The 72089-nt window shown below is 40.1% G+C and overlaps 1 protein-coding gene across 1 annotated transcript; it reads right to left on the bottom strand.

Moving 5' to 3' along the window:
- Window positions 1-32931: 32931 nt before the first annotated feature.
- Window positions 32932-63463, bottom strand: LOC104569885 (sodium channel protein type 5 subunit alpha). The gene is made up of 27 exons (XM_088534774.1): window positions 63209-63463; window positions 61719-61848; window positions 59692-59797; window positions 57997-58125; window positions 57100-57191; window positions 56331-56552; window positions 54405-54462; window positions 53710-53851; window positions 52976-53173; window positions 51819-51998; window positions 50454-50846; window positions 49604-49730; window positions 48957-49195; window positions 48406-48606; window positions 47267-47620; window positions 45510-45944; window positions 44438-44554; window positions 43119-43239; window positions 41670-41824; window positions 40822-40995; window positions 40232-40339; window positions 38603-38881; window positions 38179-38232; window positions 36955-37096; window positions 36225-36325; window positions 35556-35826; window positions 32932-34130 (listed from the first exon to the last, which is right to left on the bottom strand). Exons 1-27 carry the CDS (start codon window positions 63461-63463, stop codon window positions 32932-32934), a joined length of 5982 nt encoding a protein of 1993 aa, XP_088390900.1.
- Window positions 63464-72089: the final 8626 nt, after the last annotated feature.

Below are 72089 nucleotides of genomic sequence, written 5' to 3'. Positions count from 1 at the left end.
TCTCATATTTGGGCTTCAGCACTATAACATAATATTCATGCAGCTTCGTTATAAAGTGGGATGGGATGGACAAGAAAGCTAGACAGTTAAAAATAAGCAGATGCAACAGCAAACAATAAACATTACTGAAAACCTAGAGGGGCAAGCGGTCCCTGCCTTCCTGCCCTCAGTCGGATAGCTCAGATCTCCACTTCTTTTCTGCTCCAGGGCTGAGCAAAGGGCTGAATTACACACAGACCAGTGTCGCCCGCGACATGACACCACCTCGCCAGCACCCGGCCTGCCAGGGAGTGGGAGATAGTCACCCTATAAATAGACTGCCCTCTGTTTGGGCCGCGTCCTCCCTCCTCTCGCCCCAGGGCGCGTGCGGTTGGTGGTGCTGTACAACACGCGGGGGAGCGCAACCCCACGGAGGGAGCGGGACGGCGTTTCGGAGAGACGGGGCAGGGAGGCCGCAATGGCAGAGCGAAGCGTTCGCAGGAGCATCGCTAGCGCGAGGATGAGCACCGAGCGGGAACTGCAACCCGAGCCCCCCGCTCGCCAGGCAAAGGGACATAGCTGCGCTGCAAAGGCCATCCCTGCCCTCAGGGATGCTGTCCCAGACAGAGCCAAAGTTAAAGGCGCTGTGAAGTGGCTCAGCTGCACTCTCGTTCCATGATCAGCACACCTCTCACGGCAGCTCCACCATTATTTCAATATTTGAGACTCTCTCTAGCTGACCACCATCCAAATATCTCATGGAGGCCTATTCTTCAGCAGTTGGTAGATGCCTGCAACTTCTGATACAAGGAACCAGCTTTACAGGCAGCAGAGTCTCACAGGAGAGCTTTTAATAGGAATTTCATTGACAGTGAAGATCCTCATAGGACTTTGATGAACACTCGAACTTTAGTCTGACATTTAAGTGCCTAAAACTCGGTATGAAGCCCAAATTAAGAGATCTTAGGTTCTTCTATTGATGTATTCTCCTATACACAGCTCTATAACGCTCCTGAACATTAGTAACATTCCAGAAAGCATCGGTTCTGCTTTTAACTGGACACGACAAATTAAAATCAATTAGCGATTGATCTCAATTATGTTTTTGAATTTATTTTTAGAGTGCAGTTCAGTAACCAAAGTGAGGAACAGCAATCAATGAAGCTAACTTGCTTTTTAGCAAAGCTATTGCCTAGGTTATAATACATTTTGCAAAGTTTTCTGAGCTCATAAAGGCAACTGTGTAAATAATGTCACTTATTGAATTCTGCAGAGCGCTCTAACAGCAAGACTAATGGGTAGCCTAATACACGGTGTAGTTGCTATAAGCAATAATCTCCCATGCTAATCAGAACAACTTTTACATTTGTTAACATTATAGAAACCTCCTGAAAGAAATAATGTATGAAGAAAAAATCAAACATATGAAAAACTAGCTATGAACATAAAACTAGCTTTCAAACTAGCTTGCAGAAGAAAGTTAAAACCAACATAAGGAAGGACCTCAGTGTGGGAAGTATCCCATTCTGAGTCTTGTTTTGGGTAAAATGGTCCTGAAAACTACCAAGCAAGTCGAGCTCCCACAATTTAAATGAATAGGAACTGATGGTGCTCTGCACTTCAAGATAAAATGTTGGTTACTGAAATGAGAAGAGAAAATCCTCTTGCAAGAGAATTGTGCCATTGGTAGGCTGATATAATATGACAGCATGTATAACCAAGGTTCAGCATACATGTTTGTACTACTACAGAAATCTACCTCACTGAGTCTTCAGTAACGTATTACTCATTTCTTAACTGCAAGTGGGACCCAAGTCAGGATCTTTGGTACGGGATCTAATGACAATTCTGTTTTTACCATTTCATGATGTGTTTTTCCGCAACAGCATCCCTCTGGGTTTTATGCAGGATCTGAAGAACCAGAAATGTCTGTCATGAGAAACACTGTGTGACCTCTACTAGAAGCCTACGTGCCCTTATGCACTTCTCAGCATGGTTTCTAGGTCAAAGCAGTATCAAAGGCTCAAATATGTATTTGAATGGAGGCACCAAACTTTCTGATAGTCGCATATTGCTGCCCAGATTTTTTTCCTTACTGAGCAGGGATTCAGCTTAATGAGGAGCAATGTGATGAACTCAGAAAAGTTAAGACAACATTGCTCCCGGACTGCTCCTTTCTTTTTTTTGACACAAAGGCAGTGTAACTGGCACAATTTCCACACTGGGAAATAAACCAGCAAACTACTGGGATGATGTGGCTGGTCTGCAGCAGTTTTACAGCCACTGAGTGCTGCCAAAGAAGGCCAAGGCAGACTGAGGGCATCAAGGGCTGAAAGCTTTGCTGCTGAGGGCATCACAGGGCAAGGTCACGGGGGGCTGGGGCACTGTGGCCTGAGGGCATCATGAGCCAAGAGCATCAAGGCCCAAGGACATCATGGACCAACATCATTGAGGGCCGAGAGTATCTTAGGCCAAAGGCACTGCAAGCCAAGACCATGGTGAGCTGAGGGCATCATGGGCTGAAGATGTCACAGGCAAGGATGCATCCTGCCCTGCCAGGACACAACACTCATGCTCCTTTTCTGCTGGAGATGACCTGTGAGGACAGCACAGGGCACCAGGCCCAGATCATTACGCACCTCTGCATTAGATCTGCTGTAAACCTGACGCACAGGATGCTGTTTCCCAGCCCTGCGCTGTCATGGTTTGAGTTTTGAAGGCCCTGGTTTGGCAGCATTCAGGCATTTCTGGTAAAAAGGGATGAATCTATCCTGACTACCTGCTCTATGTCAGCCACCTCACAAGGTGCTCCTCACCATAAACACACAGTGCAGTGCATAGGGAGAGAAGGTTGTCACTCAGAGGCTGTGTTTGACTTACACAACTAGAGTAAGGCCCCAGAGGCAGGAGGAGAGGGCTGAAGGTGGCTCTGGGCCACCTCTGTGCTCCCCTGATCCCAGGGCTGTGCTGGCAGCAGGCCTCTCCCTTCCACAGGCTGTTAACATGCACTGACCACGTTTGCAAAAACCCTGCTTTATGCCTGATTTTATATTTATACATAAGGAGAGAAGAGGGAGGGCCAAGGTTATGGAGGAGGGCGATGGTGGTGGTGGCCATCAGTAAGGCTGGAGAAGTAGAGCTCCCGCATCAGAGCCTGAAGGAGGAATGATCCTTGCTGACCCCTCTGCTTTCCTGGTCACGTCCCACCCCGTCTGATGGGAACATGGGGCACGGTGCTGCTCCAAGGCAGGCGAGGAAGAGTGAGGAACAGTGAGGAGCTTCTACCCTTTAAACACTCAAGCCTGACCTCATAACATCAGGTCTGCAGCACAGCAACCCTGTCCAGAGCCTTTTGAAGTCCAGGAAAATCTTTGCACTTCAGCAGGCATGGATCAGGCACTAAATCTTTACAACAGAGTCCTTTTGGATGAAATTGAAAATGAGATAATCCCTGGGTCTGAAAACCCTGGGCTTCATTTCCCATGTTCCCTTTATAACCATGTAGCTAGCTTTATGTCACCTACATCCAGCGTTACCAGAACCCACCAGCGCGGTTAATATAGGTCAGGAAGTCACTGGCCTGGCAACAAAATGCTAAACCAAACTAAACTAAACTAAAATAAAATAAAATAAAAGCAATACCATACTATATTATACAAAACAATATAATATCATACAATGTAAATTGTACATTGTAAATATACAATGCAAAACAAGACCTATAAAAATTACTTTGCCAAAGTAGACTGGTATCTTGTGGATATGCGCTGGGCTGCAGTTTGGCTGGAGCACACTGGAGTCACTTTCTTATCCTTTGATTCTTCCTACTCTCTAACCAGGAACCTCTTTGTAGAGGAGAATCTTGCAGAAACCAAGTATCTCTGAGTCAAGAGCCTTTGTACCAATTGCCCAGTAGGTTTAAAAGTTACTGAATAGGACAGACCTATAAGAGCAGCGGTAAAACTGAGCATCCCTAGGAAACTACACACACACACACAAAGGATTTTCTAAGGCTTTTCCAACAAATCACTAAACGCACAGCAAATTAGAATTTGCTGGGCATTATTTCCTTCTTATGCTAACCAATCCAAGCATTAAAGGGATACAAAAGACACTATATTTGATATAATAGTTATCCAAAAATATCTAAAAGAAACCTTTAGAATATTCTAAGAGGATAAATAATATTTTGGAAATGCAATGCCTGATCCAAAGAAGTCAACAACAGGAACTTTACCTTTGGTATCTCCAGGCACTGGATCAGGCCCTTAAAATAGTTCTGGAGGTGTTCCAGAAAACTTATTTCAGCTACATTCAAACTCTTTGCTTTATGGGTATTCAGGAATTTTCACTGTTGGAGCTGAACTATCGGGGAACTTTTATGCTCATAAACGCGGCCTCCTTCTCCCTGTTGCTGCTCTTACATTGACGCTGCGTCACCCACTTCAGTAAACAGTCTCCTGATTCACCCTATTAGGAGCTAGTGAGCAGAATTAGGCACCAGAGATGTGCCTAAAAGCTTTGGTTTCAGGTTCTGAGCATCACTTTAGCTAATTAATAAAAGAAAACCACAGCCCAGAAAGTTTCAATGTTTTCAGACCATAACCTCCTATTTACCCACTTGCTGTGCTCCCAGGAGTCCAGAATCATCAGATTTTTTCCTTTTCTTTCTTTTCTAAATTTGGGGGTCACGTGGCCATTCTCCATGCCCTCCAGAAGAGGCACCATGCAAGTCAATGAGTTGTTCCTGGGGTTTCTGGCCTCCCGTGGGAAATAGCTGGAAATTAGAGATCCTGGCAGGATCGTGACTATTCGGCTCAGTCATAACACATGGAACAAGATCTATCAACCCAGCACTTCCCAGATTTAACAAAATGGGTAAAACACAGAGAAAACTGAAAAGTTCTTTTAATAAATAGGACATTTTTTTACAGATCAGACTCTTAAAAGTGCATGTTAGGAGCAAATTTCATCTTTCTGTGAAGAGTTCAAAGTCTTAGCTTAAAGCTCACCAAACCAGCAATAACAAGAGCACCATGGACCTACAGAAACTTTGTTCTGGACCCTAGGATATTACATCCATGAACTCAAGTACTTCCTTAGCTCAAGTACTACTACAGAGGTATCAAGAAAGGATGGGACACGGGCAAAAAATACAGGAAGAGAAGATTTATTTTGGCTTCTTTCTCCCATGCTGATGTGATGATTCATTTTTTTTTTTAGCTTTGCAATATGGTCTCATAACAACTATTTACTTTTCTCTCTTTATCTAACAGCTGTCTGCAGAAGACTGAAAAAAAATCTAAACACGTTAAGAATGAGAGAAAATATTCATCTGCAGTATAAAATCGCATGCTATATTTAAATCTTAATACATTATCTTTCAGATTAGGTTTAGTTTCAAGAGGAGGAAAAAAAGAATCCCTATTACTTTCTAAAATTAGCAACAGAATTTGTATATTGTTTTTATGGGGGGGAGGTGGTCAAATACAACAGATCTTTCTCAGAAACTTTTGCCAGAGAATAATTAATGGCTCAAGACAGGGAATCCGGCTAGATCAGATGTATTTTGACGTTGGCACAATAACTGTCACCTCGAGCGAAAAACGGGAAGTCCTTAGGGAAACTTCTGTGTAAATATGGATTAGCCCCATCGAAGTCAAACGAGCTGATCGGGATTTACGCCGACAGAGCCCAGAGCAGAATTTGAACCCTCTCTTCGGCCAGTGCGGGGGATAAAAGAGCTCTCAAACCTCCAGCGAACCCACAGCCGCGCTGGTGAACTTCGCCGCGCGCCACAGCGATAGCCGCGGTTATTGCCCCGTCGATCCGCAGCCCCGGTGAACCGGGGTTCCGTGCACGCACGGAGGGAGACGAGACCTCCCGATGGGCAGCTCCGTTGCAAAATAAATAAAAAGAGATAAAGAGAAATTCTTAGGATACTTGCAGCGCTTTCCAGACCCTCTTGCTGCAGGCGCTGCCGGCAGCCCGTCCGGCGGCACGGGCAGCGCAGCGCATAGCTCAGCGCCGGAGGCTCCAATCCCGCCTGGGAAGCGGCGAGGACGAGGTGCTCGGCCCCCAGCAGGGAGAGAGGGCGAGTGCGTCACGGCGGAGCGCGCTCTGCACTAATATGGGGAGCGGCGGTGGCCCGGAGCCCGCGGCCGTCCGGCAGGAAAGGACAACCCCTGTAACCCGAGAGCCGGAGCGGGCACGGGAACTGGGGTGAAGATGCCGCCGATGGGGAGCTTTGGAGGGATTAAGCCTTCCCGCGGGCCGGGAGACACAGTATTTTAAGCTGCCAATGTCAGGGAAAGTAATATTCTTGGGTGCGTGCAACTGCCTTGCCCGGCTCCATTAAGCGCGGCATAATTACCCGGTTGTAATGAGGCAGGTATTTTAAAGAGGCTGGAGCATGATTTTATAATTGTGCATTATGTAACAGCTCCTAAAGTGTCAGACCTCGGACAACTCTGAACGCCTGCGTGCGGGTCAGGCTGCAAGACTTTAATGATGCGTTTCGAAGCTGGGTTAATATTCCTGCATTATTCCGCCTTCCCTTTCCCCCCTATCCCCATCCAGTGGCATTTCCCACGTCTCTGACAGTGAGTTGCAGAGATTTGTGGAGTTTGCTTCCATCACAAAGTGTGCTTCGAGTGGCTTTTCCATATTTAGTGGCTACATCGTTGGGGGGAAAACCAGCATTTCGTCACAGAATTGCTTACGTCAATGAGATGCACACAACAGGGGTTTCTTGGTTATTTAATTATCACAGTTACGATGCTTTTTGTTCATGTTTTACAGGTTTTCTCAGGGACAGTGTTTGCCCTTGTGCAGCCCGTCAGCAGGAATTCTGCCCTGAGGACTGAAGTGGACTTACAGTGGGGCATCAGATTTGAGCTGGCTCCCCAAGGAGATGCATCTAGTTCATTTAAAATTGCTAGAGATGACCCCTCTGCACTTTGCTGCCTTGATTATCAGCAATCCAGTGCAAACGGAGCAGAGACACACGTAAAGCTTGTTCAAACCCCCGTTTCTGCACATTACGAGCCAGCTGTGAGGAGCAGTGGCACATCCAGCTGCCGCGACACAAACTAAACTCTCCATTTCCTTGCGTACTGTTTCTTTACTAAATAATATTAAAAAGAAACTTGAGAAAACGCTCTGTAAAACATGTCTTTGAGAACGGATTTTGGACTAAAACATTAATGTCTAAGCTGTCACCAACTTGTGGGTCTAGAAAGAAGTTTTCCATGAATAAGTTTTTCCACAACTTTGCATTGCATAGGTTTTTCGGTTTCCTCCAAAATACCTAAAAATAACAATAAATAAATAAAGGACCCATACCCCCAAAACCTCACGTATCTGGTTCAGCCTGCAAATTTGCGAATTTTGGAGACACTCTGCTTCTAATACAGACACCTTACTCATGTCCACAGTTTCCTTTTAGTCACCTAGCTTTTATACACTTAAACGTGAACTGTCAGTATTTTTTTAATGACCCATATTGATGCTGCATTCAAGCTAGTAAAACACACCATGCAGACAATTTTCAAGAGATAACTTGAATATAGAACAGGTTCAGTACCTGGCAAACTCAGCCAGCTTTAAAAATAATCCCTAACGGGTTGCAGCTCTCTGAAATTGCAGTAGAAAGCCTTGTGCACAGAAGCTTAGTGAAACAGAAAAGTTCAATTCAAGTTGAAAGTTGAAATAAACAGACTCAGGGCACACCACAGTGATTTTAAATTTTCAGCATGCTTTGGTACAATCTTCTTATTTGATGTGCAATACCACTACATTTAGAAAGCTCTTTCAACACTGCGATAAAAAAAATCATTTTTGTCATGCAGAACTGTGATTAAAAACTGTGATTTGTTCATTCCAAGGGGAAGGCAGGCATGTTTTTGCTGTGAAAGATAAGGGATCTACTACCATCAATGAAAATTTTGCACTGGAAAGATTTGCAAGGCCACCTCCTAGCAGGGGGCCAGGTCACATCTCAAAGGTGGCTGCATCAGAGGAGAGAGAAATTTTGTGCTTCATTTGCCATCTTTCTTGGGAACGGGCATCAGTTCCCTGCTACTGATAAGAAGTCTAAAAGAGAGGGACACAAAACACAGTCATAATTGCTGGTGCTATATGTATTTAATGATACCGTTTTCCATTCTGCCGGCATCTCATCCCACTGTGATGGGCAGCCCGGAGCCAGTGCCGAGACGTGCCATGGGAGTGGGGAAAAGCACTGAGGAATCACCACTAATGGCATGAAAGCCACGTGTCTTTGGAAGGGTGACCACCACAGTGAAGACAGACTTTGGGGACATCCCTGTCTGAATAACGGAGGAAAAGCAAACTTTGTGAACTACCTGGATCTCCTCCGTGACACAAAAACTGCAAGAAGGAGAGAAGGGTTAGGAACATTCCAGTTCTGGAAAAGTTTTCTTTTTCCTCATTATTAAGAGCTCTAATTACTTTGAAAGAAGAGCAATGAGATAAATCCTGCAGAGCCAGAAATGTGACCTGATTTCCTTCCTGATTTAGAAACTGTCACTTTGCAAGATAAACCCAAAGAGACAGAGACAGGTCAAAGTGGGCCCATTAGTTTGGTTTTCAAAGTAAATAATAAACCAAGATTGATGGGAATATTGCCAAGGTTTTCTTTTGCCAAGTGTTCATAAGGACAGTGTTATTTAAACGATAAATAAACACATATTTATCTGAGCTGTTTGCAGCCGCACATGACACCAGGACGGGGATATTCACCACACGCTGATCGGAACAAAACCAACCACCTTCATCTACCTTCCTCCAGGTTAGACATTATAAATAAAAAGCAATGATAGGATTTCAGATATAAATTGCTTCAAGCTGTAATGAAGGCCCTAACTCACGCATGCAAACACAAGCCTAAAAGTCAAGCATATACTTAAGAGAGACGCTGCTTCTCTGATACATGAATTTTATTTAACAGAACTGAGAAATTACTTCTTGTCACCTCTTAACTATCAGACCTATAATTTTCCAAAGTAATTCTTAAGGACGATTGCAGACAACTTACAAGGTAGCAATTTTCAGGAAGAATGGAGCATTCCCCCTCCGAAAGCAACAGATCTTTTTCATGTCTTTCAAACCAAGCTTCCAAATATGAAGACAACTGAGGTGGTACCAGATAATAAGTTGTCCCTACAGAAAAGCAGGACCAGAACTTCCAAATTTCAACCCAACAGGTCTTATCATGAGACCCCAAAAGTTCTCTCCTTGTATACCCCCTGCTTTCCTTCAAGATACTAAATAGAAAATGCTAATGAAAGAAAAGAAATAAGGCACCAATTCCCTTCTAATATGTGTGTTTTAATTAAAAACTACCTGTATTTCACTACTCTCCTATTCATTTCTAAATATAATTCTGAATATACATTTGATTAAGGAGTACAGCAACTACTCCAGTTTTCTGTGGCTCAGCAGCTACTCCACGTTTTTCGGTAGCCTGCAGATGTCCTGGGAGATGTTCACTGCCCCTGCAGGTGTTTGCCTACCACGGTGAGCACTGGGACACCTCTACGGCAAATCAGGAATAAACACTCTGAACAGTGAAGCAGTTTTAAACTCTGCAGCCATAAGCTGTCGTTCAGATTTAGGAAGCCTCCTGGTCTACATGCACCCTTCATGGTCAAGGTATTTGGGTTACGTACCCAGTGATGTAACTGAATTCCTCTGTGATCTCTGACAAATGACTTAGCCTCCTCTAAAACCAGGGTATGAAACAATATCAGCGCTCTATCATACTGCACAGAGTTTTTGCATGCTTTAAATCTGTAGCACTCCTTGCAGTGAAGATGGGTATCAGAATTTGACCCTTTGTGGCTGCAAAGACCTTTGAGAGTCTCAGGCAGAAGTACAAAGCTCTATTGTGGACAGCTTCCCATTAACATCAAGCACAGAGAAAAACCACGTCACATCATCGATCTCCAGTCACATAGGAGTTGGGTCACATTCCCCTATGATTATTTCTGGCAGTATTGTGATGTGCCTCGTACAAAGAATTGCATGCTACTTGCGTCTCAGATCTTTTGATGCATAAACATGAAAATACCACTTGCACCACAGGCTTCCAGTAATATTGCTTATTTGTTGATACATCTTTCTTCCCCTCCCCCTATCCCTGAAAAAACAAACAAAACAAATGAACAACAACAACAACAAAACCCCAAACAGACTTTTTTTTCTTAAGTATTCTCCATTTCTAAGGATCGCATTCAACCTTGTTAGCCATATGAAAAGGTTGACACCAGAAAAGAGTATTTCCAAAACAGTCATCACTTCCATCCCGTTCATATAATTCCCATACATTCCCCAACACTGAGCTCCCCTCTTTTTTTTTTTTTTTTTTTTTTTTGGAAGCAGCTAATATCTCAGTGGAGGCAACATGCTCAGAGCAACAGCAGAAACTCCCTCAAAGGCACCACATTTTTTTGGCCCATTAGGCTAAGGGGGATCCACTCCCCCTGCTTCACCACTCTGACCTTTTGGATTCTCTGCCACCAAAAGCTTAGAGGATCTGCCGGATCCATCTGCGACTCCACCTGGCCTGTTTCCCACGCCAAGAGGACGGATCAAATATACGTGTCTGAAAACACATCCCTGCTTCCTCTTGGTACCACCCAGGGGCTACCCTCCGACTCCAACCACACAGAGAGGAAGCCTGCAGCCTCCACCTTGGCAAAACCCTCAAATCCTGCGAAATGACAGGAAAAAAAAATCAACTTCAGCACCTTGGACAGGACATTGCCGCGCACACGCCCGGAAACCCGGAAAAGTAGCAAATCAGCCCTGAAACTGCCCAAAGTGCACATGACCCCACAGGACACATCTGTGGGCCTGTTTATTTTTAGTATTGACAAATCCTCTTTGAATCGCAGCGTTTATGACCGCTCTTTCGGGAGGAGTTGCTCATCCCCCCTCACTCCCCATCGCGGGAGGTGGGGGACAGCGGGGCCACGAGCTCCGCGCCTGGCACCCGTCTCTGGGCTCCACATCTGCCCCCATCGGCACATCTGGAGGGGCTCCGCGGAAGCACCCACCAACCTCAGCTCATGCCTCCCAGGCAGAAGGAGACCTGTTGCTGTGTCCGAGCATCACCTCTCTGCTCCTCACCCTAAAACCCCAGGGAAAATAAAGAAAGAAAATAAAGAAAAAAAAAAAAAGAGAGAGAGAGCGAAAGAGAGAGAGAACCCCCTCCCAAAACTCCCATTAGAACCATTCTCTGGTTGCATAAGTTTTGCTTTAATTCAGCTTTCGTTTTCTTGTAATGTGCTCCCAGGATGTCCCTGTTCCCCTCTCGGCTATCTCAATAAAATCATCATCGCCTTGCCGGCGTGCAGCATGGCTCTCCACTATTTTTCTTTTATTTGGAAAAGTCAAGCAGAGTTTCTAATTTGAACCAGTAAAAATAGATAAATTAATTTTTTAAAAAATAAATATTTTAATCAGTGGTGTTCCATAAACCACATGGAGGAGAGCAAGATACACACATAATACATTATGTCAGTCCTTACAACGAGTAAGATCAATAACAGCCTCATGATACAGAAGAATGAAAAAATTTCCCTGCTACCATGGAAATACCCCTTCTTAATTAATTCCTTCCCTTCCACATGTGCCACTAAATTCCCGCTCAGACACATCTGCCACCACACTGCATTCCCCAAACTATCTGAGTATCCTCCGTGTCGGTATGGTTATTCCACGTATTCCACATTATCACTGTTATTTATTATTATGGCACTTCTGGAGGCAGAAACAAGAGGGACGCCAGCAAACCTTGCAACAAAAGTTACCCCCGGGCACGCAGCCCTGGCCTCTCCGCCACCCTCCGCACGCGGGACGCCCGAAATGGGACCTGGCAAGGGGCACAGGGGAAGGGGATGGGGACGCGGCGCAAGCGGGGAAAGTTTGGGTCTCCAAGCAGGGGAAAAGCCCATCGCTACCAACTCCTCACACATGCTCAGAACCGTGGTTCCTCATAGCGTCCTTTTTTTCTTTTTCTTTTTTATTAGCAAACAAGCAAAAAAAAAAGGAGGAACTTACATCGTTTTATTTAATTTTTCCCGCTAAACCAAGAGTCCCCGCTTCACTTGACTGTATCCACAGCGCTTAGTCCCCGTGCGAGCCCCGCGCGGCGCCAGGGCCATGGTGCTGGGTGCGCTGCGTGCGCTGGGCGCCGCGGCGGCCGCCGCTGCCCTCCCCGCCGGCCGCCGCCGCTGCCGCCCGGCTCCGCCGCCGCCGTGTGCGCCGCCCCGCGCGGGGGGACCGAGGAGGAGGGACCGGCACCGGGCCGGGCTGCGCCGAGGTGCCGCCGCTCCGCCCCGGCGGGACCGCCCCGGCCCGGCCCGCGCTGCCACCGGCGGCGGCACCGGCAGCGCGGCGCTCCCTGGCGGGCGGCGGCGGCGGCGGAGCGGGGGAGGACGCGGGGACGGGAGGGAAGAGGGGTAGGGAGGAAGGAGGGATGGGGGAAGGAGGGGAGGGAGGTGGGATGGGGGAAGGGTGGGGAAGAAGGAGAGATGGGGGAAGGATGGGGTGGAGGGGGCGCGTTGGAAGGAAGGAGGGATGCAAGGATGGGGAAGAAGGAGGGATGGGGAAGAAGGGATGGGGAAAAATGGGGAGGAAGGAGGGATGGGGGAAGGAGGGGAGGGAGGTGGGATGGGGGAAGGGTGGGGAAGAAGGAGAGGTGGGGGAAGGATGGGGTGGAGGAGGCGCGTTGGAAGGAAGGAGGGATGCAAGGATGGGGAAGAAGGAGGGATGGGGAAGAAGGGATGGGGAAAAATGAGGACAAAGGAGGGATGGGGAAGGATGGGGAGGAAGGAGGGATGGGGGAAGGATGGGAGGGAGGTGGGATGGGGGAAGGGTGGGGAAGAAAGAGAGATGGGGGAAGGATGGGGTGTAGGGGGCGCACTGGAAGGAAGGAGGGATGCAAGGATGGGGAAGAAGGAGGGATGGGGAAGAAGGGATGGGGAAAAATGAGGACAAAGGAGGGATGGGGAAGGATGGGAGGGAGGTGGGATGGGGGAAGGGTGGGGAAGAAGGAGAGATGGGGGAAGGATGGGGTGGAGGGGGCGCACTGGAAGGAAGGAGGGATGCAAGGATGGGGAAGAAGGAGGGATGGGGAAGAAGGGATGGGGAAAAATGAGGACAAAGGAGGGATGGGGAAGGATGGGAGGGAGGAGGGATGGGGGAAGGGTGGGGAAGAAGGAGAGATGGGGGAAGGATGGGGTGTAGGGGGCGCACTGGAAGGAAGGAGGGATGCAAGGATGGGGAAGAAGGAGGGATGGGGAAGAAGGGATGGGGAAAAATGGGGAGGAAGGAGGGATGGGGGAAGGATGGGAGGGAGGTGGGATGGGGGAAGGGTGGGGAAGAAGGAGAGGTGGGGGAAGGATGGGGTGGAGGGGGCGCGTTGGAAGGAAGGAGGGATGCAAGGATGGGGAAGAAGGAGGGATGGGGAAGAAGGGATGGGGGGAAAATGGGGAGGAAGGAGGGATGGGGAAAAATGGGGAGGAAGGAGGGATGGGGGAAGGATGGGAGGGAGGTGGGATGGGGGAAGGATGGGGTGGAGGGGGTGCATTGGAAGGAAGGAGGGATGCAAGGATGAGGAGGAAGGAGGGATGGGAGAAGGGTGGGGAAGAAAGAGAGATGGGGGAAGGATGGGATGGAGGGGGCACATTGGAAGGAAGGAGGGATGCAAGGATGGGGAAGAAGGAGGGATGGGGAAGAAGGGATGGGGGAAAATGGGGAGGAGGGAGGGATGGGTGAAGGATGAGGAGGAAGGAGGGATGGGGAGGCATGGGGGGATGGAGAAGAAGGAGAGATGGAGAAGGAGGGATAGGGGAAGGAGGGGGAAGAAGGAGGGATGGGTGAAGGATGAGGAGGAAGGAGGGATGGGAGAAGGGTGGGGAAGAAAGAGAGATGGGGGAAGGATGGGATGGAGGGGGCACATTGGAAGGAAGGAGGGATGCAAGGATGGGGAAGAAGGAGGGATGGGGAAAAATGGGGAGGAGGGAGGGATGGGTGAAGGATGAGGAGGAAGGAGGGATGGGGAGGCATGGGGGGATGGAGAAGAAGGAGGGATGGAGAAGGAGGGATAGGGGAAGGATGGGGAAGAAGGAGGGAGAGAGGAAGGTTAGAGAGGAAGAAGGAATGGGGAAGGATGAGGAAGATGCAGGGATGAGGGAAGGTTGGAGGAGAATGAAAAATGGGGAAGGAGGGATAGGGAAAGGATGGGGAATAAAGAGGGAGGGGGAGCATGCGGAGGAAGGAGGTATGGGAGAACAATGGAAAAGAAGGAGAGTTGGAGAAAAAGGGACAGAGGAAGGATGGGGAGGAAGGAGGGATGGGGAAGGATGGGGGAAAGAATGAGAAGAGGAAGGGATGGGGTGAAAAGATGAATGGGGAGGAAAGGAATAGGAAAAGGAGAAGAAGGAAGGAGGATAGAATGGAGAGGAAGGAGGATGGTGGTTGGAGAGGGAAGAAGGAGTGGTGAGGAGAAAGGATGAATGAGGAGGAAGAATGCGGCAGGAGAAGGGATGGGGAGGAAGGAGGGATGGGGGAGAAGGAGGAATGGGGAAGAACAGATGGTGCAAGCATGGGGAAGGAAGGGATGGGAAGGAGGGGCAGAGAAGATGAATAAGGAAGGAGAAATGTGGAGGACATGGAAGGAGGAATGAAAGGAAGAAGAGGAGAAGACAGAAGAGGGAGGATTGGGGAGGAAGGATGGATAGGGAGGGGGGAAGAGTGGAGGTGTCTGGCAGTGTTGGGGCCAGCGGACCAGCTGCTCCGCCATGTGCCACAGGAGCCCATGGCACCAGTACCTTCCCAGGGCACCTCAGGGCCCAAGGAGCAGATGCGAGGCTGCTTTTCCTTCATCTGAAAGTTCTTCAGGTTACTTGAAGTTTTTGCTTTGGTTGAACATTCCTAATGAACGGGAAAAGTGGCTTTTACAGAAATGGAGCTGCCATGCGAATACCGGGAAGGTCCTCCACGTGGGGAGGAACTGCAGCTGGTGAGGCCGTGAAGGATAAAAATCAGGATTTCAGAGTCAGCATTTGTGGTGGAGAGGGGTCCACAGCACAGTCCCGCAGCTTGTCTTCCTCAGCCTGCTCATGCAAGGACGTGGAGAGCCTGGTGACAGAGTCTGAGGATGCTATTGAAGGATTCAGGGTGGTAAAGTGAAAAGAGGCTCACAAAGAATTGTAAAAAGACTCTACAATACTAACCAAGCAGGGTAAAATAGCTCATTAACAGGGGGAAAAAATGGACATCGCTTTACTCACACAGTGAAGGGCTCTGAAGTAGCTATTACTGCTTGGGAATGAGAGTCTGGAGCTCTAATAAACACTCCCATGAGAGCTGCTCCTTGCTTGGTAGTGATCAGAAAATAAAAAGGGAGAAAGGAGCAGATTGTGCAGAGAAGAACAGAGAAAGTGTCAGAAAGGTCTCAAAGAGAAGTTGTGGCCCCAGCAATGTTGGTCGGAGAGCAGGTCTCCATCGTGCCTTCATCAAGAGCAAATTCCTGTGGAAATAATTGATATTGAGTGATGGGTCCAAAATACACTAAGGCATGACTTCTGCACTTAACATGTCACTAATCAGGGTATATGCTGCTGCCCCATCTTTGGCCTCTTGAAGAACAAGAATGAAGGGAGATGGAGGGAAATATTGGCTAGAAAAGTCAGGGAGAAAGGATGTGCAGGGCGGATTGCTCCCTGGTGGGAGTTCCCCATGGGAAAACAAACCCCAGAAAGCCTGAAGACGTGCAGAAGCGTGGAAAAAGATAAAGGGAAACTAATCTTGAGGGAATGGCTTGACTTTTGAAGCACTCATGAGGTTGAACTGTGGCTATGCAAAGGGAAAGACGTTTTCATGAGGAGCCAGAATGGACGGAAGACAGCATAGAGTTAAAATCAGGGGACTCGGCAACTCAGAGAGCTGCCAGGTCTACCCTGCTGTGCTGCCACATCCCTGCAGGTACTTTTCTCTCTCCTCACAACCCTCAGAAGCAGAAGAGTTCTTTTTTTCTTTTTTTTTTCCTTTTTTTTCTTTTTTTTTAGCAGTTTAAACACTTCCAACAGACATTGGCTTGTATGATGCAGCTTATGTCGCCTCTGAAAATTGCTCTTCCATACGAGTCCTCATAGGGACTATCTTCAGTGCAGTCCTTACTCCAAGCAGCTTTCCAACCTTTCCCCCAGCTCCCCAGCCATTGCTTTGCCTTCATTCCCTTTCATTCCCAGCTTTACCCATTGCACCTCAAAAACATCCTTGCTGCCGGGGACACACACTCTTGCAGATGCTCACTGCTCTCTGAGCTCCTGTTGCAAGGGGCTGCTAAAGGCTCTGCTTCTTTGTGTGGCAGATGGGACCTCAGGTAAAGTTTGTGCAAAAGAAATGGCAAATGGATTCAAAATCCGAGGCTTAATCACAGAAAAGTTCCAGGAATTAAGAGTGGGAGGATCTTAGCATCACCGATTTGGTGTCAGAGCCAGAGAAAAGAGAGACAAACTTGCTAGCTTTAAATTCATTTTTCAGTCCATCTTCTGGCTTTGGGATAACCACCTCCTGTCTCCTGTGCAGTCCATAACAGTTAACACAAATCTAAATGTTCACCTCTACCACTTTTTTGAGGAAGAAAGAAAGCCACTGCTATACCTAGGTAAAAGATTGGGAACATTTGCCTTTTTTCATTTCCCTTTAAAAATAGAGAAAATATTCCTAACATCAGCAGATTCTTGTTCCAGAGATGATGAAATTAGTTCAGTCTGAGATCAGCTTATGGAATACACAGAAGTATTTATAAAGGAAATTAAGAAGACGAATTAAAGCTAGGGAAAAGGACATGAAAAGGAAAATAGTTGTCGAATTTGTTCCATAGCAGGAAAAGGACTGAGAGGACCTGCCATGCTCCATCTCTTAATTCAACACTCATCCTAGAAAATGACTCCTCCTTCCAGTTTTCAGTGCAAATACAGACTCGTTATTTGAATTCCCATTTCTAAATTGCCTTCCCTTTGAGCATCACTTCATGAGCAGCTGTTCACAAAGCAGACCCAATGTTAACTGCAGCTCTACAGACAGGCTGGTTAGAGGGATAAAATGGGTTAAAAATATATGTCGCCTTGCCAAAAATCTTCCCTTTCCAAAAGAAAAAACCAGGTAACAGTGGCTTACTGCATGTCTGCAAAAAAGCTCAGTCAAGTCAGCTGAAACCCAGGGCACATCAGATGAAAGCTGGCAAAACGAATACTATGGAGGAAATCAGCTGATGCCACCTTTCCATTCAGTTCTCTCAAAAAAACACATACCTGTTCACCATAAGGCAATCACGGCTTTCTTTTAAAAAGGTTTACAGACAGCACAGATCATTGCAAAAATAAATATATTTATATTTTTTCAGGTTATTTATAAAACTTTCCTCTTATTCTAAATCCCCACATATTTGGTGCTGCTTTTTTGAGGAAATAATGACACTGAAAAAAAGTGTGCAGTTCTTGAAAATGTGAAAGTTTGGAAAACCGTTTTAGTTTAAAACACTGCCTTTGCTCTTTTTGCTAAAAAATACACTCGCTCAGAATTATTTTTTTTTTCTGAAAAAAAAACACCATTGACAAAACAGTATTTTTCTTTGAAATTTGAAAGGTTTTACCCTGATGTGGCACCTGCTGATGTTCAGTGAAGTACTTTTGATTTTCACTGCTGTGGCCACAGGACCTTCTAAAAAGCTTTTCACAGCCTAATGCGGATGGCATGAGAAACTCCCTTTAGCACGTGGCGCTGCAAGGTAGCAGCGTGCAATGCTCATTTTAGCCAACACTTCCCTCTACCGAGAAAAGAGAATATTGCTATTTGTTATAATTCCCTTTGACATAAACGGAGTGGAAGGGTGAGAGAGGGAGACAACAGGAGGACAACAGAAGATTCAGGGCTCATGGGATGGTGAAAGGGCATCTGATCTAGCACTACACCAGCATGTACTTATTTATTAATGAAATTTTGACCATCCCACCTTGACCACAGTTCCTGCTCAGACGTTGAGGAGTCCTGGGGCTTTTGCCTTTGGCTTTCCAGCCTCTTGGGAAGGAACTGGAAAATATCTGCAGGGATGGGTCCTCTCTGTGTCTGCCTGTCTGTGCTTTGGAAAGTGTGGGGTAAGACCCACTTTGCACCAGGGTTGGACCTCGAGCCAGGTCACCGCAGAGATGGGGATGAACCCCCATTGCCCAGCTCATTCCTGATTTCTTCTTATCCCCTACTTTGACTTCTACGAGCAGAGACACCCTGACATAGTCCCAGCTGCTATGTCAGGATACATCTGTATCAGTCTTCAATTTCTGTCCTTTAATTAAGTGCATCATCCTCATGGAGAATCTCTCATCAAGCCTCCATGGGGAAATCCCGTAACGCCTGGCTAAATTGCTACATTTGTTTAATCACAGTGAGAGATATCATCCTAAAGTGAGCTAATCTAATTTAAGAAAAAAAAAAAAGAAAGAAATTATTGGCAGGCGGTGCCTCAGTCAATGAATGTGTCCAAGTGTGAAGACAATGTTCAGAGCCCCGATGGACATATAACAGCTCACATCATTAAAGCAAAATTTATTTCACCTCCTTTCCCCAGAGCCTCCATGAAATGGTTCACCCTCCACAGTGAGGCCACTTGTGCCACACTAGAGCTCAGCTGCCATTTAATTTGGAAGGGTACAAGGATTATGCCATGCTGCACTGAATTACGTCCCCTTGCTGTGCTCCCGCTGCCTGCGGATGGCATGGCTATTTGATGATTAGGTGGTTGAGAGAAGAGAGAAACGTTAAGCGGGAAAGGCGTTTGCATCAAACCTACTGATTATCAGTGGCACAAAGGCAGCGCTTCGTTTCTCAGCAAACGTTTCTGCTTCTCTTAGGTTTCCTGCATTGTAGAAAGGCCCCCAGGCAGACTGAGCTTCTGATCCTCAGTAGGCTGAGCAAAACTTCACCTCACGTAAACTTTCCTCCACCAGCTCCCTCCAAAAAATCATCCAAATCCCGCCTTTCACAGGTAGTGCAGCTCCTGCCTCTTAGTTCACTCATCAAGTCTCTGCAAAGCAGAGAAAAATATGAATATTTTCCTCTTTTGATGAGTTTGGAGACATTTTCTTCCACTGCCAGCACACTGGAGACTGAAGGTTTTCTCTGATGCCACCTCTGATGCCTTTCTCTGATGTTATCACCACCTCTGCGTTGAACTCCAAGTTATATGAACATGTCCTCAGCCAAACTAATGAGCTCTTCCAAAAAACTTCATTTAATTCATGCTAGCTCAGAGCTGATTCTGCACTGCCCCGAGTAAGACACATGTCCATTTGCCTGCACTGTATCCTACAGACACACATTCCTACTTGCATCATGATGAAGTGGGCCACATCTAATCAAAAGCCCCAGATTTGAAGATACTTTCCTGCTGTGACATCCCTAGCTGAAGATGAGCCCATCTCTCCAATGAGTTGAGGAGCATCAAGGCTTTGCCCATGAGAGAAAGCTGGGACAGTTCATCAGCATGCAGCTCGATTTCCAATGTCGTAAGGATGATGAATTACAGGGATGAAATCCAAAGTTAGTCCAACTTCTTGGAGTTTTGGCTGTGATTTCCATAAGACTAGAGTTTTGCCTGGGCCTGAAACCCCTATGCTCCTAAAAAAGAGGCTAACAGAAAAAAAAATACCACACAGAGTCTGAAGCATCTAGGACAAATGGTTCTTCACAGAAGCTGAAAGCTCTACCATGCATCACACAAAATCACGCTTGTGGCAGGCTTCTATGTGTTTTCTCTTCCTTGGGCAGGGGTTTTGAGAGACTCTCTGCCTCACTTCTGACCCCAGTGCTATCCCTCATTAGGCATATGGAAGGTCTCCAAGGTCTCTCACTACTGTTTTCAAGCTTAAAATAATACTGGCTTGTCCTTTGTATGTGATCATGTTAGAGTCACACACAAAGAAAAATTCTCTGACACAGCTGGAGAAAAATGCTTTTTTTTTTTGGTCATAAGCTACATACAAGCCTCCAGAGAGAAACCTGATTTAGGGTGCATCTTGGAGGCTTGGCTAATGGGAGCACTGCCACAAGGACTGGAATCAAAATCAAAATGATTAAGTCATTTTCCACATTTAGCATCCCAACTCCGCTTCTTCCTTTCCTTGCAGTCCAGTATGCCCTCCTCCCCTCCATTGTAAGAATAATTAAAGTCAAGCTCCCTTCCAGTACATGTACTTAATATTTTGTGCAAATCATCAACCATTTTTTTCTTTAATTTTGAGTCTTCTAATTAATTGCAATGCCTATTAGTTTGTGCTCAGACATGACAGTCTGCAAAGTGCTTGGGGTAGAAAGACCCAGGGGAGCTAAGCAACAAAACCCACAGTGTCTTTCAGCACAGAAATAATCTTGCAGGCTTCCTTAGCACTGCTCTAGGCTTCTTGCTGCTCCCATAGGCCACGTCTCAGACAAAATGCAGTTACAAGTATTTAAGTGAGTCAGAATTTATGGTGTGAGCTTTACAAATCTAAGGGAAATTAAACTGAGCTGTCCTCCAGCTTCACTTCTTATAGGGTTTCTTATAAAGATTTTATAGCATCTTTATTCTTCAATGCTCCTTTTCAAGCACTCCCCACTGCTTTTTCATCCTTATTAAGTTGAAGACACAGGTATTGTAGGCTGCAGGGTCTGACTGCTCGTGTTGTTTTCCTCCCCAAATCCTGGAAAATCTCCAGTTCTTCAGATCACTTCTTTATTGCCACTTTTCCCTAATGGTTGCCTGCTTCTCCACCCATTTCCAACCCAAAATCCACTTCAGCAGCATAAATGCGTGCCAAATGGTCTTCCCCTTGGAAAAGCGGAGGACATTACTGAATTGAGGAAGTGTCATTAGTACTTTTTTAGCACCCATGGGCTGAGCAGGTGAAGGACCCACAGCTGGATACAGACCCTGCATTGAAGCTCTTGAAACCTCAAACTCTGATCCTGATATCGCATGTGTGTAGGTGGCTTGTCTGAACCCTGCTGCCTTCAGGGATGGCAGCTGATCCTCATCCTCCTGGCAGGATGAAGGCACAAGGAGGACAGGTGGGCAGCAAAAGCCTCAAGGGAAAGTTGTAAGTAGCAATTTAATGTACTGACAATCTGGAACTCCCAGCCTGGTGGTTGTTTTGGGCAGACCCTTCTTACTTGATGAATGTAAAAGGCCAAAAAGGAGACCAAAGGACAGGCCATTCACCTTTCCATGCCCATCCCTAGGCTGCATAATCAGAAATCATTTCAAAACATACCTCCCTGCATGACTGAAGAGATGATAGGCATTACCCCCAGCTCTCTCTGGGCTTTCTCCTCCTTCGCCTGCCCTTTGGCAGGAACCATCTGCAAGTGTCTCTCTCCTCACCTCATTGCTCCTACTTCCCCACCTTTTGAAACTTTAATCAGATCCCACTGAAGCTCTCTCCCTTGTCTTCCTTTCCTCGCAGGTAATTTTTAGACCAAACCAAGTGTCTACAACAGGGCTTTCCAGCATAAACCACCTGCAAGCCTAATATCAAACAATTTGCCACTCCGAAGAACAAGAAAGGGCAGGAGGGGCAACAACATTCAGCCAGGATCTGGCAGCTAATGCAAGAGGCCCAGTTACCTGCAGGGGTGAGCTATAGCAAATCACTGGGTCCTCCAAGTACCTGAAATTTTGCCCTGTTAAAAATCAAGGAATCCTTTGATTCCTTCTGGCTTGTCTCTTTGGAGAAGATTTTAAACAAAACTATAATTGCTCAAGGCTCTCAGCCTTTCATACCTCATCCTTAATGCAATATCCTACCTCTGACAAATGGAGCCTTTAAGAAGCATGCTGCCCTTGACTGGAAATCTAGCATTAAAACACATCAATGCGCACACAGAACAACCGCATTTGCTTTCCAAGCTGACCCCCTCTGAGTGCGGGTCAGACCCTTTCTGGATATTGAATGCTCTCCTCAGCATCAAGCAAAGTCTTTTTTATTATTATTTATTTTCTGTAGAGTTTCTGAGTGCTCTTAGAGATTTTTTTATTTTTCTTTCATCCATTTTCAAGCATTGATTTGGGGGTGACTTTAAATGGAATAAAGCTGGGGCTTCCGCCAGAAAGTTTGAAGGGAATTACCGTCCTCAGCACAAAATAGAGTTGCCCATAGACAATAATACAAAATCCTAACAACTGACATAGGTCTCCAAAAGAGCTGGTGGTGTCAAGGGTGGCCTCTCTTTGTGGACATTTTCATGTCTGTGAGAAATGAGGAATACTACAAGCGCATTCCCAGCTGCCTGAAAAAAAAAATGTGTCTTTTTCTGATGGATTTTCACCTCTCTGACTCATTTTTCTGTAGTCATGTTGATATTGAAAGACAAGGAAAAGTGGGAGAAAATGCGGATCTTGAATTAAGCAGATGGTTAGACATAAAGGAAAAGCTGAAGGACAAATATATATGAGAAAAGGGGGGATCCACTTCTCATTTGTGTGACATTTTACCCACTTTCTTACACATGGGGTCATCACTGTTCTGTTAATGCACTAATGGTGCCTAATGCACCATTTATAAGTAAAAAAAGCAATGCTTTCTTCTATGAGAAAATATGATGAACCCTCCAAGTGTTTTATTCCTAGCTCCAAAAATACCCCCTGCAAACAATTCTCTGAGAAACATAGCACTAATATTTATCTTCCTCCTGGTATCCTCGTCAGATGCAAAGGCTCAAGCTTTGTGACTATTTTATGGCTACCATTTAGCAAAAGAAACTCTGGGAAATGATGGAGAGGAATGAGTGGACTAAGGTGACAGAAGTGGATTTAGCCTCCTTGAAGAATCTAAGACTTTCTCTCAAAATCTCAATAGCCACATGAGCCTGCTAGAAGTGAGTTATAAGGGGATTCATCTGCTCCACTTTGGGTGTCTAAAAGTTAGGCTAGTCTAAATCTGAATGTCATATTAGCTCCTCCCTCCAAAAAGTCAGTGGAGAGATATATGTGACTGTACCTCTCAAAATAGATGAGATGAACTGGGAGATGTCTTTTCCCATTCCATTGACTATATCCTGAATCTGGAGCTGGTGTCTTACTGTCATTGCTCATAAATATACAGCTTTTTCCAGGGTTCTTCATTGCTTGTTTTCCAAGTGCTTCTTTGCAGGGAAGCATAAGGCAAGAGTAGACATCGTGGCCAACTACAGGCACAGAGTTTAAGCTTTCCAGTATCACATTCTTGTTTTCTCTTTCAGTAGTTGTTGTTTTGTTTGTTTATTTGCTTGTTTGTTTCTTTGTTTTAGCAAGTCTGAATTTATTGTCTTGTATATATATTAAAATGCAAAGGCACGCAGACCCAGTCTTTCCACTTGCTTCTTGCACCTTGAAGGAAATAAGTCTTCTAGAAATCTCAGCATCATTTTAATTGAATTAGGGTTTGTTTTGGAGATTTGTTTTTTAATTTTAGTGCAACAAACCCTTTCTTTGATGAGTCATTGAGAATGCCAATAGTTTTCTCAACAGAGAGGCTTAAGAGGTCAGTTCTCCTGGGACCAATAAGTCCTTGCCAAGAGGATGACCCCACTTAGAAAAGAGCAGTGCATAAAGACTGGTGGGTACCTCCTAAAGATTTTTCTGTCATTTTGCTTTTTGCAAGAGCCAGCATGCTTAAGATTTTTCACAGCTTGAGATAAAGTGTCCTTCTGAGTATGGAGCAGAGCTGCACCTGAAGGTGCTCTCTAGAAAGTGAACACAGGAGCAGGGACAGTGTAATCAGTTTATCTGACTGAAGAGAAGTTTTTTGGATGAGAAGCTGGGACTGGTGTCAGCTAATGGTCCACTAAGGCTTGCACAAATAAGCAAAAAATAAATTTTAAAGAGAGTTTGCTGAATTTAAGCAATACAGATTAGTAAGATATGATCGTATTTGCTAAAAGGCTTGGTAACGCGTCTGAGACTGGCTCAGAACATACTTTAATCAAAATGAGAAAAAGAAATTCTGTATTGTTTCTAATGCATAAATTTAATAAGAGATTGGCTCATGACTTGACAAGGAAAAAAAAAACAACAGCAGAAACAAAACCAACTAATGCACGTTGGTTCAGCTGATGATTTTAGCAGACAAGGTCCTGAGACACAAATGGGCTCTATGCCATCAACCAAATGATACAAATGAAAAGTGGTAGAAGTTTCCAGAAAAAAATTAAATTAATAAACAGCTGGAACTGCCGAGTGACAATGTGTATCCGTTTTGGTGATACTGTGCAATAGCATCAATGGCAGAGGGAATCTGATGATACAACAGGACCTAATTCTCAGATGAACCTAAACACTTGCCAGCTACATTTTTCCAAAAAGCTGACTCGGCAATAAGCTTCCAAATACATCAGAGAAGAAAGCGATTAAAAAAATGGTACAAACTAGTGTAACAGAATAAGCCCTTTGTTCTCCTGTAAGTAAGGTAAGATGAATTCAACTCGTCTTGAGCTGAATCTACATTTAAGGTAGGTTTGGAAGGATCCTGAGCTATTTGCAGTGTTCCTTCCATCCCTGCCAGCCATAAAACCCATAAATCATATTTGTCCAGGATTGGTTTATATCAGGTGCCATGGTCCATGCACAGACAGTTCCAACAATTGCACTGCAGAAGATTCTTCTATACATAAACTCAAGCCCTTCCTTCAGTATGACCACAACTGGCGGGCAGAGGAGTCTGAAAAACCTAGCCCATCCTCACTCTTTCAGCCTTCTCTGGTTGCACACAGTCAATACCAGCAGCAATAGCAGCAGTACTTGATGGTGTCTTTCCTACTAGGGTCCACTATGGCTCTTTTTGGCCATGGCTGTAACTCCAGTCATCTTTCCACCTTGGGCCACCATAGGTTATTATCATGAGATGGGTTTTCCCTGAGCAAGAGATCTTCAGTGCAGGTGTGAGCTGCACATCTTTCTAGAGTGTAATAGCTCACATGAGCAGATGAGTTGCACATCTTTTGCCTGTGATTGGCAAACATGGAGATGTGAAAGGAAGAGTTTCAGCATCTCCCACCTTAATTAAACATTTTGATCCTGTAATCAATGCAGAGCAAAATATGCTATCTGATCCTGTGAAACGTTAACATTAGTATGTTAATGACTTATAACACATATGAAGGGGGGGAAACATTTCCACCTTGTTTTGTTGTGCTTCGTTAAAAACATGACAGAACCTGAGCTGGGTTGGAAAAGGGAATGCTTATGAGTTTGGCATATGGTTGGGTATCTCTGGAAATGCCATCACTGCATTATACAGGTTTTAGTATCATTTCCTAAATTGAAGTATCTGACAAGGTCACTTTCCTCCTGTGTCATTCTTGAGACATCTATGGCACAGGATTGCACCTGTGTCCAACCCTGTCTGCTCAATTCTCATTTCAGAGTATGTCTGTGATTCACACTGTGAAGAGAAACTTAAAAACATGAGTTGAACCGCACTGAGATAAGAGACTTGCCAAAAACATGAGACAGATGTGTGAACCACATCGTATCTGCTACAGGGATGTGAATTCCAGACCTCACTCGCCCGGGGGCCCTAATAACCGGTGGTGGTTTTAGTCACTGAGAAATGACAAACCAAGGGAATAGATTTGTATAATGTTAACCCATACTTAGGAGGGGGGTGAGGGTAGGAGAGGAAGGAAGGAAGATTATATGAGAAGATGTTTTAAGATCACCAGATGGGATATTTTAAAAATTTCAACTAAATTATACTTTTTATGTCAGAAGAGATGTTTCCTCTAAATACTAAATGTTGACTTAAGGTGAGAAAATAAAAACCAAACCAAACATTTCTAGCTTACTAAGCCTGAATGATTTTTTTTTTCCTTTCAGACATGTAAAAACACACAACATTTTGACCTCCTACCAGCCCCGTCCTGAATTCTGAACTGAGTTAAATTAATGTAGGCTAAAGTATAGGTTGGGAGAGAGCTGCAGCTGCCCTTGGGAAATAAACAGAGCAATTGGTCCCCTTTTTGTGCTGCCAGACCCATTTTCTGGGCTCGCTCAGACATCCAGACCCTCTCACGGTTGGGAGTGATCTCCTCCAAGCAGATGTCAAGATGCTGCATGACCTGCCAGGATAGACAGGAACCTTCTTGAGATCCTTCCAACCGCAGTAGCTCACAGCTTATCTAGGATCACCCAGTCACTGTCAAGCCCCGTCCTGACCAACCTCCAAGTCTTTCTCCAGCTGCTAGTCCTCATCTACCTTTTTGTCTCCCCCAAAAAACAATGCACAAATCTCACCATGACAGAGTCAAGACACTCTTCCATAAGCTAACAAACTTAAATTCATTTTTTCTCCTTTCTGGTCTTTACAGCGGGCTTTCGATGGCTGTATGGATTAACCTTTCCCCTGCCAAATCAGTCTGAAAAAAGCTGCTCACAGCTGACTGCTGTTTTTCAGCTCCCAGAAGGAAAATTTGCTGTACACTAATAGGATTATAACAAAAATGACAGGTTGTGTCAATGGGATTGATGAATCGGATGTAGGTGCATCAGGTGCTTACATTTTTAAAAGAATGTTGAAGAGCTGAGGAAAGTTCTGAAAAGGATTATATGATTGCTGGACGATTAGCTACAAGGCTAATTAACTTTAAAAAAAAATACCGGGGGGGTACATATTCTTTTGTGATGTCTTAAGGTCAAGAACAGGATCACCGGATGGCCAATATATTACAGTAAAATATAGTCCAAAGCAGAGGACAAAGAACTTAATAATAAGATGTCTGCCAGCCTTTAAACCTGTGATTCTAGTTTCTTTCAGTGGAAACCTGACAATTATAACATAGGCACATGCACTGAAGACACAGCTCCCTCTGTTTTGGACTTCTGGACCTTTGGGCTTCAGACCTTCTTGATCAGCCCATACTGAATGATTGTTGATTCAAAGCTTACCTCGGTATCTGTTCCACAAACTTTTATTCCTATTTGCCAACAGATGTATCAACACTTGACTGGCTTAAATATGACTCGTGAGCCTGTCAGCCTGCTTCACTATACTCTATTCCCTCCTACAAACGTCATTTTGTACTTATTGCAGAAAGTCTCTTTCTACCTTCTCGTTTTACTTCATACAACTTCAGAGGCCTCTGATGAATCCCAGTTGACTGGATGGGATGAGGCAAGCTCTTTTGGGATGACACAGTTGTCATTGGATCTTTTTGTCTTTGGGCACCTTAGTACTTAGAGACCAACAGAGCACAGCGAGCGAATTTGCTACATGGATTTTTCCAGCTCATGACTCACAGCCATAGAATCAGGAAAAGCTTCAGCCTTGTAGAGAAGAGTGTTTTGGACTAGGAGGCTAGACACTTATGATGACGGAAATGGCACTGTCCTATGTATTTGCAATGAAGAGTTGTGGATGCAGGGTTTCAAGTAATGCGTTCAAAATAAACATTGTTCAGTACTCTAGTTTACCCTCGCTGACAAGAAGAGTCACGTCTCCTCTCCACTTTCATTTTGTGGGGTTAAACAAACTCATCTTTCAGAATTCTCTCTAAAGCCTTTCTAACGCCTTGACTACCACAGTAGCCCTTCAGTTCTCATTTGCTTCATATGAATCTTTCCTGGGCATCATTTATTGATGCACACATTGGCACAGACAAAATCTCATCCATGCTTTTCTGGTGACCATTAGCAAGCCACTGATCAGGACCCCATTGTCCATATCTCAGCTGGTAAATCTTGTACACAGGTTATGGAAAAAAATATAGCTAGAGCTAATGATCCATTTCTCTCCCACCAGGAGGTCATTCACAATGAAGTCTTCCCTCTGAAAATGCCAAAGCTCTTATGTGCCATTCATCTCTAGTTTAACCATAGGCTTAGCATCTGATGCTGCTTTATTAGAGCACCAGCAGATGAAATCTGCTGTATTTTTCTTCCTTAGTAAGTAGATTTCAATTGTATTTTAGTCCATTTCCCACTTGTCTTCATGCCTTTCATTAGTTTGCTGTCAAAATACGTTCCAAAGCCTGGATCATACTGAGTTCAGATTAGTAAGCCTCTGATTGCTTGAATTGTTTTTTACCTCCTTTTCAAATACAACCATTACATTTGTTATATTTTTTTGCTTCCTGCTACCATTCCTGATTTGACAGATTTGTGCAAAAGCCTTACTGAGAGAACTGCAGTCTCATGTGCCAGTTCTCAAGAATATTCTTGAATAGGGATTATTCTGGCTGCCAACTTGATTAGTTTCAGTTCTCTTCCATGTTCATCCATGAAGGTGCTCACATTTCTATATAAACTTTTCATATTAACTGGGGGGCAAGTTTAATCTAATTTTGAATATCATTTTTTATTGAAAATGAAACAAACCAAGTAAATACCTGGTCTTTATCATGCATATGTAAGTATATAGATATGCATGTATATAGGGGTTAAAGATTATATGGAGGGATTATATATTAGGGTTAAATATTGCGTATATACACACACACATATATAAAAGTATATCATCTTTAACCCTAATGCTGTCCAAAACCTACACACTGCCCCATTCCAAATCAATCCTACGTCCTCTTTATTTCTCCTTTTTTATATAACCAATGAGTAATTTGTTACTCTTTCAGTTCAAATTCTAATTCTTTTTTTTTACACTGGAAATTCTCATTCATTTGCTGAACTTTCTTTCTGGATAGCCCTTTCTACCACTCCCTCTAAGCTCTCTGATTGCTGCTAATACTCTTAAGACTGCTATTTTTTCTCTGTTTTGGTCTTAATCCCTATGCTTAGATACAGGTTCCAACTCTTTCACATTTTGAATATGTTATTTTGATTTGAAACCACTAGGCGGAAGTATTCAACAAGTTTCAAAGTTGTTCTGTTGATCTGTTGATCTGTTGCACATTCCTGTCTGAGGTGAAAGATTTGTGAAGTTTGCAGCTTCTAGAGAGAACCAGGGGTCTGCAGGGTCACACTTCCTCTGGCAAAGTGCCATGGCGCTTAATCCCATGAAGAAATTTACAACTATATAATTTCCTCGTCAGACTAGCAATGCAACTTCACAACCTCTTGCTCTGAAGACTAGAAGCTACTTCTAATTTCTAGGGTAACTTTTTCATGCCTGTTCTATTTAAGTGCTTATTTAAGTACTTTTCTCCCCAGCTGATACTTTCCGACCTTCACTTATGGAGAATTACTATATGTCCTCTCAACTGTTATTTCTAGGCAGAATAAACTAAACAAAGCTCTTTTCATAATATTGGAGACATTTTATATATATATTTCTCCTCTGTATTTTGCAAGCATATGTGGCGTGTAAGAGCATCTACTTCATTCAGGTTACCTGGTCAAATACCTTGTCAGTGCAAAAGGAAGAATAAATAAAGGAGGAAACTGTACACAAAATGCACATTGATTTCCAGAAGGAATTGAGAAAAACTGTATTAAATTATCAGTATGGACCTTTCTGGTTTTATTTTCTAGTCTATGATCATGTTTTTGCTAAAGAAAAACTCTTTTTGAGGGAGTTATTTTTCTGTTCATGTCTTGATCTCTATACTTAGGATATAGGCCCTCTTTTATTGGTTAGTTCCAAGTTGTTCTTCTTTTCTGTCCTTTAGTTCTTCGGATTGGGGTGCAAAAAAAGAAGGAAATTGCTTTTCCATTACAGTTGTTTCTTGTCAGAAGTGTGTATGCTGTAGGTAGAAAAATCAAATCTACTGCAGAAAGCTACAGTTGTTTCAGGATTTTCATTTTTTTTCTTTGACATGGTATTTATTGTTGCTATGAAAGGAACTATCAAAAGAACAAACAAACATGTCATGTTATTGAGACAAGTTTCTCATACGTAATCCAAGGGAAAAGCTCTCAGCCCTGAAGTTTTTGCTGTCTCTGCTAGTAACCTCTCTAAAAATCTAGTGACCTCTTTGTGGGTAAAATTTGAAAACCATACATAGATTACAGAAGAAGTAACTGTTGAAGAGGTTAATAATTCAACTGTCTTAAAGGGGGCAAACAAACAAAATGTCATTCAGCATGGCCACGTGGGAGGCAGATCATCTAGAAACAAGACTATACCATCCTGACGTCTCAGGGAACTATGATTACAACTGGGATGTTGGAAGGATCCAAAAATTATGAGGATTCAGAGAATACCCAGAAGGAACAGGAAAACAAGCCAGAATGATATCATCTTCACTCAGAGAAATTTATGCAAAGGGCAAATTCATCCTAGGGGATACTTGTATTTCCTTGTACTTATAATGGATTCATTAGGGCACCAGGTATCTGTTACATCCTGCTTCATTTGCTAGTGCAGCTCTGACTCAGCTTCTGAACAGTCTTCCCAGAAAAATGGATGTCAGGGAGGCTTGTGTGCAGCTGCCTGTAAATAAACCTATTCGTATACAAGGTAAGAATACCCTTCCTAGCACAGGAAACCGGCAAAGATGAGTTTTGCTGCCTTTGGATATGCATGTGTTCAAATATTTAATCTCCTAAGAGGATGTGGTGTCAGAACGACTCTGTGTATGCCCAAATCGACAAGAAGGGTGAGTGTGACTCATTATTTTTCTTGACAGGCTCTACACACCATGGGAGCAGACATCTGGCAGGCTAGGCTGGAAAACACCATCTCGTTCCTGCGATATAGCCAACTGCTAGATTTTGGTGGGCCCCAAATTGGGCGACTGTTTAACAAAAAAAAAAAAACCACTTTAGCCAAATAAAAACATTTCTTTTCAGTTCTATTAATTATTTTTAAGTTTTAATGTGAAGGAATAGGTTTGCTATGGTTCCAGTGGCACAGAGTTATTGAAGTGACTGATATAAAACAGATGGTTCACTGTGTGGCAGTCTTAAAATCTGAAGGAGTACTAGTCAAAATGAATCAGAGATGCTACAATGTCAGGAGTAGCTAGGAGAAGCTGACAGAGTACCACAGAAAGAATGAAAATTAAAAGATATTATAAATATTTATTTGTAACCTGTGTTCAAACCGCTTCAACTGAAAAAAGAGTCCCATTATTAAAGTGTAATTTACCATTCAGAATAAAAGATTATTTTTGTCCAAGGAACTCACAATCTGAAAAGGTTAAAAAGAAGAGGAAGGTGACAACGTTGAACAGAGAACTACCACTTTACAGTGGTGATTTGCCATGCAAGTAGCACATGGAACATATAGCAGATCCATATCCAGAGCTGAGCCCCCAGTCACAAAATCCACTTTTCTTTCTGTCTGAAATCAGTGCAGGGAGAACGATTTGCTAGAACCTGCCAAATCCAATGGTGACTGCAAGATTACAGATTTGGAGTTAGGAAAACAAAGCATCTCACAGACCTGCACATAACATGTTTGATACTTAAACAGGTGATTAAAATGTCAAGACAAATTTATGACTATGCATGCCTAGTGCATGAAATGAGGGATAACACAGCAGTCACCAGGCAGCAAAATGCATAGTTAAAAGTATCTCCAAAATGCATATACAAAAGGCAGGAGATAGACTGCTGTTTGGGCATGTGTCTTTCTTGAAGCATCCTAAGTTAGTAAGGAGCTAAAGAAGGCTAAAGACCTTTATAAAGTGTGGTGAAGATCACAGGAGAACATATGCACACCTGATTTCAGGAGATGGAGAATGTATGATTACATCTATAGTCTCCTGTTAGCTCCAAGCTCAAATGCTTCAACCCAAATCCTAGCCATCCACACTGCTACTACATCAGTTCGTTCTAGCCATTCAAAGGAACAAGCAGACCAGCTTTTCCACTGAAGAAGTGCCAGCAGGAGGGGGAATGACTCGCCCCGAGTGCTTCACCTACAACCAAAGGGACACCCTTGTCATAAGTCCAGGATTCACCACACTACCACGACCAAGGGCAGTATTGATGGGGCCCATGTGGAGCTTCCTCATTGCTGATACCTAACGAAGCGACTGAAGTGCTGCTAATTTCGCCCCAGTGAGCCTGTCCATTTGTCTCTCTCCATGATTCATTAGCAGGAAGCCTGACCATCAAACTTAGCCATTCCGTAAAGTTTAAGGAAAGCATCTAACAAACACAACATTTCGTAGGGATTGGCTGATAGGAAGACAAGCAGCAAGGTTGCTTTAGCTTCATCGCAGGACAAAAACAAATAAAAAAGAATCCTCACTGATAAGATATAAAACAAGGTTTTACTCAGCCCAGTACAACTTCTGGAATATTACGTTGCATTTATTATTTCATTATGTAGTAACACAACTACAGTAGCATACATAATATAACTTATTCTGTAGGTTCATCATATTGGAGGAAGTCCAGTATGGCATGGCATGTCTTTTTATCATGCAGTGGCTATTTTTGTGATATATCCAACTCAGGACATAAACAATTAGTGATCATTGTTTAACATTTTTTTTAATGAGTGTATTAATGAGGGGTGGACTCAGGGTAAATACTAGCTCTTCTCTCTTATAATTTATCTTAACACTGACATTCTTTTCCCTATTCTATAGGAGCTCTGTTGTAGCTTGAGCTTCTCCCTAGGTCTTATACTGGGGCAATGGGTGTAATGTCAGCAGCCATGTCTATCTCTGTGTATCCACAGCAGTAATACTCAGATACTGAAGGAGCTGCTTTGCAGTGGGATCCCACTGATGGATTGGAAAAAAAAAAAAAAAAAAAGGATATGAAACCTTTCACAGCTTTTCTTTCTGCATTTATAAGTATTGGACTAAGCTGAATATGAGTCCAAACTTAGCAACTGCCATAGTTAAGTAATCACATTCAACTATATTTAACTGAACTTGTTCACCAAATTTTCTTTGACGGTTCATGTTTAATGTGGAGGCTGCTTCAGTTCACATGTATTTATATCAGCTTCTGTGAACATTTAAAATATTCTTGACAACTTTTTTATCAATGCACTATTTAATATCTGAAGATTGTTGATTATCTACAAATTCTTCATTCTCAATCATGAGATTGCCACTACTGGCTCTTGTGACGCTGTCATATGATGGAGGAAGAGATGCTGAGGACAAAGTTTCAGACTTGTCTGGACTCCTACCATAGTTTTCATCCATCATAGATGCAATAAGTCCTTCCTTTTCTGGAGCATCCTCTCCAAGAACATCACCACTGCAAGTTCTGCGATGGTACAAGTAAGAAGCCTGCTTTATGAAGCGTTGAAGCAAATGACTCCGGTATGCACGTTGGATGACAGTGGCACAAACTTCTTCTTGTTTGTGTCTAAGTGTAGTGGAAATTGGCTCGTAAGATACTTTGGAAGGATTGGCAGCCATGAACTTTTGCTCCATCTGCACTTTCAGAGCGTCCATTTCCCCAGAGTCTCCCAACACTCGTTTAGTAAAAGCAAACAAAATATCCAAGCAATGGATCCTATCCCCACTGACCATGGGCAGGTCCATTGATATGAGTTCAACTTTGTTTGGCTTAGGTACACGTAAAGGTTCAGCCAGAGCATCTGCAAAGTCTGAAAGTGCAGAGAAAGTTATAAACTGACTTGCTTCAGGATCAAACTTCTCCCAAACTTCATAAAAGATGTCAAAGTCATCCTCACCTAGAGGCTCTGCACTTTCCTCAGTGGCAGCATTGAAGTTCTCTAAAATAACAGCTATGTACATGTTTACAACAATGAGGAATGATATAATGATGTAACTTACAAAATAAATAATGCCTATGGCAGGTTTACCACATTCACCTACTACACCACTTATGTTCGGATCACAATACGGTGGTCCAGTGCTTAAAATGGGACTGAGCAGTCCATCCCAGCCAGCCGAGGTTGTGATTTGGAAGAGACAGAGCATGCTGTTAGCAAAGGTTTGGAAGTTGAACATATCATCAATACCATCTTCCAACTTCACATAAGCAAAGTTAGCCATGCCAAAAATGGCATAAATGAACATGACCAGAAAAAGCAAGAGGCCGATGTTGAACAGAGCAGGCAGGGACATCATTAAGGCAAAAAGGAGAGTTCGAATTCCTTTGGCAGCTCGGATGAGCCTTAGTATTCGTCCAATTCGAGCCAAGCGAATGACTCTGAAGAGTGTAGGTGGCAAGAAATGTTCAAATGCTTTACCGATGCCAGAAAGCAATAAAGCTAAAAAGGAGGCAATAATAATTGGTTAGAAGATGACATTTCTACTAGTAGTGGAATTAAATTATAATATCCGTACAGCTGAAAAATACCTTGTGCTAATGCCCTAGCATAACAGCTTTTAATAGAAGTTGCAGTTTTCAACAGAGTTGGAAAACAAGCTGCAGAAGTCAACAATTATGACCTGTGTTCTTCAGCCACCAGAAGCTAGTCTCTTGCACTAAGGATGGCAAAAACTTCTCTGTGCACAGTATTTAAATATGCATATGAACCAGTGTCTGTGGGTAATGGTTACATGAATACTTCAGCAAGTACAGGTTATACACTTATATTCTAGTTTGTAGCGTCAAATACTGACACTACAGAGCTAAAACACAAAATAACAATGTTGTCATGGTCATCATTTAGATAAGCATGAAGCGATAAACACAAAACTAATGAGTACCATTCTACAACAACTTTCAGGTCATTCAGGAGCATAGCTATACGTGGATGGTATTTTATATTTAATTTGCATGGCAGGTGGGTCTAGTGGCTCTACATGCAGAGGTCTGGCCTGTTAGGTGTAGGCAGCTTGGATTCATTTTCCTGCATTTCCACAGCAGGACCTTGCCTTCACAAAAAAAAAAAAAAAAAAAAAAAAAAAAAAAAAAAAAAGCTCTATTCTTATTGCTGCCCAGAAAGTAACTCATATTTAAAAAAAATACATTTTTTTTCTTCCAGAAAATCTCCTTTGCTACGTTGGCAGTACTAGCACTAGAGTTATTTACACTGACAGAAAAGCAGTGCAATTTCAGCTCTTCATCCCATTCTTCCATTGAGATCCCTTGAAATAAAAGTTAAGACTTTTTTCTGTCGTTGTTTTTGCCTAAGTGGACATGGAGCCTGGATTTAATTAGTTATGCCTGAGATTCAAGAATGTGAATCCTGTAGTGTGTATTCTCATTCTGAACTCTATAGTCTCTATATATTTCATTTTTTTATTACAAGCACAGATGACAAAGAAAAACAATTTTTATCTGATTGAAGACTTACTGGTTGAGAATCGTGGCACTAAATCTGTAACAGTTGAAATTATCACACAAAGTGGTATTGGTACCATGGATCATTAATTCTGCCTTTCAGATGGGGAAAAGCAAGCTAAAAATTATGAAAGATTTATATAACACAGCATTCCCTTTAAAATATTGTTTTTATTTTAAAACAATAAGCTTTTTTAAAATCCTATTTCATGCTATTTTAATGTAACGGTAGCTATCTACCCTCTGATCTTTTTCTTTCGTTCGTTCTTTCTAGACTGTGTAGGTCTCTTTCTCAGCACTTCCCAACATTATGCTTCCATTGTAACATTTTTTCACGGCTGATATAAATTTTCTTTCTGATTAGAATTATATTTAGTAAATAATCTGCCAATTCAGTTTTACTTACCAATAAGTGACATGATCACCACGACCAAATCAAATATGTTCCAAGCATTTGAGAAATAGTATTGCCTCAGAGCCACCAATTTCAATACACATTCTGCAGTAAAGATAGCAACAAAAAGTATATTGATTTTATTAAGAACGTAAGACTTCTTTTCGCTTTGGTCATCCGTTTCCACCATCATGGTGACCATGTTGAGGCAGATAAGAATCATGATGATGACATCGAAGGCTTGACGTGTTACAGTGTCAAAAAGGAACCCTTGGTATTTGTTCTGTAGGAAGAAAATACATCTAGCATTAGCTATAAAAGAAGGGGCATTCATCTTTATATACTTACTAACAGCTAATTTTTTATGTTACAGAGTCATTTAATGTAGAATGCAGAATATAAAAAAGACATTAAACTCCCTTCTCATCCTGACATTTAATCGGTTCCAAGGTGAATATATAATCCGATAATATTTATGCACAAAACTTAATAAATATTTAACCTGTAAAATTTTTCAGTGCTTTTTTTTTTAATGTGGAATAGACCGTAAGGGCACGATTTGAATATCAATGCAAAGACATTATACATAATTAATGTACAATATATTTACGTAGGCACTTTTCAGTGAATTAAACTAATTTTGCAATCTACTTTACTTTGGAGGAATTCAGACAGTCTTACCAATGGTCTTGGGATAGGCTTTTGAGGTTTCTTGGATCCTAGTTTTTTCATTGCATTGTAATATTTTTTCTGTTCTTCTGTCATAAAGATATCTTCCCCACCTAAGTATATAAAGAAGTGTTACTGTTATTGTTGATGAAAAAACAGCATTATTGTAGCTAAGAAATCTAAAATATCCAAAGCTTATATTTCTTTATTTTTCATGTCTTGCTGGGTGTGCCAGGGTACCTGCCACTTTCATAATCTGTAATAACCCCAAAGAAACATAGTGGCATAAACCATAAATCAGAGAACAGAAATTCTGCAATGAAACTTGGAAAGCTCAGAAAGCCTGAAAGCAACAGAGCAATGAAAACCTGGATAAGAACAACCTCTTCCCTGTTTTCCCACATCCTGCTATTGACAAATATCCAAAATATTTATCACAACATCTGTCTCCAACCCCTTCTAAATAAATAGTGCCTCCACAGTACTCAGTACCAAGGATAGCAGCAATATTTTAAGGCACTTTAGAACGCATTCGTCTTTGAAACTTTGGGAGAGGTGTTCATGTTTTAGTGGAAAAGAAATGAGGAAGAACATCACCTACAACGTTACTTCTGCTACCTTTATTATAAAATGCTGTTGTATATGAAAAATAGATTTTTCAGATGTCATGCGTAGCAAAAACTTTATTCGTTAAAGATAGTATGGTAGATGTAGTCAATGCTTGGAAACACCACCAGTATACTTATCTTTTTCTTTTGTTGGTTGAAGTTGTCAATAATAACACCAACAAAGAGATTCAGGGTAAAGAAAGACCCAAAGATGATGAAATTCACAAAGTAGAGATACATAAATAGACTATGTTCCATTTTGGGCTGTTCATTTTTCTGCGAAAATGAAAAGCAAAGTGAAAAATGACCATTAGCAACATGGCCACAAGTAAGAATAGTATTTTTGCAGATGATCTTACAAAATGATTCCAATAAGAACTAAGAGTTACGGCTCTATTACAAAGTCTGGCAGAAGGAGGTATGGTTTATAATGACCAGTAATGCTTAACACAGAATTTGGTATGTTTTCCTAGAGGAAGAGGCATGAAATTCTGGAAGTAACATTTGTAGAACAAAATTTATTCTTTGGCTAATGGAGAATGAAGTTTAGCTTTATTTTTCACCTTTTTTTTCTCTCCAAACAGCTGATTCTTTTTTTTTTTCTAACTCTGACAAGATACTACCAGTTGTACTTGGTCCCACCAAAGTAACAACAGACAGTTATTGAGTTGGACTCCATAAGTGCAAACCAACAGTTACTGAGTTGGACTCCATAAGTGCAAACCAACCTTCAGCTTCTTCCAATGAGGAAGGAAGCGGTAAAGTGCTCAGCATTTTAAAAATCGGGCAAATTATTGAAAAATCTAATCCCAAGCTTTTGCCTTTCAAAATGTTGGCTTAAGATTTTTTTTTTTGTCTTGTTTTATTTTGTTTTTTCTTCTCAGCAGGAAGGCACTCTCATTACTATCAGGGATAAAAATAAAGCCAAAAGAACAAATATAAACTTCCCTGCTGACTGACAGAGATCCGGTTAGCAAAGTCACTGGAGTCTAGAGAGGTGTTCATCTGATCAATATAGATATCTGGGATGAGCTGATCAGCTCTCTGGATGCTTCAGACAAATTGACTAGATCTCCATTAACCACAAGAGATGTATGGATGCTGAGCTGATACAGAGACCTTCACACTATAGATAAATTAATTTAGGTTCACGGATCTGGAGCCGAATCCCATTCACCAGCAGAGCAGGTTAGCACTGTGATATTGCAGGCCATTCATATATGAAATGTTTGCATCAGATGTCAGAAATAACGACTGGAAAACGTTAGCACAGGCAAGTAGAAGATATCAACACCATGTAAAAATCACAAAAGCAGGACAGAAAACCAAAGAGATGCAGTTTAAAGGTAGTGACTAACCTCTCGCGAATCTACTGCTGCGTACATAATTTCCATCCAACCTTTAAATGTTGCCTAGAAAGAGAGGAAGAATATGGAAAGGGCTTGAACTTTTAAGGTAAAAGTCTTCATACCATTTGCGATATCTGAGTAACACTGATTGGGGAAAGAGCCTGTGGTTTGGGCACACGCAGATTGCACTGAATCCTGACTTTGGGAAACTTGCCCCTGCTCTGTATGGGATATCCTCAGCCCTCGGAGCTTTTTTCTATTACCTGTTTTTTTTTTTCCATTTATGTGCTCCAACAACATTATTATTTGAACACCCAGGTATGAGGGAAGAGCAGGCTCTATGAGGCCGCTCTTTCCCATCACCTACAGGGATGAATTAGGTTTTGGCTGGATGCAAGTTCCATCCTGGCTACTGTAGGCAGATGACACTTACCACCTGCAGAAGAGCCAGATAACCAGAGCCAACATTATCAAAATTCACTTTGACATTGATCCAGTATATTTTTCCTGTATTATTGTAATTTTTACAGTCTGTTATGTCATTAATAGAACTATTTAATTCTGAATCTTCTTCTGTCAAATTGACACACTTCCCAAACTTTCCAGCAAACAGGTTCACTCCCATGATGCTAAAGATGAGCCAGAAGATGAGACAGACGAGTAGGACATTCATGATGGAAGGGATAGCTCCCACGAGGGCATTGACCACGACCTTTGGTGAAACGAAAGGGAAGAAATAGTTACTTAAAGAAAGACAGGCCCAATTATCTGCTCATTGAAATGAACTCTTACCAAAAGTAAGTCCCCCTTGGTCATCTCAGTGAACAGCAATTTTTTATTGCCTTTTTTTGCCAATGCTAATCTATGGATAACTCTTCTATGAGCACTAATGACAGTTTCATTAAGACAGTGAAAAATAGTTTTCAGGGGACCACTGGTGATTCTCTGTTAGTCTTTTGCTAGACCTATAATTTTATTACTGGATTATTGTTGTACTTGGGATCCATAATAATGTGCTAGGAACTTTTTGTGGTACATGCTGTACAATCACATGTGCACAAGCACATCAAAGATTGACTGATGTTAGGAAGCAAACAAGAATTTTATGGAGTGCAGTAAAAGTGAAAAAGCTTTGTGAATATTTTTGGAGAACATGTCACCTGTGTTTTATGTATGAAATTCACCCCAGATTTTGAATTTTTTGGCACTAAATTAAATAAAAAATGTATCAAGTTCTCTCTGCCCTCACAGGGACAATATTGCAAGCAGAGAAATTTCATTTTCACTGCCAAAAGATATCCAAATGTAATACCCTTCAACACCACTGTTTTTGCATTCCCGTGTAAATGTCCAGCAGTGATGTTATATATTATGTATATTCACCATAACATACTCGTTAGAGTATATTTCATAGACCTAGAAGTTAATTTTGCCCAAACACTGTTTTGAATATTATAATGTTACATGTTACATTGCAAGGATATGTTTTGCATAGGACTAGCTAAGAGAATTTCTCTGCTTTTACATTATAGTGGGTTACTAATTAAAGTCATGTCTAAGTTAGTTCTGCATTTTCTTTCAATGGAAAAAGCAGCAAATAATCTACAGAGTACATTACTTCTTTTTGTAAGAAATAATAGTAGTTTGGACTAAGTACCACTTGATAGCCTGCAGGTCTTGTAAATCAATCCATTAAAAAAATCACTTTTTGCTGAATTCGCTTTCCAACAGACTTAAAAATGAAAATTGTGTTCGTGGTTTCTATTTCTTTTTTTGTCAACTCAATAAGACAAGAATGATTGAGCGGCATTGGAGCAGAGTTCTGCTAGGTCTAGATCCAGTTTCAGCAATGGCCAGGGCTAAGCACATAAAATAAAATCTATGAGAAACACACAGTTTCAGAGTAGCCCAACAAATGTGCCCTTTTTTTAAAAAAAAATGTCTTGTAGACCTTAAACTTTGTGTGGTGTAGGTCTGCTAGCTTCATCAAGAGACAGTTACAGAGTGAAATGATGCTGTTCTGTGGTTATTACTACAGGCTTTAATTCATGTTCAGTCTTACCCTCATCCCTTCAAATCGTGACAACGCTCTCAAGGGTCTCAGAGCTCGGAGAGTCCTCAGAGATTTCATATACTCAAGTGAACTCCCTATGATATTTATTAAAGAAATCTGAACAGAGACACAGAAGAAAGTATTAGCAAAATTCAGGTATCTGGTTCTTTTATTCAGGTTCAAAATAATCATCACCACCTTATAGGTGAAAGTGGAGAAGAGCAGCCTGCAAACACAGGTGCATATTTTCTATATCTCAGAATTTAAGGATGAAGTTTGCACTCCACTGAAACTAGTGATTAAATACCCTGTGTAAGGCTGCTAGATTTTGCTCAAAATAATTTCTCTAAACTTGAATTTGATATGGATATTTAGATATTTAGAGTGGGAGGGATTTAGAGGCCAATTGTGAACAAGACTTCAGTGTCCATAGTGTGATGTCCCCGCCATGAGCATTAATGAAAGATAAGAGTTCAGTGCTTCCCAGAAGAGAGTTACCCATTCAAGCTATCTGAAATTCACATCCTAAAAAAAATTGTCTGCTCTGTTGCTACATCTTGGATTAGGACCCTCCTGCAAATGTTGAGGGCAGAACTTACATGTACAATGAGGAAGTCCAGCCAGCACCAGGCATTGGTGAAGTACTTCTTGAAGCCATAAGCCACCCATTTCAGAAGCATCTCCAGAACAAAGATGAAAGTGAATATTTTGTCAAGAAATGCCAACATAATTTTTACACGCGTTCTCTTGCTTAAATGGATATCTTCAAATGCCTGAAATTTTAATATATAGATAAAACAGCAAAAGTAAGATGACCTTCATAAAATGAATCTAGAATCACTGAGTTTCCTTCTAGTCATTCAATATGTGATTGACTCAGATCTGAGCATCTTCCACATTTTGCTCAGGTATATATCAATGAAGAAATTTAACTCTTTCCGTTCTTTCTCTTTCTCTATGTCATAGAGTTCTGTGTGGACACACACACATGCACATTTCTAGGAGGAGAGCATATTTTTAGAAATTTTGAGGAGCTTATGCTTTCAAGGGAATTAAAATATTAAGCAAGAGTCAAGAGTAATTAAAATATTAAGCAAGAGTATTTGTTTTTATGACATTATATATATATATAATATTTATATAATATATATAAGGTATATTTAACATATCTACCAGAGAAAGCCATTAAAAACTAATATGGAGCCAGAATGGAAATATCTTCTGAGAGTTTAGCATTTTTAGAGTTGTTCAGGATCAATCATAATTTACGGTAACAAAAACAATACATTCGTAATAATTACAGTAGTGAATGACTGCTCTGTGAAACCTCTTTCTTTTTCCTCCTGATGACTTTGAAGACTTGTCTCTTTTGCTGAAAACACTTTGCTGCATGCAAATCAAACTAAAAATGTCTCTAAATAAATATACAAAATTATGTTACACTAACCAAGGTTCCACTGCTCAGAAGAATCATGAATATGATAAAGGATTCAAACCAGGAGTGTTCAACAATTCGGAAGCAAGTTTTCCTCAGGTTCCACCATGTTTGTCCTCCCAAGTTCATGGCTCTACCCGCATAACAACGAAAGTGTCGAACGCAACCTGAGGGAGAGACACACACAGCAAGGAATGTACCCAGAAATGAAGGGTTACTAGGAAAATTCTGGATGCATGGAAATTCCTTGGGAATCCTTAAATAGATGTTTTTGTTGGTTTCTTTTCACTTATTTTGTCATGAGAGAAAAAGATAGGAGATACTTATACATGCATCTATTTTTCCCCCCTATTCCTATTTAAAAATATAATAAAGTTGCTTGGATGCCTTTGAATGACCCATTATTTCCACACACTTTGAGACATTTGCTCTCAGGTAGTTGCTGTTTGGGCTCACAAAACTTCAGGGCTGGGGGAAGAACCTTGTTGCAAAAGACAGAGTCAGTTTTTGAACACTGCCTTGGGGAAACAACACCATAATACAGCAGAACACAAAGACTTAAAGACTAAGAAGATATTACAGTTAACTCTACTACTGCAACATCATTCCCTACCTAACAAGGTTCAATCATTCAATTATTTATTGGCTTTTGAATGTATGCAGCATCTGACTTTATATTACCTAACCTGTAAGAATTGCCTAATTGTTAGGCGCATTAAAAGGGAATGTTTCTGTGCAAACTCAGCAGATTACTTATGATTTTTAGTACTTCTTATAAGTGGCACTGGCAGTATGACCTGTAAGTTTTCCAGAAATATCCCATTGCAAAATCTCCTTTCCAGTTGATTATTCATTTTACCAACTGACTCTGGGTGACATTTTCCTGACTGTCTGTTCTAGGGTAATTCATGTTTTCATTTTTGTGAGGAAAAAAAAAGTTAGGAGGCTTCTGTCATCTCCAAAAATGGAAAAATATATATATATCATGCATTTCTATGTTACATATACACAGTATTACATATAAATTTGTGTGTGCACATATACAGATAGATAGATAGTCTGTATATATAGCTCACATATATGTATGATATATATAGCTCACATATATGTATGATATATATATAGTCTATGATAAACTTTGCTTTAATAACCTCTTTTCTCCAGTAATTTGGGTCTGGTTTGGAGGATTAAGCAGGGAATGGCATTTGTGCAAATCTTCCTTAGGATTTATAGTGTATAACACTATAATATTTTAAAAAGACATTATAATGCAGGAAGTGCTTCGTCCACAGAGACAACATCTCTAGACTAGAGAGGGACAGCAATTTAGACCAGATGCCTGATTAGTGGGCAACTAAAATTAAGTCAAATTACTCTTGTCCTATTGGCTCAGCATCACTAGAGAAATGATTTAATTTTGACTCTTCTCATTTCTCATTGGTGAAAAGATCTGATTCTTACCTTCTGGAAAACACATATCTGGGTTCTTAAAGTCTTCAGCAAACTCTGGAATCTGCCTCAAAAGATCCTCAGGATTCGTCAGATCCACGGTACTGCCTTCAGAAGAGCTGACACTGTCGAACTGCCAAACAAAGTAAAATCAGGCATTGATTCTTCCTACACTCAGCCCTGGTTGAATAAATTTTTCCCTGAGAAATTATAATAAAAAAACAAACAAACGAACAGACTTGGCTATGTACTAATATTTGAAATAGCATTACTAAGGGCTATCCACTTTGATTTTAAAAGTATGTAGACTTAGAAATACCTGCAGGTGTATTTAAATGGAGCCAAAGCAATATACTGAATTTGTCTATCTACACAAATGTAAGCTATCTAACGAGCTCACAAATTGCAACTTTTATGTATATACAAGAAGTCCTCAAACTCGGGTAAGTTTTAGCTTGGCTAAAAATAGGAAGAGATAGGAGAATACATTTAAACTGGAGAAGCAGATAAATATGTAGTTTCATCAGAAATGCTCAAGAAAGCACTTGTAAAGTTGAAAGTGGAATCAGATATATTCTCCATTTGCAAAACTTCTTGCACTCCCACAACACGTAACATATAATGAAACAGCAGTTTGTTGCAGATTATTTATTCTACGGTTTTGTTTCTTTAAGTCTGGAGAAGACACTATTACATTTGAATTTATTCTTTATTCAAAATGATTCTAAAATATTTTTTCTTACTAACTACTGCCTTTAGTTTCTTTTTGAGCATGTTATGTTACCTGGAACTGAGATAGTTAGGACACTGGTAGACTTACAGGAATTTCCCACTTTTATTTGGAAGCATAAAATCCTTTAATAACCATATAATTTTACAGTCTTTCTGTTTCTAAGTACTCTCTTTTCCCTGCTGTACATGTACGCATGTATAAAGATATATGTATATTCGAGTGAATACCTAGCAACTCAGCAGAGGTTTAGTTTTGTTCACAGTCCTGACTCTATCATTAGCCAGACAGACCAACCCCATCGAGCTCAGCATGACTAAAGTTACTAAACTGAGCTCTCAAGTTGCGCTACACAGGCTGCTGAAAAGGTACTATGAACCTTTATGTGACAAACCCATCTATAGATTGCCACTGCAATAGAATTAGTAAAAGCTTATGCATTAAAATGAACGAGAAAACACCCCTTCCCCAATGTTGAACTGCATTTTTTTTCTTCCATTTCCCACAACCTTTATTCAATTCCAGCAACCTTTGAACAAAAAGTCACATCAGAACTCAATTAGAACTGGAAACTCAATGTTATACACCAGAATTCTGTTACCTCCTTTTGTTCTGGTGACCCCTTCCTGTCCTTGCCTAGGCAAAGCACACTGAGGTCTTCAGAGGACAATCCTGATGCTTTGCTCCAGCTTCCCCTTTGCCTTAGCTGATTTTCCTCCTGAAAATAACCCATGGATTAGAGTGTGTGTGTTTTTTTCTTTTTTTTCTCCTTTCCAGGGGTGAACAAATTGGAAGAAATGTTAAGTTATACAAATCATTTGAAGTAGGGCTCCCCGGACAAGATGAATCATGCACATGTAATCATTTGGAGTACCTCACTCTGACTCTACCTAGGGATAGAAAGAGGGAAGTTTTTCTTCATAGGCCTACAGCAAATCAAGGAATTAATAATGTAGTGAAGTCCAACTCATTGTCTAGGAAAGTTAAGTGAGATTTTTTTCATGTGGATTAAGATGAATACTTAAGGTAGGAAGATTTGGAACCAGAAAGAGGATATTCTATGGTTAAAATAGAACTGAAAATTCTGAAGAAAACCTAAAAAAAAAGGATTATTTATGCTGCCATGTAAAAATCATGAACTTAATAGATCCATCCCATGTTTATCCCTTCCACTTTGTTCTAAGAGTTACTATATCCTACATGCTGCAAAGACAAAAGACAAAGAATGGATCACTGAGAAGAAAGAGTTCATGTTACAATACTGTGATATGTCTTTGTGTAGTAATTATATTTGCGGTCTGTCATGTTAATAATGCCCAAGTAGGTTAATAAATTACAAATTTACAAAGGACTGCTGCAGTTATCTATCAACACTCTGCAAAACATGCAGTTATCTATGCATAACACAGCACGCATTCCAGCAACTCTTGCAGCAAATCCAACAGTTTATGGTCTTTCTTATAAGATGAAATAATCTTGGTTTTAAAAGGCTCCAAGTGATCAATATACCTGCACTCTGAACACTTGTATTTTTGGCTCTATTTCAGAATTTTGTAACCATCTGGAAATGGATATGCACATAACATCTTGTTCTGCTAGGGACACTTTTCTAAGATACATACATCCTTCTATAATATTGTACTCTGGCATCCAAATGCAAATATATTTATTACCTTTTTGTTGTATTCTGTGACTGTAAATGTACTCAGCTTATCTTCTTCTTCAAAACCCTCACTGGTATTCTCTGCCTCAGCAATAGGGACACAAACAAATATATTGGGGTTGTTAATAAAATCTTCCAGACTGGAGTATTTGTCCTCATTTTTCTCAACCCTTTCATTAATATAATTCTCGTTACAATGCATTTCTTTTGTTCCAAAACCAAGCTGGTTCTGGGCAGTCAATTTAATTTTCTTTCCATGTGCTTTTTTCAGATGCTTGAGCTTTCTGCAACAGTTATCCCACATAATGCTCTTTACAAGGTGAAATCCCTTGTGAATCCGAGCAAAGGCAGTCCGAAGATTATTCATCTCTCCATCATCTTCTGTTGTCTGGAGAGAATCAGTGCTGAAGGAATTCAATAATAGCGCAATGAACAGGTTGAGAACCTGGAAGTCATTGAAATAATGATAATAAAAAAGTCATCAGAATATAACTCAGAAATTTAAAATTTTATTTGGAAGACTACAGCTACTATCAAAGTTTAGTTTTACTGAACAAACAAGGTAAAAAAAAAAACTATGATCACATTATTGTCGATGAGACAAACATATCTCTCAGAACGCTTTATGCTGCCATAACTCCTTCCATACCATAAATTATTTAAAATAGCAGCTAATAGATCTGTGTATAGAAATTGCCAATATTTAACACAAATGACTTTTCAAAGGTTATAATAGCAAAGACTATGGGCATGGCTGTTAGAATTGATAGAAAAGCGACATAATTAAGCTATCCAATCTGTAACACTGTCACAAAAACAAAACCAAGTTTCTCAAATGAAAACTTCCTTCCTGCTTTTGAATACATTAAAATTATAAATGTATTATTATCACTATTATTATTTTATTATTAGCAGGGGGTATGTGGAAGGCAGGTTTCAACTTTTTCTTAAGTTCCAGGTTATTTTAACGAATGTTCCAATTTAGGATGGAATTCACATATCTCAATTTCTATCATTGGGCAGCGAGGATGCCTTCATTGTCTGGCTGGTGGAGAATATAAGCCATTCAGAAACCTGTTCTTTCCACGTGTCTTTTTTTCAGTTTTTATGAAAATAATTCAAACTCTAGATACATCTCTGTTGATAATGAGAGTCTCAATGAATATCTTAGCCAAAGCACTTAATAGTATTCACAGTTAACTTTATGTGACACAATTTCACTTGCTACAGTGGGAATGGCTAGCTTAAACTGTTGCCCTTGGATGTGAATGCATGTACAGAGAGGATCATATACACTTGTGATTAAAGAAAATCATGATAATGATAAAAGAGTAGATTCTGCTATTTACTTATCACAAACTCCATACTTACAAGATCTTAAACAAAACCCAGATTTTGATTTACAGAGGGATTTATCACTTAACTTCGTTATTTCAACGAGGCAAGCCTTAAACCTTAGTGATTATTTACATCCAGACCCTGACAGGTGAAGGGAAATAGTTGCCTCTGCTATTTCAGTTGGGAAGTTATTTGTAGCTAAATTCCACCTCACATTATCACATGAAAGAGTCAATGATGTCGTACACAAAGAAGCAACTCGCTGAAAATACGAACAGAAGCTCAGGGTTGAAAGGTAAAAAGTCTTCTGTAAACCGTAATGACAGATATATGTCTTCTGTTTTGGTAAACTAGTCTTTATTAATAAAAAAGAGTTAAGTATATTCTACTATTTACAGGATAAAGAGAGGAAAAATATCAACAACTCACCACCAAATTTCCTATCACCATGACCAGCAAAAACACAACGAGGCACAATGGTTTTTCAGCTACCACCATGCAATCCCACATGGTCTCAATCCATTCTCCACACAGAATTCGGAAAATTACGAGGAATGAGTGGAAAAAGTCCATCATATGCCAGCGTGGTTTGCCATTTTTAGCTATTTTATCACAGTTGTCCCCATAACTTCTCCCAAAAAGTTGCACCCCTACTATAGCAAAAATAAAAACTATGATTGCCAGGACGAAGGTCAGATTACTCAGGGCACCCATTGAGTTACCAATGATTTTAATAAGAGTGTTTAAAGTTGGCCAGGACTTTGCCAGTTTGAAGACCCTTAGCTGTGTAAAAAGATAAAGCATAGCATTAGATATCAGTAGAGGTAACCAATCTTTGCACCATTCAAAACTTGCAGTAGAACATTTTATAAACATTCTGAACTATTCTAAGAACATAAAACATACATCATTATGACACTGAGGTGGGGCTAACGTAGTATATTTATGAATTTGTGTCCATTTGTTTTTTGAGATTGGGATTCCTCATATCTAGCTTTAGGTCAGATCAGGCCTCTGATTTAAACTAAACAGCGACTTTCTCTTTACAGTCAAGATGGAAAGACACCTCCAGAAGATGGATTGTGTGTAGTTTTGGAGGGCTGAAGTTATGCTGTATTATGAGAAAAGGTGTGTACGTTTTGGAAATAACTCAAGTGTTCAAATCAGCCCATATTACATAATCTGAATACCTTCTCTTCAAATCATGCCTGCTTTAAAGTATACTTTTCTCTGTACTTCTACTCTTCCACTTTTTTCCTAAGATTTCCCAAGACTGCACCTCTCCAGATTCTCCAGATTGCCTGTCATAGATTTCAATAACAGTTTTATAACATCTCTAATCTAGAATATCTTTTTTCTGAGAATTTCGCACTATATTCGAAGAAAATGCACGTGACATTAAAGTTTGACTCTAACAGCTTAATGTGTTTAACAACATATTTCTTTTTCCCACTACTGGGATAAAATAAATAAAAAAATAAGTTTGTACTAACTGCAAACCACAGAAAACTCCTCTGTGATACTCATAACACAATGCTTTATGCAACTGAGGCAGCATGAGGCATTACCAGTCTGAAGGATCGTAAAACTGTCATGGTTCCTCCTTTTCTCCTTTCTTTCTTGCTCTTGTGCTTGGGAAGGCTCAGTTCAATTAAGCTCAATGTGACAATTACACAGTCAAAAATATTCCAGGGCTGCTGAAAATAATAATAGGGATCTAGAGCAATGATTTTCAAGATCATTTCTGCAGTGAATATTCCTGTAAAAATCTGTGACAAAGAGAGAGTAAACAGCATCAGCCTAAGAGTTGCCATGAATATATCTAATCTTTAAATCATGCTCCTACAAAGACAGTAATAGTCATAGGCAGGTCAAAGTCCACTTTTATTAACTTTTAATGCACTTTCAATTAAAATGAGAGACTTGTTTTCTGCTTTCTCAGAAGTGCCAGTTAAAAATGCATTAACAAAATTGGAGAATTGCATAGGTCAGAAATTCAGAGTTCATAAACTTATATTTTGCTTATCCTTCATTTTAAAAGTTATTCTTTCTATCTCAAGTAAAAATACCTGTCAATCAGTCCAGATATAAAATACCATATATCTGAGAATTTGCTTACCAAGTTGCCTACATTAAGCATTGATTTAAAATTATCTGACATGTTATTGTGCTCCAGTGCCATGAACAAAGTGTTCATCACAATGCAGATGGTGATGGTGAGATCAATAAAAGGATCCTTTATGAAAGCAGCCACTTTTTTCTTGATTCTCAACCAAAGTGGACAGTAGTCCCAAATAAGATACTTTAAAGCAAAATTTTTCAGGCAGGGAGGGCATCTCCACTGGGATTCTTCAAGTTCTAAAAACAAAAGAAAAGCCAATAATAATTAAATCATTATCACTGAGCAATGTGGTGAAAAAAATGGTGAATAATATGGTGCAATAACAGCAAGTAATCAAAACTTGAAAGAAAAGAAGCCAAAGCCACAGGCTTGCACCATAACACAAAAGAAATTCCTTCCACCCATCATCACTCCTCACTTCATGGTTCGTCCTGCAAAATGGGATCTTATGATGCACACAGGACGTGTTCAAGTACATAAAGACTGTGCTTATAATGCATTAAAAAAAAAGATGAATTAAGGATGAAATTCCTAACTGCACCTCTTGAGATTCTCTGTTAACCTTTCAGAAATGTATTGACATTTTGGTCTTTCACACTAACATTATCTTAGGATTGCAATTAACATAATGAGGAGCCACTTACCCTCCAAGACACTGGTAATTATGCTGACTGCACTTGCTGCCCTTTGTCTTTGAAGTGCCTCATTAAAGTGCTCCACTGACAGATGAGGATGCAAATGCATCATGCTGTTCTCCTCATTTACATCTGGCTGCTTGAAGAAGTAAACATGATTAGGAAGATACCACAGGAACAAAATGAAGTAGGATGCAATGATGGGTAACTGTGCAAGTTAATAGGTATGATGACAGGTATCCAAATAAATGTGTCTTTTTTCCATGGTATAATAGCTGTAATGGAATGAAGGTCTTGCTCTTCAGTAATAATGCCGCAGGAAACTTAGCTCGCAAACATCTAATAGCAACAGGACAAACCTAGGAATCATTCAGGGGTATGAGGAGAAATATCCCTATCAAATATTGCAGAAGCTGATAGAAAAGGAGAGAGCTGAGAGATAACCATGGTAGAACATCTCTACCTGCATGGAGAACGTACAGAGAAAGATTGCGCATGAAGCTAAAGATGCTATGAGAGAGAAGGGAACTACTGGTACTGTGCTAAATGATCCCCTATCAGGACACGGGATAAAAAAGCTCTTTGGTGACCACTATAATTCCAGCACTAGAAACTTTTAAAAGTCATGCACAGCTGAAAAACAGAGTTTATAATAGAAGTGCTAAGGCAATGAACTCCAGCCTTTGGGAACCTCTCAGATCAGTATCACTGCTGGTGTCTGACAAATGGCAACTATCCCTAGCACCGTTATTTTTTGTTTAAATTAAATTGTTAAAAATTCATAGGCGTGTCAGAAAAGAAAAAAATAACACTTATGGAGAAACTATGATATGAAGCATATATTTAAAATATGACTTACCAAGCCACCCTTGGATGGGTCTTCCATAACTGGAGGGAGTGTCAGCCCTTCTGAAGAAGCTGGGTCTAGGTTGTGCACCCTGCCGTTCCCTCCGCCCGCCAATGAAATCCCACCACTGCAATCGTCCACGTTGAGCCACTTGTTGCTGCTCTGCAGGCAGTATGGGGTAGCAGAGTGAGAACCGTGGCTCCCTTGGCTTTGCAGGCTGGAGCGCCTGCCCATCTGCGTGACCGACAGTGGCCGACCCTGGATTTCATTTTCTCCAGCACTTCGGGTCTCCTCATCACCGAAATCAGCTTTGGAACTGGGCGTTTGGAAATTAAACACGCTGCCATGGCTAAATCTGCGATTCATCCGGTTTGTACTGGGACCATGCACCAGGCCAAGGAGAGCCTAAAAGCCCAATGACAGAATCACAGACTCACAAAGTGGTTGAGGTTGGAAGGGACCTCTGGACATCCTGTGGTGAAGTCCCCCCTGCACAAGCAGGGTCACCCAGAGCATGTTGTCCAGGATTGTGTCCAGGTTTTTAGTACCTTCAGAGAAGGACATTCCACAACCTCTCTGGACAACCTGCCCCAGGGCGCTCTCATCCTCACAGTAAAGAATTATCTCCTCATGTTCAGACAGACCTTCCTGTGTTTTAGTTTGTAACCACCACTGAAAATAGTCTGTCCTCATACTTTTCATACCCTCCATTCAGACATTTGTACACAATGATTATATCCCCTCTCAGTCTATCTTCTCCGGGCAAATTAGGCCCAGCTATCTCAGCCTCTCGTCATTGGAGAGATGCTCCAGTCTTCTAATCACTTTTGTAACCCTGTGCCGGACTCTCTCCAGAGGGAATAAGGAATTCTCTTCCCAAGGAGCAGAATAAAAAGAGAAGGGAATAATATCACATAAAATAGTCTGGAAAGCAATATTTTTGTGTGTTTCATAATATTTCCTATCAATCCCCTCAAATCCTGACTGTAATTTAGATCATTCAGGTAAGATTTTATTTAGTTTTTAAAAGGTAGATAATGAAGTCCTTTATTACAAGCTTTATGGTTATATACTAAATATATATATATTTTTTACACATAATGATAGCATATAAGTTGAATTATGATACCAGATCGCTTTCTTTCCTGTATCTCAGTGACACAGAAAATATATTACAACATTTATTATAGCTCTTCTTTCATCTGTAATATTTACCTTTCAAATGAAATTTTACATATAAAGCTTCCTCATCTCTAAAGCTTGTTCATTTTAAAGGCTCAATCATTGTAATAGGATTTGGTTTGTGCTTTCCAGCAACTTATTTTAGAATTAACACTGTCAAAGATGTAAGGATCTCTGATTCAGACAATAGATTACCAACTTTCGTTGACTGTCTGTGCATTCTGATCTGGGAAATTGCTCTTCTTCATAATCTTCTATCCCCAGGGACTTATTTCTCTTTTTCCTATTGCTTCTTTCTTTGATTTCTTTAGGTGACAAAGAAGAGACTTCAAAGGAGCAAATTGACATGATATCAATTCCTCTAATGGCCAGTGACTAAAATTAAAGGAAAAAAAGATTGAATTCTTGTTGTGTAATTAGAATGTATTAGAATACAAACAGAGAGAAAACATTTGTGTGCTCTTTGTTTTTCTTCCTAACTGTAGGTTTCACAACATTCATTAACACTCTTCCAATATACGATGGGTTTAAAAGGAAGAGGAGAGAATCCCTACAACATATGGATCACCAAAAAGCTTGTTATTTGCAGTATTTTACATGATCACATGTATTGTTCCTACCAGGGGCAAAACAACCATGTTATAGCTTCTATTCTCCCATATGGCAGTTTATCTTACAATAAAAATAGACATTTGGAAAATTATGCTGCAGAATATATCTTTCCCCCATCCCAAATAAATGCGTAATCAGTGCTCAAATTCAATCTTCTCCCTAGGTGACCCTAGGACTGTATTCACCCTGTGGCTGACCTATATTGGGTTTAGAGCACTGTTTTCAAACCACAGCAGTATTGCCTTCCAGGAGCCTCTAAGCCATTTAAGTTACTGAGGGACTTCTTTTTACACATCTACCATAGGCTTTGGCTCAGATGTTAATGCAGCTGATTAACTGAATTTCTGAATTCTCTGCTCAGCAATCTACAAGAATGGAGTAGTAGAAAAATAAAACACATAACAAAACACAAAATAAAACACAAAATAAATTATAATCTTTTGTAAACTGTTAGGTGACGGAACTTTGAACTTCTAGACTTTAAAATGTTACTTTGCTTGCAGTAAGAGATCTTTTAAAGCTCATTATCCACAACAAAAAATTCATTGCTTCACAGGAAAAATTTAGAGTTGAACAAGAAATTGTTCCTATTGCTCTAGGAATCACTACTTTTAATAAGTTATCAATTGGTCTTGTTGCTATTAGTGGCCACTTCTCACAAAAGAGATTGATATTTTTTTCTTAAACAACTAATAACTGTACACCCAGTTTAATGTTTCTAACATTTTTGAATTTCCTACCTCTTGTTCTTTCTGTATTAATTCCATGGCCTCCCGAAATTTCCTTTCCTTTGCCTCAGTTTCAGCAATGGTGGCCTTGTTCTGATCTTCATATGCCATCGTTACCACTGCCAGAATCAAGTTGACTAGATAAAATGAGCCCAGAAAGATGACCAGCATAAAGAAGAGCATATAGACCTTCCCAGAGGCTCTGAGCGTCTGCAAGCACAACACCCCAGAGATAAAAATTACCAGATAAAATACCAAATAGCTTTTCAAAGTGTGCATGAAATTCTTTTTGAAGCATTTCTCTTACTAGGGAAAAAAAAAAAAAAAAAGCCAGTGCCATAAACCTTAAATAGAAATAGATCCTTCTTGGGCTTTTTCCACCCACTTTCTCCCTCTCCCTTTGCCTGCGAGTCTCCAGTCACACATCCTGCAAGGACAGCCACGTGCCTGGGGAAGATGGCACTGCTGTATTTCTGCAGGACAACCCAGGTTTGTGTCCCAAGACCGTGTGTCCCATTTCCCCAAGACCGTGGGATAACAGCAGTAGTGTTGGGAAGCCCTTTGCCATCTCTTTTTCCCAAGGAATCTGGTAAAGACCACAGCTTGCTAGAAGGTAGGAGGGTGGATACGGTCTCCATGACTTGCAGTTACTGCTGTTATTTGAGGTTTTGGTCCTTTCTAAGCATTTTCCTTCCTGGCTCTTGCCCAACCCAGAGCATCAGTTCTGCACCATACGGAGCTGGTACCTGCTGATAGAGGCGCTCCCAGCAGTCCTGTGTCATCAGCCGAAACAAGGAAAGAAAGGCCCAGCCAAATGTATCAAAACTGGTGAAACCATAATCAGGATTGGACCCAACCTTCTGGCATATAAATCCTGAAGGGCAGGTCCTACAGGTAGCAATAGAAACCTCTTTTAACCATGTGGATTTCAAGAAAAACAACTTCATCTCACCTGAGGGCTCAGTTACTGTTCGCTTATGCATTTTAGTACCCTGCAAGCCCATTTTCTGCTCTCCTCACCTACTCTGGGCACTATTTGATGGTAAAGAAGGAAGCGGTACCTACTTTTCAGCAGCAGAAAGGAGACAACAGGCTGGACAGAGAAGGAGGAAGGAGAGAAGAGGGGAGGACTTTGCCACTGACCTTCCCTCATCTCCAAGTCTTCACTCCCTGCCCGTCACTGAAAAGTGACCAAAGTGGTAGGATCTACTGGAAGGGCTTGAAGAATTTAGACCTGAATTAGCCAACTGCAGTTCATGCTTCACACTCTACCTGCATTGAATTACCTTACTGCTTGCTAGATTTTGTTGCCTTTGCTCCTGTTTCTGCTGTCAAGGAAAGTGTAGAATTTACATTGCATTCCCCTCTTGCAACTGAGTAAGCACAGAAGCAGTGAAGCAGAGCTGATTTCAAAACATGAAATATTCTTAAGTGCACTTACCCAGCACCAGAACCACATAGTAAAATATCTGGGGTGCCCTCCTTCCTAGCGAAGTTTGCTATAGAGGAAAACAAACAAACAAACAAAAAGTAAAATCAAAGCATTTTCTAGCATGCATCTTCTCTCCTTTAATACGAGTGGAGAAAATTGCCAGTGACCTGTGAGTCGATGTTTATATGCATGAAAATTGCTGCACAGCAAATATGAAATGAGCATTAAGAGTAGGAAGACAGGTTTCCTGCTCTCACAGTGACTGGAACATATGCCAAATGTCCTGTCTACATTTATGCATATGCACAAACATACATCTTTGCTTTAGGCAGTCTTCAAAACAGAGCATTTTAAGAATATTTGCCATTTTGGCCTCATGTGCATGAAGAAATTCGATAATGGGAGGACACAGGCTCAAGCGCCATCCCATATTTAGTAACAGATAGATCAGTGTCTGGCACAGTTTTGAGGTAAGCTGTGCCTAAACAGTTCCATGCCATGGTTTATATCTCCATATGGTTTATATCTACATGGTTCGTGGCCATGCTGAGCCAGATAATGGGTCTTAGTCCTGTTTCATTGGCAAATGCAGATGTGTCCATTCAGATGCTGGAACTGTGCCCTTTCTGGCATCTTTCCCCAGTCTTTTTTATTTTTTGCATGATTTTTTCTGATGTCTGAGCTAGCAGCAGACCAAAAATAACAGCTCTGGTGCCATTAGCCCCCATTAAAATGTAGTTTTATTATCCAAGATACAAGGCTGGTCCTTCCTGGTGCTTCCCAAATCTAACTGAGCACACAGCAGAGTGTATAATATCTTGCCGTGCCATATAGTGTAAATACACTGCAAAGGAAGGAATCACTATTTGGGCTTTTTTCTACCTTTTTTTTTCTTGTCTTTGCTTCTGCAAATTCAAAAAATGCTTTTTAAAGAAGACTGAGCAGGGAAGCATCAGAGAGAGGAAAACTTAATCATTACTTCCTCATATCTCATTTATATAAAGACAGTTTTTTCTCTTGGTAGACCAAGAGACCAAGACCAAGCAGGTTATTAAAGAAATATAAACAAATCTTCCTCACTCAGTGCATACCAACAGCAATCTTGTATGTCTTCTTTACGTATTTCTCTGGCAGAACACTTTTCTCCCTCTATAGTTGCTGCTACATCTGATATCTCTAGGGAGATTTCCTGTACTGAAGAAACTTTCCCCATAGTTTGTATATGTGTGCTATTCACTTCGGATATATTTTTTCATGCATATTAAGACTTTGCCCTCATTTCAATGCTTTTCCTTTCTGAGCTGCATCTTCTAGTTCTGATTCTTCTGAGAAGAATTGCTCAGCACATTTTCACATCTCTGCTCTATTCTTCCATCACCCATGTCAGTCAAGTCATACACACAAAATTTATATACAGATATATATGATAAGAATATATATATAACAGATAACATATATATATGCTATTAATTATATATTACATTTATAAGATACATACGATGTGAAGAAAAAAAAATTAACTGACTTTTAGAAAAACTCTTCTCTTTTAATCTAGAGAGGCAAATTCCTCTCTTAATCTGCAGAGTGCTTAATGGAGCAGCAAAATGGAGATGTTTAAAGCTCCTGAGCATGGAATAAAAGCCAAACTTTGGGGAATTACATCAGATAATGAGTTAATGCATGTTTCAGTTCCCGTCATATTGTTCTGGGAAATAGAATTGGACATTATTGCAAACTTTGGGGGTATGATTTCTTATAATGAAGGGGAGGAAGTATTCCTGGATGCTTGCAAGTTGTTATAGCAACCTGAAGACCAATATCATGCTCAGATAACAATTAATTCAAATACTCCATGTGATTTTCAACAGGTGTTCACACATGCATGCAAAGTGTGTGTATAGTGTCCTACTAAAAAGAGCAAAGAAGAAAAATTACCTGTATCATTAATAAACATTTCAAAGGAGTCCCATGTTCTGTTATCAGCATAAACAGTTTCATTGATCTTTGTGTAGTTCCTGATACACTTTTGTCTCAGGTTTCCCTTAAAAAGCTGGAGGCCAATGAGGGCAAAGACACTCAGGCAGAAAACTGTCAGGATCATCACATCAGCAAGTTTCTTAACAGACTGGATGAGAGCACCTACAATGATCTTGAGTCCTAGGGAGAAAACAGACTGAAAAACTGAGCCTCACACGTGACATTTGTGTAGTTTGAAGGAGTGAGGAGCTAACAGGAGAATATTTTTTCCTCATTTGATTGACCCTGCCACATTCAGGGTGATAGGGGAGTTCCTTTATTCCCTGGAACACATTTATGGAAGGATGAGGGACCAGTCTAGTTTTACTTATCCAGAAAGAGGAATGTGTGTAATTCAAATGAAATTTCTAATACTGATATCTTTTGACAAATCTGTGATTTCTGGAAAGAGTAAACATAATGAAAAAGACCAGAGAGACAGCATGAGCAAACCAATCTTTCTTAATTTGTACTCTTTAAAAAAATGTAATAAAAATTATTTTTTCCTATATACAAGAATACAAGATCAGTTCTCATTTTTGAGAACTGCAATTTTGTGTCTGCAATCATTAAAATCAGAGAAAAAAAAAGAAAAAATAAAGGGAAGAAAATGCAAAATGGATAATTTTGATCGGAAGGAATAACGATCACAACTAGCACAAATTATTCAACAAATGAGGGTCCTTACCTGGAACTACAGAAATAGTTTTTAAAGCTCTTAAAACCCTAAATGTCCGAAGGACTGACACACTCCCCAGTTTACTAAATGCTCCCACATATCTGTAAAATCAAGAAATGACATGTCAGGCTGTGGAACTGAGTAAACAGTGATCATTAACTGTTAATCCTTCTCAATATATTTTAGACATTAATAAATTTCTAAGAGTTTGTCTGAAATTCTATAAAATTGAAAGCCATTTCTTGCTTATTAGAACTTCCTTATAAGGTAGTCCTTGGCCTGTGCACAACTAATTTTCTGTCAGCATCTTAAAATGCCATGTGCTTAAAATATAACTGAAGATAATAGTAAAATTACTCAAAATTATCCATTGCAGTCAGAGATTGAAACACTACTTCAGATGTTCTGCTTCCATCTCCCTTCTGTAGCTGGCTCTAACCAGCAGAAACACTAATTGCTGCAAACTGAAGCTCAAACAGTGATTTAAGACATAAAGAAACCATAGTTAACCCAGTATTCTGGTACCTATACATACCATTCTTCTTTCGAAACTACACTTTCATCAGTTTGTCTATAGGTTCATCTATATTTGACAGCATTGCTAATGCATCACACTGACTGAAATGCAGCCAATGTAAAAGGCCAATTGGGTGATTTCAAATGGGATTGAACAGATTAACCAGAGCTTGCTCTGCACAACAATCTATTCCTGTCTTGAGACACAAGCATATTGCTGTTATACAGTGGGTAATAAATCATAGACTCAGTGTTCAGTAGAGTTTTCAGTGTAGTTATGACCCACAAGCCTGTTTTGTGCTCTGCACATGCAGACTGCCTCTGCACAGCTGCATTAAAAACTTCAGAAACAGAGCACAAATAACCTGTATTTTGTACGTCCCCACTTACGCCATAACAATAACACTGAAATCCAACCAGTTCCATGGATCACGAAGGAAAGTGAACTCATTTAGGCAGAATCCTCTTGCCAATATCTTTATCAGTGATTCAAAAGTGTAAATGCCAGTGAAAGTGAGTCTAAGGGAGAAAAATGCCAAAGAAAAACCGCAACATTAGCAATTAATGGAAGAAGATAAGAGACACAGTCAGACTATTCATTGTCTGGGGCAAGGAACCAGAGGAGTAACGGGAAGACTCCTATTGATTTAGGGTACTCCATCAATATCTGACTAGCATGTGGTTTGAGACACCAGCTGACAACAATATGGATTTGGCTATTAACATGCAAATCTGCAATAGATATTTTTTGCATTTTTTTTCTAAAGCTTTCATGCCAGTCCCATAATTTGAGAAAGACAATTTTTCTGGACACTTGTTAGAATAATGATTGAAATTCCCATCTTCCTCTGACTTCAAGTGGCCAAGCAAATGTGCGGTATGTTGTGTGTTATTTATCTTGGACATGCAACCTCCATTTCAGTGCAGCATGTTTAAAGCGCTTCAAGAAACACAGCAGTACAGGATTTGCAATTTAAGATGACAATTATTCTTATTAATGGAAAATTTTAGTAAAAGCTCTTCTGTACTTATGGAGTGCACTTATCATTTCAACAAGACAGAGATCTCCCTGCAGAATTCGAAAGGCATTCATTTGCTAGTCAGAAAATGCATTAAGAAATTATATGGATGCAGCACTTCCCTTTTCATTTACAAATAAGTATTCTCAAATTATTACTGAAACCCATTTGAACAGTAGTTTCAAAGCCAACAGCACATACAACTCTGGTTTACTCACAGGAAGATAGGGAGGCCTCACAGTGTCAGGTGGAGATATATATGTTAATATATGTTAACACCATACTGAGCCTTCTTCCTTTTTAGATGTGGGTTTGCCATACCTAACCATTTTAGTGTCAGGAAATAGAAATAATTACAAGATTTTTTGGAAAACTATATGTTTTGGAATCTTTTCTGTCGCCATATATGGTAGAATTAGCAGGATTTTTAGTCTAACTTTTTTTGTCATAGCGTAAGAGCAGGAGTATTAAATTAATACAAAATTGGGATTATCTAGCTTTAACATGACTCTAAAGGCATGGAATTACTCTGATTCAATATATTCAAGTGTTGGCAGGGCTAAAAATAAGGGTTGTATGTTCTAGGAGAATCCTACAAGCCAGAAGCATCTGACAGAACATTTTATTAGTGCAAACACTAAGCATTTCAAAATTATTGAAAAGAATTTAAAAAGACAGTAGCTCTTGATATGACAGATCAGTGTTGACACCAATAGGAAATGTGCCTTGATAAAAAACAAATAGTACTGAGTATCTCCAGAACTAGGGAACACAAAATGGAGCAGGAAGATAGCAATATTCAAGCAATCACACTTTTGTGGAACTTAATCTACTCTCACTTTCTTCTATAAATGTATAATTATTACAATGAAAAATTGAATTTAAAAAAAAAAAGGCACAAAAAAGATCCACTCTTTCCCTTAAAGCAGGAAATGCTGAAGTCCTAAGCCAAGCAAATTCTCTACAAAATCTCCTCTAAACTATTTTGAATGAAGATTGAAAGAGATGACTAACTAATTAATTAAAACTACAGGATTAAAATGCATACATACCCAGGAATACTTACTCAATATACTTGCTCCAAGAAGGAGATTGAGAAGCCTTAGATGACTCAGTCTGAGCCATGAACACGCAGTTAGTTAAAATAGTGCATATAATAAACCAGGTGAATACTGTAAATCACAGGAATGAAGGCAAAGAATATGACCAAAACAGAAAATGTAGCCAGATTTTGCATCAGTTACAGAGCTCTAAGGTTAACTGTAAATTTCATTACTAATAAACTCTATAATAATAAATAAATATAATAATAAAATAAATAATAATAAACTCTAAATTTACCTTAGAGTTTAAAGCATATACATATACATATATTGTGTGTATGTGAATTTTGGTTCACATTAGAACATAATACGCTGCTGTCCTTATTTTTGACAGCTTGACACCAATATAGACTAGACATTGTAGATTTGATAAAGTTGTCCCTAAAACCTCATTTTTTTAAGTAAACTAGTGTTGATAAAGAGTCAGGCATGATGCATTTTTAGTGTCATTTTCTAGCAGGGGAACTGCTAAATGGGGCTGATTCACTCAGAGAAATGGCCTCAGAGAAATGTGTAATAGAGCTGTTGCACAAACACACACACACCCAAAGTTCATAGGTTTAAAACAGGTTTCACTGTGCTCTTTCTGCCTGCCCCCTCTTCCTCTTCATGATCTAGGCAATTTTTGGAGTTTTATCTTCAGTTAATTTGTGAACTTTTCAGCTAACAGTTTGATCACCACTGGCATACAAAAATGATTAAATATACTCATTATTAAATTTCAAGTTTAATATATTTATTTATAATAAAGCATGTATATACATGTATGCACATATGTATATGTATGTATATATATATAAATTTATTTACTTACATAAGCTATATGCTATAAGATTTGAATAACTTACCCAAGGCCACACACAGCTGTTTTTACCTTGAGAGACCTGTGCTCTTCTGAGGGCCCAGGAGGAGGTCTGCTGGGGTACTTGTAGGCTTCCTAAAAGTCACTGGATGCTTCTGTCTAGACACCTTCAGTGGCTGCCTAGAGGCTTTCTGGACTCTTCTGAGCATATAGGGCTAGTGGGAACATGGGCATCTAGCTCATGTATGCACACCTAAGCCTAGATGCCTTGCCCTGGAGCCAGTTCTTGCTCCTTGTGTCATACAGCAGGAGTTTTGGCAACCCAGGAGGGTGATGTGCATGTGAAGGAACCCTACCTTTTCCCTTATTTGCCCTATCCAACCCCAAAAGACCTCTTGGCTTCAACTGTAGGCGCTTTCAAATATCATCACATATGCCCGGGCTGTACCTCAAGTAGAGGTACCAATGTCATCCATCTTGCCATACAGGGCAAGTTCATAAGAAGACGTTTCACTCCCTTCTATGAAGGCAACTCAGAGTCATCGCAACTTGCTCCAGGCATGTGGTCTTTTCTAGCTCATCCAGGTGTGAGGAGGGATCTCTATTAACTTTTTGTTAAGACATCCTTCCTCCCTACAAGAACACCCCTGAACATTTTCAGTTTCTTGTATCAAAGACACACTTTTCAAACAGTTTTCCTAAAAAAACTAAGCGTACTAAATCATACTTTGTGTTTGTATGTGGGACCATCTCAGTCTGTTTTTCTTGAAATTGCCCAGTGGTTGATTAATTCTGACATGGCTGATGCAAAAGCAGAGATTTAATCCCAATATTTTAGGTAAACAGAGGATAAGACAGAGGGTGGGAATCCTATTACTTTTTTTTTTTTCCTAAGAAAGGCTTCAGGATTAAAGTATCTGTTTATGAGACATCAGACAGTCAACATAAAGAGATGATTTTTGAAACAAAAAATCTGTAGAAAGTCAGTCTTCATTACTCCTGATACCTACAAAACTGTTTAAGTAGAACAAGAGCAGAAGGCAAGAATAATTTCTAAGTTCACTCATAATCAGCGGTTATCTGGAGTGAGGAAGACACTAGATTCATTCAATTCCGTAAAATGTAACAGCATAGTATTATATAGGTCTTTGTAATAAAAAAAATAAAATAAAAACAAATGAAGCCAACAAAAAGGATATGAATGTACTAAAATTTTAATTGCTGTTCTTCGGAGTGGATGGAAAGGGCTCAGGATCCATAAGGCACGTGTAGCAGTAAATCTGAAGATGGTTTTCTGTTTGTTCAGCACTATGAAAACCTTAAAAAAATAAAGAAATAGCAATTAAAGCTTTCCAGAAGCTGAACAGCAAACACATTTTTGTATTATATCCTGTGCTATGAGTGATGATGAGCAAGAGATTGACATTGACTTAACTTTAACCTACTTGTTTCAATGGGAAGACTCCAGGAAATACTTTGCAATTCTTTCATCATAAATTGATGGAGGTGTTAGTATCTGTTAACTATCAAATTAGAGTAAAATCTCCATATTGAATTTCATTTTAAATCTTAAGCCTTATAAAGAGTTGGGCACCAAGCTTCTTTAACTAACGACTATTCTCTTTAAATAAAATGGACTTGTCACTGAGTTTAACTATGTAGAGTCAAAAGGAAAAATTGTAGCCTCTATCTCTCTATAAGTTAATGTTGATAATGATCCCTGATTTCTAAGATCAAATAATTAAAATGATTTAACTGATTTATATATTAAATCTATTAAATTTATTAATCATTTCTCAAGCAATAAGCTTAATTTCCTTTATTTCTCATTTTATCTCTTTTTTTAAAATAAATAAATAAATAAATAAAAATTGTACTCAGAGTATTGAGCTTTGTTTTAAGGACTTCCCAGGAAAAGTTTTTAAATGTTTATACTCAGATGATAATTTATTGTCTGCACAAGTGAAACAAACATGGAGATAGAAAAGAACATGCAGTTTCAAACCATATAAAATAATTAAAAGAATTTACGAAGTGATTATAATTTCTCATGGGGCTGTCTCAAAACCTCTTTTTCTTCCTTCATACATTTTATTTATTTATACCTGTTTTTTTATAACTAGTTAGAGAATCTGCTTTTAGGGTTATATCACCCCCAAAATATTTTTCTTTGTGGAAAATATATGTGATACTTACATATGGAAAAAAAGGTTCTTCCTTGAAGTTATATAAATACATATATATGCAAAATTTCACAATTAAGATCATTAAATATTTGCAACACAGGAGAACGAAACCAATAAACAGTTCAAGATGCTGTTTATAATGCAGCAGCTTTCATTCTGCTGCCCTTGGCCTAACACAGTTAGAGTTTGCAATACCCTTTTGATCTAAACAACACTGGAGATTTCTGTGCAGCAAGTGTGAAACATATTTTTTATCCTGTGCCCAGTTGTGCATTTGTTATCAGTGACATTGAGCTATCAGCTTCTGCAGCTTTGGGTGCATCTCCAGACTCAGGGAAGTCACATGCCTTTTTTACTATAATCTTAAGAGCAATGATTAAGAGCAAAGTTTTTTAAGGAAATATAAACTATGGTGCTTTAATAAAACATTCCTTAAGCATTCCTTAGCAATGCAATTAAATAACAACTCTGAACAACGTGGTTGACACTAACTTTGCGATCTTTGTAGTAGGGATCAAGATCTTCCAGGGGTTCCCCAATGAGCTCCGGTGGAGGATTTCCATAGAGAGCAGGTAACTTCTGGAAAGCTTTTAGGTCCAGTTGAGGGCGTGTTTTTTCTTCGGGTTTCTGGTCTGAAGTATTTCTTCGACAAGTCCTCTTGGCATCAATTCTCTTTTCAATAGCAGCCAAGGATTCCAAGGTGAACTTACGGAAGTTGTTGGTACCAGGAAATAAAAACTCAGCCATTTTTCATTCTTCTCTTCCTTTCATTGATTCAATCCAAAAACTGGAAACAACTAAAAAGGAAATCAAGATTCCAAAACAGGTAAGCTATGAAAATTAAACAACTGGTTTTGACCCTGCATGCTTAATAACAGTTTAATTTTTCTGAGCCATCAGATTCTAGGAAAATAAAAAATTATATGAGCTATAATTTTTTCAATGAGATGCCTATTCAGATATTTTTAATTGCATGTTGCTGATAGGATGTGAGCAGATCTCTAGAACTTTAAGCTATTTACACCACCTTACTTAACCTTACACTACTTGATGGAAAACTGGTCCTGTTGGTACCTGAAAGTGAGCACAGGAATGGGCAATTTCCATTTGCCAGAAGAAAGGGCTGCTATAAGCAGAATGGTGGTTGAGACAACAACACTACCTACCTTTCTTCGGAAGGTTTTTTTTGCTGTAATCCCATTCAGTGCTGCATGGTGTATGGTGCTGTCCAGAGAAAAGCCATCTTGAGGTTGCAAAGAGGTCAAGACTTCTTGACTTTGGCTTCTTCTTAGCTATAGCTTTTCACTATTTGGGGGATGACCTGGAGAACAAGAATGATTACTGACAAACTAAGTGCAGTGAAATCCCCTATTTATTTTATTTTCACTCTGCTTGCTTTCTCTTTTAAAGAAGAGTACTAAACAATAAATATGAAAAACTACCCTCTTTAGCACAAAACAGTAATATTTCTGGAGGGGAAAAGGACATTCAAGACAGAATACAAGTATTTCAAGCTTTTCGAAATCTAGCTATATGTTCGGAAATTGTGCATCTCTTGATATTATAGTAAATTGAAAATGATCTTATCCACTCACAAGTTTTCAAGTCTAAAACCAGCCAAAGTGATATTTGCTTTGTTGATGTTCAGAATAATTTAGATGTTGTGGTATTGGTAATGAGTCGTGAATGATGCATGAAATGACACAATTTCTGTGCAATGCACAGAGGGAGCATGATAATTGCTCTACCACTGTTTGTGCCAAAACAGCCACAGCTACCCATCCGTCTGCAGAGCATTTCCCTAAAAGTCTACCTGATCTCAGTTGTTCACCGTTACGATGCTGATTTTGTAGCAGTTTTTGTTGTTTTTCTCTTTATTCCCCAACACTATCTTCTAAATTCCGGAAAAGAAACCTTGATCGTCTCGCTGTTCTGCCCCACGACTATTAACAGGCAAATCTAGGAAGCAAATCTGCTACTGGATAAAGCCTAGGATGAGGCTAGGAGGAAGCATGACTGCGTTTCCTTGGCCAGAGCTGAAGTCATGCATGGAGAGTCTTTTCTGATACAGGTGGTTTTATAAGTTGTTCCACATGTGAGCTATCATCAAAGGAAGGAAATAAAAGCTTGTGCTTGCTGTCATAGACGTCAGTAGCAAAATGTCCATTGATAGCTGGAAAAGCAGAGGAGCAGAAGGCTAAATTAAACTTTTCATTCAAGGGCAATTCTGAGGTACTCAATCTATTGCTGAATATAAGCTAATCATTATTAAACACTAAGTAATCTTGAAAAAAATGCTCGTGGTTCACCCAAGCTTCTTTAAAAATAACCCCCAAATCATTTCTCTTGTTAATAGTCTCAGAGAATCACAGACAATTTGACAAATAGAGATATATAAAAAGTGTTAATGGAAACCCTTTTTCTTTTTTTCTCTTGATGTTACAGAACAACAAGATACAGTTTGGGGTTTTCCTCAAATCACAAATTACCTGCAAAATATTTTGTGAAAATGGAAAGTTTTCTTATCCTTTGACAGATCTAAGACCAGACTGTGCTGAATGAATTCTACCTGGTTTAAGAACGGTAAGAAAATCAAAGGAAACACTGACGATTTGTGATTCTAGCTTTCAAACATATTTTCTGTGAATTATTTCTCAAATATGAAAATATGCATTTCATTTTTTTTAAAGGATAGATTGCTCCCTTCCAAATATGCTTTCCTTTTTAGGATTGCCTGTTTTGGCAGAATTAATGTCATTATTAATATCATTTTCTTCCCTTTACTTGTAACTGCAGTCATCCAAATTCAATCAATGAGTAATCAGTAAGAGTTATCCCCAATTACTAGATTTAAGGATTCATGAGATATTATAGAATGGATGAAAATACATTGACAGTTCCTATGATCAGCATGAGTAAGGTAATTAGTATGGACAGAATGACTGGAATTACCCTGTCAAATTACTTTTCTTTGTCTTGGATGATTGCAGTTCTTGTCAGTTAAAATCATCCCTTTGATTCATGGTTTCCATAGTAGATACAGAAATTCTCTTTTAAGAAACTGGAATAAGGACTGTTTGAAGATCATATGTTAAAAACTTTGTCCCATTCTATCAAGTGGAATGCTATTATTGTCTTCAGAGTAGTCATAATTTTGCACCCTGCTTTTAGCCAGTGATGCTATGCAGTGCAGGGAGGCACAGAGCTAGAGATTCTAGTCTATACCAACTGTCTGCACCTCCAGTAGCTGTCAGGAGCCAAGAATATCTGTATGGGATTTCATATGATAAAATAAAATAATTGAGGTTGGAAGCGACCTCAAGAGATCTCTAGTCCAACCTACTGCTTAAAGCCAGGTCAGCCCTGAGGTCAGAGCAGATTGCTCTGGGCTTTATCTAGGCAAATCTCCAAGGACAGGAACTGCACAATCTCTTGGGGCAACCTGTTCCAAAGTTTCACCATCCTAATGAGAAAAGTGTTTTCTTTATATCCTTGCCTCTTGTCCTCCCACCATGTACTTCTGATGTAAGGGAAAAAACAGAGAAAAGGTAAAATGTTGTTTTAATTTGAAAGCTGAAAGATAACCACCCCAAAAAATTATCTATATATGCCAATTAATGCTATTTCTATTTCAACCCATTTTGTCTACTTATAGCGTTCAACTAAAAGAGTTTCACTCCGATTTGAATAACAATATCCAGTATAGCTCCACAGAAGTTACCAAGGGAAATGGTAAACAGCATAATGGCTTAGTAGTTTAACCCATCTTTATATCTCACCAATTTGGGTAGGATTCATCTTACCTCAATGCAGATCTCGGAGCTGGACAGCTATAGCTTCACTGTGTCTCCCAACAACTAGTGAGCCATCATTTGACATTTATTGCAGGATGAGATGAATCACATCCCAAAGACCCAGTCTTTCTCCATCAACAACAAACTGAATCCAGATGACTAGCTCGGATGTAACTCACTGTCTCAAGTTACCTAATATGTCTCAGGTTAGGTGAGATCAATCTTTTGCCTCTGTCACGACTATTCTTCTTGCTGACTTAACTAACAGACAATGGCTAAAAGTTTAGCCGAGTTTGCAAACTTCCAAAGGTTTGTAATTCTGGAGTCAATGGTAGGGATTGGGAAAACATTAGAGTAACCAGAAGATTGCAAACACATAAAAATTTTAGGATTGCATTATATTATATTGCTTCCTTAATGACTACTTACAAGACTGACTTTCCTAGCAATTACTGAAGTGTTAAGTCACATTTTCTTTTGCGTAGTAAGAGTGGACTAATTTTCAGCTACTTTGCTATCATAAATAATTTAAATTTGTACAGAGATCACTATTTTTAAGTGCTTGAGTGGTCAATTGACAAGTTGTCAAGTAGCTAGTTGCGAGGACAGAGGAAGTTAGGAAGCTCTGTCAGCCACAGAAATCTGGGGAAATAAAACAAAAAAAATTTAAGGCCCGTATAGTACCCCAGTGATATAGCAGTTATCATGAGTTACACCTAGTTGGCATAGCTGTTAGCATAAGTCCATGAAATTTAATTTTTTGCTATCATAGATGGTCAACTCCATCCAAAAGAACAGACTGAACCTTGAACAGTTTTGGCATGGCCAAGGAAATAGGTAGCCAGCTATAGAAGCATAGTGATGTTGCCAAGAAAATTGCCTGGTTCTGAAAGGGCATAATACAGAATGGTTAAAGTTGGATGGGACCTCTGCAGATCACCCAGTCCAACCAAGCTCACCTAAAGCATGTTGCACATTATCAGTTCCAGATGATTTTTGAAAACCTTCAAGAAAGGAGGTTCTACAGCCTCTCTGGGCAGCCTGCTCCAGCGCTCTCAGCCTCACAGTCAAGAAGTTTTTCCTCATGCTCAGGTCGACCTTCCTGTGTTTCAGTGTGTGCCTGTTGTCTCTTGCCCTCTTGCTGGACACCAGTGAAAATAGTCTATCTCCATCCTCTTGACATCCTCCTTTAAGATATTTGTGTACACTGATAAGATTCTCTCTCAGTATATCTCCTCCAGGCCCAGCTAACCAGGCCCAGCTCTCTCAGCTTCTCCTCATAGGAGAGATGCTCCCATTCCGTAATCACCTTCATGCTGGTCTCTCCAGTAGCTTCATGTTCCTCTTGTACTGGACACAGCACTCCAGATGTGGCCTCATCGAGGCTGAGTAGAGGGGCAGGATCTGCTAGCAATGCTCTGCAGTACTCAACAGGCCCACTCTTTACTACATTCCTGGTTGCAGGCAGTATTTGACTCTGAAGAAAACCAAAGTTTAATAGTGGCCTTGGAAAGGGCTTAATTACAGTTAAAGCTAATACCGACCCTCAGGAAAGGGAATATGAATTAACAGAGTGTGACTTTGAAATGGGTGAAATTAAATACATTGATTGTCCACATCTGGTACCCCAGGTGCATTTTAGCACTATTTCAAGAACAATATCAGCAAGGAAAAAAAAAGAAAACAAAGGTGAACAGGCAAGATGGCCAGCATTAGAATACATTTTCCATACAAAGGAGTAGATAGGACTATTAACCAAGAAAAACAGTGTTATTGAGGGAGAATATTATGGAAATCTACAGAGATTGAATCTACAGAGTAATGAGAGAAGTGAAGATGACTAGATGATGGTTACTGATCATTGTTTTGTATTACAAGAAGCAGGAACTAACAAGTAAAATTGTCTGGCAACTGATTTAAAAAAAAAAAAAGAAAAGAAAAGAAAGAAGACACTTGTTTGGTTTTTTTTTTTTTTTTTTTATAGCAGGCAGCCAATGCAAATGACAAAAGTAAGTAAATGCTCCTAATGTCATTTGAGGAATCCAGAGAGGAAAACCCATCAAGGCTGTGTGCTTAGGAACCTGAACATGAAGATGACTTCCTTTAGAAGTGCCATACCAAGTTATTTTACTTGGTCTGGGGGCAGATTACAAAAAGCATAGCCAAAGAGAGTGGGAGGCTCTGACTTTTCAGCCCAAGTAGGGACAGGGAGGAAGTGGAGGGAAATAAATGTATCCCTTTCATCCAGCTTGGATAGGCAGGGTCTTGAGAAAGGGACAAGAGAAGAGGCAGGTGTTGCTGGTTACTGTTAGTGGTCAGGAGCTGTGATTTTTGACAGCAAATTCTGTATAGTGCTAGTCTGAATCATCTTCAGACTTCATGTGTATTCCAAGTTTGCAACAAACAGAAGGAATTTGAATTACCTTCAGCCATAAAAATGAGAGTTAAGCAAAATCCACTATCTCAACTTCTCAACAGGCTGGAGACATGCACATGAGGGTAGCTGCAGCTGTGTTCAGATGCCATTGCTGAACAGTAACTTGCTTTTTGCGCTTGAGCTATTGGTTAGCAAAAGTGGCTTTTAATCAATTTAAATTACTTGACTTTGGAAGCAAAGTAGGTTGATTAAACTGAGATCACTTAAATATTGAGTGCATGTCCACACAGTGGTTTAACCCAACTCAAATAATCACTTGAAATGATGTCACTGTTGTAATTCATATCACTGTGAGCAGCTTTAGCAGAGAGAGCACGGAATAGTAGTGCATGGAGCAGAATTACTCCCAAACACTGGGGAGAACAGGGGAAAAACACACTGGCAAGATGATATGAGGATCCTTGAACCTGTAATGTTGATTACTTGTAGTGGTAACAAATCTTCCTTCAACTGGACCATCAAGCATCTCTCAGAGCTATTATCTAGATGAATTTAAAAAATAAGCATCTTTTCTGTCACTGGATGTCATTTCTTCTGAATATACAAAGTCATAAATTGTGAGAAACTGGATTGCAAGATCTAGAGGCCTAAAGGCAAGACTGCCGATATGTCAGAAACCTTACAGTGTCAAATCCGCATAAACATTGTTGTTAACTTAGATTAAATTAATATCAATCCAAGCAGAAGTGTGATAGTGCTGCACTAGAATTTAAATTGCTTCTTGTTAATTAGCACATTACAAATTATTCTTAAGATTGTTCCTGAAAGATGGTTTTATACTTTAGGTTAAATATTTTCCTACACAGTGCTTTAAAAATTACAGTTAAGTCAGATTTTTTTGTTGTTGTTGCCAAATTTAAGAATGTTTTAAAATGAGTTCACGTTGTTACCTACTACACAAACTTTTAGCTCATACTGACTCCTGTCTTTATCAGCAAATTAAAGCTACATAAACTTGGTGAAATACATATGATTTTGGATGGTTGCTAATACCAAAAGCCCTAATTGCACTAAAAGTCTCACAAATTTGCCATTGGGTAGTTCTGAAAATTGATTTCATCATGTTCCTTTTGACATGGAAAGATCTTCTAGCAAAGAAATATAAAGTTTTGAGGAAAAAGAATTCTCTCTTCATGTAATGGGAAATGTTTTTGAGAAATGTTTTTTCCCTGTAAACCATAATAAAATTAATGATTTTTAAAAGAAGTCAAATATTCCACAAAATAAAATCTGGGGGAAAAAAAAAATCTAGGGGAAAAAAATGTTAATAAAATGTAGTGAAGAACCATTTAACATGTAAGTTTTAAAAAAACTTCTCTGAAATATACAACCTAAATTTTAACTTTGATTGTCAGAAATCACAATGTGTCAGAAATTCTCTGAATTACCCGATCGTTTGTCTGCCACATTTTTCTCCCCAGAAACCCTTTTCTTAATAAACTTAAATGCAGCTAAGTAGAACTTAGATCAGAAGTTCCCATTTGCATGGGGTATGTCATTTACCAAGCACTTCAGAGAAAATTTTTTCTTCTTCCCCTGCACTTTTCATTCTACAGAAAGAACCCCAACATTTCAAGGAACTTTTCTCCATCTATATGGAAAATAGTTTCAGCTCAAGTCAAGTAATTTCAAAAATATTCCGAATTTAGATTAGTAAAAGATTAATGAAATATCTTTCCATAACATATAGCTTTTTTATTCCACTCCGAATCATTTGTCTGAGATTTACCTGCTGTCTCTCTAGGGTGAACTGAAAACACATATGCTACTCATAGAAGATAAAAGTAGTTTCAGCTACTTCAAATGCAAACCTGAAACTTTTAATCTCTTCTGCTTGATCAGAGCAAAAAAGCAGTTCCTGAAATTTCTGTGCATTTTGAAAGGTTTCCTTCTGCTGTCAATTTACCACTAAACAGTCAAATTTACATTCTCCACTTGGTTTCACTTAAATTTATTTCCTTAACAATATTTTCACATATTTGCATGTGGGGCGTCTGCCCCACAGGTTGTGTTAAGAAAAACATTCACTGAACACAGTCCGACCCATTTTACAGATAAAATGGAGATTTAATTATGCCTTTGGTTTAAAAAGAACATTAAGAAAATAAAATCCTTTCTCCCTTTCTCCTCAACTCTCAAACAAATAACTGCTGGAAAACTATTGCTAAATAGCACAAACTTAGGGAAAAAAGCAATATCATAGAACTTCATTTGATTTTTTCTATTTACTTTAAAATAAATACTGTAGCTAAAGAATCTGAACTTTTTTGTATTTTATTGTATTATTTGTATTTACTTCAACCCCCTCCACTTGCAATTTCCTTTACATAACACCCACTTATACTAAAGTTTTGGCTCAGGGTCTGTAATGGTCATTAGGCAAAGAGATGGTCACTGAATCATGCAGGAGACCCTCACACAAACCAGCTTATTGCCAAAAAGAAAAAGTGCAATAAACACCCAGGACTTACGGTTGTTCCTAAGTCAAGGCTCCAGGAGTCACTTCTTCCTATGTGAGAGAAACTTGCATCAGCCCAGGTATCTCCCAAGAAAGACTTAGCCTCATCCTCTCTTTTTCCCCTTTCAGAAATTCCCCACAACTCTGGCAATGCTCTTCCTTGGGGAGGGTGTTATTTATATGTGGGAGGGAAAGAAGGATGGGTCAGAGGCACTTGTGTCTATTTATCCATCAAAGTAGCTAATGTGATTATACAAGGTCCCACGGGAGAGGCTGTAATCTTAGTAAGCAATGCTGAGGAGGCTCCTATCTGAGCGTTTCCTTGGGATATTGCTCCATTCCTGGGATTCTTTCACACAAAAGCAGGTCGGCATGAGTGAAACTGGACACAGCGGATCAGGAACATGGGGTCAAATGTCTTCTTCAACCTCTGTGCTACCCCCTTGTTTGTTTGTTTGTTTGTTTTCTTTGCTTAATTGATTTTATAAAGGCATTGCAATTTTGTTTTAATATTTAGATTTCAGGTCTTTCTTCTAGTAAAGTAACTTAAAAGGTTTATGATACAAAATCTATAAATTATACTGAAAGATTATGAGTAAAAAGGGGTAGAGGGCAGGAAAACTAACGACAGTTCCCTTGTATGTTTGTGTGTATGTATATGTGTTTGTACATATATACATACAG

This window comes from Tinamus guttatus, unplaced genomic scaffold (genome assembly GCF_059628265.1).
Source record: "Tinamus guttatus ecotype Peru unplaced genomic scaffold, ASM5962826v1 Tinamus_guttatus_pri_ptg000599l, whole genome shotgun sequence".
Taxonomy (NCBI): domain Eukaryota; kingdom Metazoa; phylum Chordata; class Aves; order Tinamiformes; family Tinamidae; genus Tinamus; species Tinamus guttatus.
Note: the sequence above shows the minus strand (reverse complement) of the source record. Positions and strands in the feature narration are given on the sequence as shown.

What these genes read in the sequence shown, in the direction of transcription:
- LOC104569885 (XM_088534774.1), bottom strand. Translation starts at nt 63,463, where the DNA reads ATGGCTGAGTTTTTATTTCCTGGTACCAACAACTTCCGTAAGTTCACC. An exon ending in TCTTGGAGCAAGTATATTGA is followed by an intron (nt 58,126 to 59,691) that starts GTAAGTATTCCT and finishes TTTCTCCCTTAG; the next exon opens with ACTCACTTTCACTGGCATTT. An exon ending in ACCCATCCAAGGGTGGCTTG is followed by an intron (nt 49,731 to 50,453) that starts GTAAGTCATATT and finishes TTCTTCAAGCAG; the next exon opens with CCAGATGTAAATGAGGAGAA.